The sequence below is a fragment of the Bombus huntii genome, chromosome 7, assembly GCF_024542735.1.
Source record: "Bombus huntii isolate Logan2020A chromosome 7, iyBomHunt1.1, whole genome shotgun sequence".
In the NCBI taxonomy this organism is placed as follows: Eukaryota; Metazoa; Arthropoda; class Insecta; order Hymenoptera; family Apidae; genus Bombus; species Bombus huntii.
In genome coordinates, this window is record NC_066244.1 from 1,264 (window position 1) to 73,352 (window position 72,089).

General features: G+C 35.6%; 6 protein-coding genes and 2 long non-coding RNA genes across 12 annotated transcripts; 4 read left to right on the forward strand and 4 right to left on the reverse strand.

Annotated features, from left to right (window-relative positions):
- Window positions 1-6,620: 6,620 nt before the first annotated feature.
- Window positions 6,621-9,752, reverse strand: LOC126867689 (uncharacterized). The gene is made up of 7 exons (XR_007690386.1): window positions 9,614-9,752; window positions 9,306-9,401; window positions 8,951-9,229; window positions 8,607-8,875; window positions 8,427-8,523; window positions 7,656-8,264; window positions 6,621-7,507 (listed from the first exon to the last, which is right to left on the reverse strand). It is a non-coding gene; the product is annotated as an uncharacterized LOC126867689 (long non-coding RNA).
- A 178-nt stretch (window positions 9,753-9,930) lies between these two features.
- Window positions 9,931-34,779, forward strand: LOC126867683 (omega-amidase NIT2-A-like). Of its 4 annotated transcripts, none has more exons than XM_050622489.1 (4): window positions 9,931-10,360; window positions 21,613-21,797; window positions 22,190-22,358; window positions 34,602-34,779. In XM_050622489.1, the coding sequence occupies exons 2-4, from the start codon at window positions 21,714-21,716 to the stop codon at window positions 34,607-34,609; spliced, it is 261 nt and encodes an 86-aa protein (XP_050478446.1). In that variant the 5' UTR covers window positions 9,931-10,360; window positions 21,613-21,713; the 3' UTR covers window positions 34,610-34,779. The 4 variants fall into 4 exon arrangements, 3 of the variants coding, with proteins under 3 accessions (XP_050478446.1, XP_050478445.1, XP_050478444.1); XM_050622488.1 differs by lacking the exon at window positions 34,602-34,779 and adding an exon at window positions 26,080-26,303; XM_050622487.1 differs by lacking the exon at window positions 34,602-34,779 and adding an exon at window positions 22,633-22,983.
- On the reverse strand, window positions 10,404-14,858 carry LOC126867684 (venom serine protease Bi-VSP-like). 2 transcript variants are annotated; one of them, XR_007690384.1, is made up of 4 exons: window positions 13,034-13,437; window positions 12,765-12,962; window positions 11,439-11,760; window positions 10,404-11,110 (listed from the first exon to the last, which is right to left on the reverse strand). XR_007690384.1 is itself a non-coding variant. In XM_050622492.1 (4 exons), exons 1-3 carry the CDS (start codon window positions 14,480-14,482, stop codon window positions 11,681-11,683), a joined length of 381 nt encoding a protein of 126 aa, XP_050478449.1. In that variant the 5' UTR covers window positions 14,483-14,858; the 3' UTR covers window positions 10,404-11,110; window positions 11,439-11,680. The 2 variants fall into 2 exon arrangements, 1 of the variants encoding a protein (XP_050478449.1); XM_050622492.1 differs by lacking the exon at window positions 13,034-13,437 and adding an exon at window positions 14,380-14,858.
- LOC126867679 (uncharacterized) lies at window positions 15,239-20,481 on the forward strand. Its single transcript, XM_050622480.1, has 2 exons — window positions 15,239-16,758; window positions 20,251-20,481. Exon 1 carries the CDS (start codon window positions 15,467-15,469, stop codon window positions 16,751-16,753), a length of 1,287 nt encoding a protein of 428 aa, XP_050478437.1. The 5' UTR covers window positions 15,239-15,466; the 3' UTR covers window positions 16,754-16,758; window positions 20,251-20,481.
- On the forward strand, window positions 34,768-37,033 carry LOC126868066 (katanin p60 ATPase-containing subunit A-like 2). The gene is made up of 6 exons (XM_050623237.1): window positions 34,768-34,811; window positions 34,901-35,189; window positions 35,366-35,534; window positions 35,593-35,684; window positions 35,908-36,107; window positions 36,258-37,033. The coding sequence occupies exons 1-6, from the start codon at window positions 34,768-34,770 to the stop codon at window positions 36,616-36,618; spliced, it is 1,155 nt and encodes a 384-aa protein (XP_050479194.1). The 3' UTR covers window positions 36,619-37,033.
- A 949-nt stretch (window positions 37,034-37,982) lies between these two features.
- LOC126867688 (survival motor neuron protein-like) lies at window positions 37,983-45,058 on the reverse strand. The gene is made up of 7 exons (XM_050622499.1): window positions 44,581-45,058; window positions 44,209-44,391; window positions 43,989-44,083; window positions 39,088-39,110; window positions 38,403-38,700; window positions 38,228-38,307; window positions 37,983-38,159 (listed from the first exon to the last, which is right to left on the reverse strand). The coding sequence occupies exons 1-7, from the start codon at window positions 44,623-44,625 to the stop codon at window positions 38,101-38,103; spliced, it is 783 nt and encodes a 260-aa protein (XP_050478456.1). The 5' UTR covers window positions 44,626-45,058; the 3' UTR covers window positions 37,983-38,100.
- A 1,242-nt stretch (window positions 45,059-46,300) lies between these two features.
- On the forward strand, window positions 46,301-47,434 carry LOC126867687 (adrenodoxin-like protein 2, mitochondrial). Its single transcript, XM_050622498.1, has 3 exons — window positions 46,301-46,437; window positions 46,602-46,752; window positions 47,102-47,434. Exons 1-3 carry the CDS (start codon window positions 46,392-46,394, stop codon window positions 47,190-47,192), a joined length of 288 nt encoding a protein of 95 aa, XP_050478455.1. The 5' UTR covers window positions 46,301-46,391; the 3' UTR covers window positions 47,193-47,434.
- Window positions 47,435-49,646: 2,212 nt separating this feature from the next.
- Window positions 49,647-52,103, reverse strand: LOC126867693 (uncharacterized). Its single transcript, XR_007690392.1, has 2 exons — window positions 51,804-52,103; window positions 49,647-50,740 (listed from the first exon to the last, which is right to left on the reverse strand). It is a non-coding gene; the product is annotated as an uncharacterized LOC126867693 (long non-coding RNA).
- Window positions 52,104-72,089: the final 19,986 nt, after the last annotated feature.

The following is a 72,089-nucleotide window of genomic DNA, read 5'->3' on the forward strand; positions in this document are numbered from 1 at the left end:
AAGTAAAAGATATGAACGAACAAAATAATTTTCTTAGAAAAGAACTGGAAAACGTTCAAAAACTTTCCAAAGATGTTAATAATCGCTTACTCGAGGCGAACCAAGAATTAAAAGATTCACATAGAAAACACACTCTTATTTGAAAATTGAAAAAAAAGAAAAAAAACACCAGGAAGAATTAGGTGATATAATAAAACTTCATGATGAAGAAAAATATAAACTGATACAGCATTGGTGTTCTGTAGAATGTCAAACTGCCATAAAGGGTTACATTGATGGAAAAGTGCAGTAAATATTTAAATAACAATCCATGACTTCTTAAGTAATTGTAACAATCTTGATGTTTTACTATGGAACAACTAGATGAAGTGCACAGTGACATTAATAAAGTAGAATCATCGATAAAAGTAGATGTATCTTCTTCATTAATATCAGAATCAACGACTGATATTATAAAGAATGTGCATGATATTCCAGAAAATCAAAAAAAAAAAAAAATAAGTCACAGGAATGTACAGATAATACAATTCAAGATGGTTTAGTAGTAAATAAATGTGATGTAACAGATTTAAATAAAAACAAAAAATTTTTTAAAGTAAGGAAAGTAGTGAGACAGAGAGCATAAAGAACGCTGCGATTAATGAAGTAGAACAAGAAATAATAAATAAGGACCCACAAATTGATGATCAATATAAAAAAAAAAAGATGAGAAATTTCAAGAAGAGCAAGCAGAGAATACAACTGAGATTAGAGATCATTCAAGATATGCAGGTGACACATCTTTAGATAAAGAAAGTACGAACGATGTTGAAATATTTAATACAAATGAGGGTGAACAAAACATTGAGAAACACAACGTTTGTACAGTGTTAAATATAGATACAGTTAGTGTTACTAATGCTCAGTGTCAAGCATTAATTAAAACACTTGGTGAAACTTTTGATGATAAAGCCCAAACATTGCATCTCACGGATACAGACACAGATTTGTCTAAACTAGTTGATAGTAGTTCAGAAGTAATGGTACTGACTGTAGAAACTACTATATATTAATGATACGAATGAAAGTACAGAAGAAAATATTGTTTTAACTGTACATGAAAAGGATGCTGTTGTAAATTCCAATGAAGAAAAAAAAATGTTTCTGCAGAACAAAAAGGAATGAAGAACGCTGAAATTGTAAATGAAGAATTTAATTCGATAGGTTAAGCACGAAAAAGTGATGGAACAATTATAGAAGTAATTTCAACAGAAATTGTGGCTCAAGAAGTTTCTGAAAATTGTAGCCAGAAATACAATTATGACATATTAAATCATACAAAGACAAGAAACGATTCTATAACTCCTATTACCTCAGGAGTAATTAGTGATCTAGAAACTGCAGATGACATTGATATTAAAGAAAAGAATAACAAGAAACAACAAATGGAAATGGCAAGATTGATCTTTTGATAGTTCACATAAAATTAATGTAGAAAAGAAAATTATTCATAATAAAATTGTCGTACTTATACATGTTGCTAATACAGAAGGAAGGAATAAATCTATAAGTGAAGCAGATAAAGTGCGCATAACTAACAAAAGAAGTGTCATTCAGGATATCTTTGATGATTGGGGCATTGAAAATGCAGAAAATGACAATCAGTCGGTATCTAAAGCTCCAGATACTGTGGAAATTGAATTGAAAAGTTTACTAAATGACACAAAAACACGAACTATAGAGGAAAGCACAGTTGTACTGGTTGAAGAAGAAATTACATGCATGGAAAAAGAACCAGTTGTAGATGCTGAAAAGGCTTTAGAAGTTGCTAAACAAAACAAAGAAATGCAAGTATCAAAGGAACAACTGGATAACAATCAAACTATAAAGAAACAACAAGATAGTATAAAACCATTACTCAAAGACCACTAACTCATTCTATATCACAGGCTGTTAGAAAGTCTACAAAAGATTCAACACGTGATACTGCGGCATTTCGTCAAACTTAGCAAATTATCCCTATTAATCGTAGTCGAAATTTAACCAGCCAACAACCTTCACAGGTTGAAATAGCAAAAGCATATACCACGACGAAGAAGAACAAGTACAAATCGAACCAGTCAGAGTCCAATTCCATCGCTCCATACTGAGGAAACACTAAGATTTTGGAGGACCAAAATCAATCTAAAGAGGGGGGTATGTGACATCAATCACATCTCAACCTACATCAGTGATAATACATCGACACCCGACCTTCGGACACTTTTGGACACATCACCACCTTATCATCATAGCATACACCAAGGCTGTGACGCACCTCCGTCCACATCAGAGATAGAATATGGACCCCCGACCTTCGGACACTTTTCTACATCGTAACCTACACCTAGCCCCTCAACATCCTAAAACCAAAACGTATATAAACCGAGACTTCACCCAGCTCGGGCAGTTCTTGTTCCTCTTCTAGTTGCTGTACTCATACAACCCCTATTCTCCGGTTCGGTGTTATTTTGTAAGTGTTTATAATAAAGTTTTATAAAGGAAAATAAGTAGTTGGGTTACGACTCAGCCTTCTTACTACCACCCATGTACCAGTTTTACGTGACAGGAGCCGCCTCGGACCTAAGACTGATAATATAGGACTTGGGTTAAGTAGTAGAAAGGTAGTCGCGATACACTGTGTGGTTTTTAATAGTTCTTACACACGGTGTGTACGCGAACCTTTCCCACCAAACTAGATTAAGAGTGGGGCCGCTCCACTGGAATACGTCGCAAGAGAGGGTAGGAGATCCGACCGGCCTTGGATACAGTGTCCGGCCGTGGGAGGGAGGAATCCGTCTTCAATGTCTCTGCCATGTACATAGCTTTGTTTCCCCCTCCTTCCATTGTGTCTAAGGCATGAGCCTGCTAGGTAAGCCTTACTGATGAGTCCACTAGCAGGCTCTGGACGAAACACACTTTTTTTCTTCTTTTTCTCCGTCTTCCTTCATATATCCGTGATAATTGTAGGCTGCTGGCTGTAGATGTCGCTTGCCGGGGTGTAGTACTGCTGTATTTCCTTCTTATTTAGATGTCGTGGAAGAAAAATCGGACTTTGGAAAAGTACGAGGCGCCGGGATTTGAACCCGGGATCCGAACGTTTGTACTCTATGGCGCTAACCACTGCGCTGCCGTCGTCCGACACTAGTTGGTTTCGAGTGGTGAGATTTGCGTTCTCGTGTGCCGCCACGAGAGGAAATCTCAGTGTGGGTGTGCTTTCTGAACGAAGAACGCGGATTCGTTGTTTACACTTTTCGTTAGGAAAGTGAGGGTGCCCATTGATTATAGCCAACGTTAATGAACGAAGATAGGAGGAGGAAGCCTCCTACCAACGTGGCTCGCGGATGACATTGTTTATTGGAAAAATAACTACCCGCTTTCTCCGTTATTTGTAAGAGTGCGCAATAAACCTAAGCATTGTTCTAAGGACCATCCATAAACCGAAAACACTTACAGGGTTAGAGATTCCTTCAAGCTATTAAGATTACGTCAAAGGATTCAGTTTATAGTATATAGTATGTAGTAGATCAGTATATAGTATAAAGCTTCAGACGGCGCACGGACCATCGTACGCGCCGTAACATAGAGAGTTATAAGAATATACATAAAATATAATTAAACATCGCAAAAGTAACTTAATTAGAAATGACTAGAATGTATGATGTATAATATAATGAATTCAAATTGTCTAAAAAATATTACAAATTTATAGAGATTTTACTATAAAATGCTTTTAACAGAAGCATTTTCAAGCATTTACGAACATTAATGTACGAATTTGAAATTAGCAATATTGAAGCGCGGTACTCGGAAAGACGAATGTACATGGATAATTGTATGCACTAATCAACGATACGGTTATAATTGCATGCTTGATAGAAAAATATCATCGTAAAATTGATATGATTTCATGGAAACGCGTCTAACTTGGTATCTCGAAAGTATCTTAAGCAAACTAATTAGCGTGCCTGTTATGTCTTCTAAAATGTAAATTAACATGTAACAAAGAAACCTTCATCAATTTGATTCGCTTCAAACTGCGCAAATAAGTAGTATAAATAATATTTGTGATAGATTTGGCATCAATTCCATGTTTCCTTTAATATTTGCCTTTAGAAAGTCCAATTCGTTTCACGATTATACAAATTACTAAAAAAATGTCTATATTAGTAATTTATTTATTTTGCATTAATCGTGACATGTTAGTTGCATTATGTTATATGTAAACTACCACAGAGGAAAAATGATCATCTTTCAGTTATTAGTTTTCTGATTTTAATGTCATTTTATGAGTACTTTAACACGAGGTACTTGTAAATGAAAACAACCAATTAGGTCTAAAAACATAAGCCTGTTACCAAGACTCTTATTAAATTGAACAAGCTTTTCAAAAATCGAACGTGCATATTAACGCGAACTTATTATTTGACTGATTTGACTGATTTGACTGACATCCGAAATTGGTGAGATCATATGAAATTTTGCTTTTCGCGGTTCGGTGTATAAGAACGCGTCACCGATTGCTCAACTTTCGATATAAAAAGCGGATCAAGTCTACCGGATTATCCTACAGACACGCATTAATTCGTAAGAGTTAGTCATCATCTGGATAATAATTATCTGAAGAAACTTTCAACGTGAAAATATAAAATTTTCATTGATTACATATTGCGTTCGCCATAATTGAAAAAATGGTAAACCTTCGATCTCATCTTTCTAATACACATTTTCTTTACCTCGTGATAAATAAATTCTTGGAAATTTAGGAAAATTTTCAGTGATCATTTTAAGGAATTTGACAAATTTCCAACGAGACTATGTGACACCGTTAGGTAAAAGTGATTCAAATGTAGTAGCGATATTAAACGAGAAATCTATAAAGGTGTCATTAGAAATTCTAAGAATGTCTCTGCATCTTTATCTTAGGTATTACGCCAATAGTTTTCATTACCGTGATGTAATATTTATCATGCTTATTTTGTACGTAAAACGAATCGTTGGAATATTCCCGCAGCTAACGAAGCATTTCCCAAAAGTTAAACCGAAGAAATTAACGCGAATAGTTAAGTGAAATTTTTCCATTAACTTGCTGACCAACCGGCAAATAAAAAATCATAAAAATTGTTTCAATGTGTTGAGGTCACGCATAACTTCTTTTTTCATTGACGATTACCAAACAGGTAAAATTTCGAAATTGTACGAAGGCCACGTGACCAGATCGTATTGGAATTTGAAGTGCATGGAAAAAGACAACTCGAAGTACAAACCTTGAGCTGTACTACTCGAAGTACAAACGTGAACTAATGGATGCAGAAAAGCAATTAACGCCAAACATCCGAACAGCATCTTGGAGCCCGTCATTGTTCTGAAATAAAAGAAGTGACGAATAAAGGAAACTTACTTCGTATTATAAATTGAATTTACATCAGAAAAGAAGCACGATCAAGCGAAACAGATCGTAGAAATGACAAATATCATCGATATACGTTTCAGTGTAATTTCACTTTTGAAAATTATTTAGTTTAATACGATCGTATTCATCGCTCCGAAACTTTTATTGTGCTGCAATTTGTGCTGCGTCTTTTTAATTTCTCTATCTTTCTGTGTTTTCGGAAAAATTACTTGAAAGATTAAGAATTGCTTGCCTTATTTTATTTTCGATTAGTTAGGATTTGATTATTCCAGGTAAGGTTTATTATTTATAACAGGTTTTATCACTTGTTTATTATTTAGGAGTTTGTTATTTTAGGATTAGTACCTTTTAGGATTTCTTATCCTTCGAGTTTCTGTTTCAGATATCTAGGTCTATTTCAAGATGTTTTATTACATTAGGATTATTTATTCGATTAAGATAATTTAAGAGTTTCACAATGTACAAAGAAATAATCGCGTGAAATTTAGATTTATGCTTTAAACGTATTAAACACGCGGTAATTTCAATGTCTATAGCCTCGAACGTGTTCTGATTAGTTGTGTCATTGTCTGTGACATTGAAATCACAAAAATCCATTGCAAGTGTGCTGTCATGCAATGTGGATGTAATTGGGTTTTTTGGGGTTAGGTTGTATCATCTGATTTGTACAGTACTGTTTTAACGCAAGGACAGGAAAGTTATTATATATTTCCCGTCCATTATTTGAATCGTTGTGAAGTGTAACGAATTATATTCGATTCGAGGAGATGTTAATGAATTAGCCATTTCATATGTAATTACATGGAAATAAAAATCATTGCAAAAATAATTGATCTAATGACAACGGAATTTCCAATATTTTTTTGTTTCGTCACGTCTTTTTCGTAATATATCTTTTATAGGTACGTGATTTATTAATCGTTCGAATGGAAATAATTATTCGTATAATATTCAAACGATTCTAACCATAAAATAAATTAAAACGATACCTGTCAATGATATGCAATCTGCGTATGACGTCAACCTCGATCTATGCTTATACAAGAAATTTTATCAATCAATGACTAGATATACAATAATCAATTTAGGTGTTAATATCTTTAATATTTGCAAGTTATTGTTTAGCGCTAATTAGTTAGAATGTAACAAGTGGTGTACCAGAATTGAGATAATTAAGCCACACGAACAATCTTATTTAGATCTTTTTAATTTTTTAATTCTCTTTTGCTCTAATACTTCGTAAAATTAATCTTCATTAGCTACTACACTTCATAGAATAACAAGAGATAATTTTTCTTATATAACGTTTCATTCATAAAATCTATCATTAAAGTATATCTTCATAAAAATATCATTCCATACTAACGGTATATTTGATGTCATACGAGATAACAGTTACCAGTGATGACATATGTAACTTTATAAAGATATCTCGTTTTATTATATATTAAAAGAATGTACTCATTGCTGCTATATTTCAGATGAAAAAAAGGAGGCAATGATTTTACAGTAAAATCGTTCGTTTACAACTGATTCATTTACATTTCATGATAATACTGTGCATTCTGAATATGCTATGATTTGGTTTAAAATAATAAATAGTCCATTCTTGCATACTATTGCTCCAGCTTTACTTGTATTTTCCATATTGGTATAAATAGAAAGACAATTAATGTCGTTCGAGTCTATTTTCGGATTATTTATATTACGTTTAATCCATAAAGTTATTATATGAGACATAGTATCGTAAAATTTGGAAGAATAAAACGTTCGTACAGGAAGTACATTTTATAAGAACTCCAACAAATCTGCGTGTGCACCTAAAATACAAACTGATAGTGATTGTTCATAAGTTTATATACATTATCTAATGTCAATCGAAGGTATCAATTCTTTTTCTCCATAAGAGTACTTTTTCATTTATATGTGTTCAAAAATACATGTATTCAACCGTGAAGCATATGTCACCTACAACGAAGAAGAGTTTTCCTATACTTAATATTTCCTTTATATACCTATGAAAGTCTATTCTTCGCGTAGTATGAAATTATGAATAAATCTGGAATATTGTTCAATCTGAAAAGAAAAATAACTTATTGACATCATTCATTGATACGAGATTCAGAATGTTTGTTTTGTCTTGCAGAAAAAGAAGGCAGCCCTCCCTTTCTTTTAATGTGAAATAGAAAGCGAAAATTTGAAAACAGATTTTTTGGAAATTTACTTGCAAATATCGTTTTCAATATCGTGATTTTCTTCCCAATGGTACTGTACTTTCAAATTTTCCAGTATCCCTCTAAAAACAAGAAGTCGAACCTCGTTATTGTTAACGTAGGCATTACAAGGAAGAGAAGTATTAGAAAGCAGCTCCTTTTTATTATGGATTTCTTTATAATCATGTAAATAAGAAATTCCGGAAATTTTTTCCTCAAGAATTTAATTCTTGTGTTTTGATTGATAATTATTACACTGCATACTAACTTTTCGCATACTGTTCGCGTCTAACAATTTCCTAATAATAACTACTTCAAAATTACATATGTTCTTGCACGAATTCAAAAGTACGTATGATACAATTACAATTGATTCTAAAATAATAATTATTTAAAGATATTAAGATACTAATTAAACGTTTCACTATATTTCAAAATCTGGAACAACAAATTTTTATTTATAAAAAATGAAACTGTCTTTATATATTCTTTGTCATGATGCTATTTCTTATTACTATGTCGACATTTTTTAAAATTCATTTTGTTATCTCTACGCAATATGAAAATTCATATACTGCTTAATATTTTTTACATATTATCCATCCACCGCATGATATCTCCTGAAAAATCAAAATATTAATGTTATATTATTACAATGCTTCTTAAATTTCAATTTTTGACAAATTTGAAATCCAATATATTTTGCACAATTATTATTTATCAAAAAATTCCAAGTTAGTAACTTTCTTTTCAAATGGCAAATAACATATACTTTGACTTACTTGTAAGTTTTTGTTCCTAATCATCATTTCCTCTTATAGAACATCATTATTGTTCTTATAATTACTACCAGTGTCATAGATATTGTAGTGGCTACAACTGAATTAATAGAAAATGATAAATAACTGTGTATAACACTAACACATAATTGTGTATAACAATGACACATAACTTTTACTTACATATCTGTCGATAAGGGATTACTGTGATATCCTGTTGATGTTTCTTAAGGCACTTGATTAGGTGCGATACGGTATCATTCCTTATGGTATACTGTAGATAAGTATTTTAGAAAATAACAAGAATAAATCTAAATTATTCAGAGGTTCCAGTTTCGGCTTAGACATAAATACAGGACCATTTGCAAAGAAGAAAGGGTGCGTTTCTACAGCCTCGTTATAGTAACCATGAATACCAATCTCTGAATTACTGGTTACTAAACATAAATATCCTATAAAATTAAATATATTTCTTTAATTTTTAATACATACATGAGTTAGTAGTTCTAAATTATGAATCATCCTACCTGTGATATTACACTTTTCCTTATAATATCATCACTCAAGTGAACAACATTAAGATCATGTAAACCATGTCATCCTATCTTACTGTGAAGATACTTAGTTATGTTATCTAACATTATAAAAATATCATCAAATTCAAGTCCTTTTATTCACATCACATGGCCACGACGATCTGGTTCTTCATTATATAATGTTCTAAAATTTGTCGTATATATAGGATGTACAAACCGTGATATCAAGGTATCAGTTCTTCCTTCCCAAGGGACAGTTTCATTAAAATTCTGATAGAATTAAAAATTAATTATTAATATTCTAACAATCATATATGTTAAATACATTATAGTCAACGATATATACCTGAGCGAATGTAGGGGTGATTCCTTGATAATTATAAATGTCATCAGCCCACATCATTGTGCCACTTCTTTGTACTCCAGCCTCTAGATTAACAGCCTAAACAAACATACGAAATTTTATAGAAGCTGTACAAAATATAGTATATATGCGCAATATTGAAGCGTTCAAGGGGATATAAAGGTAATGTACATCACATACACGTGTACTCTCATGCAACAAAATACAATTAGATTTAATAGTATAAGCTCTTTTATTCATCATAATAGATTGGAAATTTAAGTGTCTTACGAGGGTGAGTAAAAAGTTACCCGCTCTGTCGGTGTAGAATTTATTTTAAGCAATTGTCAAAAAAGACATACATCATTTTTTGACATAATCACTCGATTTCTGTATACACTTTGTCCATTTGCCGAAGGACCTTTGTATTTTCTCATTAAAAAATGTTTTGGGCTGAGCTGCGAACCACGAATGCATCGTCGTCTTCACCTTTTCATCAGCTTTTTCGGCATCCATCTCGCACAAACTTTTTAAAATCCAAATCTGTCGTGCACTATTGCATAAGCAGAGCCGTGGCTGATTTGCAAATGATTTGCCACATTATCCAGTGTCACTCGTCTATTCCATAGAGCATAAGTTCATGAGCACGTTCAATGTTGTCATCGTGGATGTGGACGGGCGTCCAGCTGTTTTTTCATAACACTCGTGCGATCTTCTTTGAACTTTTGTGCCCATTCAAACACACTTCGTGACAAAACACTTTCTCCATAATGTGCATTAAATCTTTGATAAATATAGGCATCAAACATAACCTCCGACCACAAGAAACGAATCACAGCATCCTGCACTGTTTTCCTGCAAATCACCATTGCAAAGCGCCATTACTCGCGCAACGGTCACAAACGAATTGACGTAACACAAAGAAACCTGCGCAGCAGCACTGAACAGATATTGACGTCATACGAAGAGTGCAGATGGATCAATACGGTCGACAGAAGTTTTAACTATCTGGAGTGCGGATAAATTTTTACTGAGAGTCGTATAGGAATCTATAATCTGTAAGTACACCTTTGGCTGAATGGAAATTTCTCTTACATATAGTCAAAAATGCTGAAACTGTGTATTGAATTGGAAAGTGATAAAAAATAAGTGAAGTTTCGAGGTTGCATGTGATTGCATGAGTACACAGGACGTTTTTAGCGAATAAAAAATAATTTTGAAAGACACGAGACTTATCTTGTATTTTATGCACTCTCTGTGTCCGAATTTCCAGAAGCTCTCTATCTTATGAAGTGTTTTAGATTAGCCGGAAAATTTTGTACGTACGTACAAGAAGTATACGATCTAAGTGGAATATTCCATTATTCTCTTGATACAACAGAAACGAAATTTACAGAACTTCTCAGAAAGTTGGTTTATTATTACCAAATTTATAGAATTAATATACGTTTATCATCTTTACATACCTAAGTCGTGGAGGTTTATCGTGCGTAAAAAATTAGTGTCGTTTCAAAGTTACATTTCGTACATTTTAAGCCTATAATTTGTAACGTACAAAACAATGTAAATTTGAGCTGTTTCTTATCTCCACAATAAGAAAATCCAACTTTACGTTTTTTACACAATGATATTTATGGAACAGTAATATCATATTATTGCATCGCTTGGAGAATGAAGTCAAGGTACGATGTGACCCTAGTGTAAACGCTGGGATACCCAGCTGTGCCGCACTTATAAGCATAAGACACAATACCTATTAAATACGAGGTTAATTCATGTTGTATCAGCAGTGGTCCGCCGCGGTCAGCCTGAAAGGATCGTTAAATTTTTAATCAAAGATACTGAAATATATCGATCGAATTGTATTGAAATTATACTTATATACAGTAATAATCTTCTATTGATTTGTGTATTGAAATACTCCAATTTATAATGTACATGTTATATGTATTTTGAGCAAAACTAAGATTAGAAGGAAATTAGATTAAATACCATAACGAGGTGTGAGAAGTGGGCAAAACTATTAAATTTTGTTTATCTATTATTTTTAATGTTTAAGACGTCGATTTGATGTTAATTCGAATCGACGTGTCTTCAGATACCGTATAGTTTGTAGTAACTCTGTAACTTAATTACCGTACAAGAATCCTCTCCACCCTGAGCATGTTCGGCGCATATTATACCATCAGTGATATCAGGTGCATTAGGAAATTTGGAATAAGCTATTTTGCATTCGGCGTTCTTAATCACTGGCATTTGTACTTCCATTAATGCATTAGGTCGTGGTCGTCCTACGAAGAAAATAAGAAAGATATTTAAGACTGGAACTGTTTAATTTTATTATAAAATTGATATCACTTACTATATCTTAACGCTCCTCATCCAGTAACAAGGGGGTTATAGCCGACGAAGTTGCTCTTTCGTAGGGGCTCTTTCGTACAAATGGGATATACGTACCCTGAAAAATAAAAAAATAAATGAAAATGCAGGAAACGAATGACCAAAAGTATGAGAAAGAATTATACACGCTTTATGACACAATATATGTGTATAGTAAGAAATTTCAGGATATGATACTTTAGTAATACTCAATAGCATATATATATATATATATGTCGGGTTGTCATTAGGATTTGAATCACGAAATGTTTCTTCATTTGAATTAGCCATTGTTTTTACAAAACAGAGAATATATTTACACGAATAAACAAGGTTTTACAAAATATTATGAATAATGAATTTTGTAAATGATATGATTATTTAACAAATGATAAATTAAATTATTAATTATATTAAAGAATAATAAGTTTTATTGAACAATAAAAGGAACGAATAATATATCTTACGAATTACTAATTTAACGAATAATGAAAATTAACGATTGATAAATTTACAAATATTAAATTTAATTTACGCTATAAACAATGATCCGGGGTTCAAACGAATCCACGGCCAACGGGAATACTTTAAACAATTTTTATAACACAAAAATACGTTTGCTGAATCACTCGGTAAATTACTCGATGTATCACTTTCCAAGGCAATCACACGAATGAAAATCTGATTAAAGTCTTTTTTTTTTTTTATACAACTGCATTTGTTTGTTATATACTCGCTGGAAACATCGAGAAGGTTCCAATCGTTGTTGCTAGGCAATATCTGTCAAAAGTTTGTTGTATACTCTTTGGAAACATCGAGAAAGATCCAAACGCCGATACTAGGCAATTTCTGTCTTCATCAAGCAAAACGTTTATCCCGTGACCGTGGCTACGTTCAGCGACCAGTTGTCACCTCGAACCCACTTTCGCTTTTCACAAATGTCAAACAATTACAAATGGCAATTACTTAATTACAGTTATGATAAAATCTAGACTAAAGCATTAAAAGGCTTCCTCAAAATTGCATAGGGAAGGCTCCAGTTTTCATTTCATCTCCGACATATATATATATTTGAGGACTTACTCGAAAATGGCACCTCCTCCACCAATCTAAGAATGGCAATATTATGATTGTGTATGTTTTCTATTCCATCCATATGTGCACAATGTGCTGCGGTCAAAACATGCCTAGCCGATATCAGGGAACCTCCGCACTTCCATAGTGGTTTGTCTGGGTTTCGGGGATTACGAAAACCTAATGCAGCGATCCATGGCCAAGCGCCTAAAATGCAATAGTCATAGTTGTGAATATACATAATTTTTTCTCACATAACGAGTAACAACGATTATTACCTATTCGATATTCGATCATACAGCAGACGATAAGTACATACGTACAAATACTCTGAAATAGAGATTTGATAAAGACAGAAATTAAATTTTTATTCCAGTGGAATACAAATTATTAAATAATTCTATATAATTTCTATTTGAACTATACTGAACTATAAAGTTCAAACGTGTAATTTCTGCCCTAACAGTTTTTGATCTCTATCCATATTATTACTCCTATATCAATTTTTTATTTCAAGCAAAAAGATACTCTTCCTAACATGAAGTAAAAGAAAGAAATAATTCAAGTTAATAAGTAAAGTTACTACCGATAAAGTCATAGCATTATTATTTAGTCTAATTGAAATGTACATTGATGTGCTGTTTAATGCCTTTAAAGTCCATTCTTTGCAGTAAATGGCTTATTATTAATCGGAAAGAAAGACATAAAACGTACCAAGTTCAGCTGGTTTACCATCGACCACCCTGGTATGAGAGACGTTGCTAAAACCACAGTATGGTGGTCGCAAAGCCTTATACTTATACACAGTTTTTATTAAAATTTTTCTCTTCTCTTTGTTTGGATCGTTCGGACAGCAAACGATCGTAACATTGACCTGGTATCTGCACACTGATCGTCTATAAAAATCGGTGGCTGTACGGTACTGTATCTGCCATATTTCTTGCAGAGGTTTACATTTTCTGTAGTCAAGGCACCTGCCTTCTTGATTGTCCGGTGTGGTACATTCTGGATCAAACAATTTTAAAACATTTATACAGTTCAAAGATGCGTAAGAAAGCGACACCGATTACTCAACTTTCGAAGTAAAAAGCCGATCAAGTCCACCGGATTGCCCTACAGACACGTATTAATCCGTAAGAGTGAGTCATCATGTTGATAATAATTATCTAAAGAAACTTTTCACGTGAAAATATAAAATTTTAATTGATTAGATATTGTGTTAGCCATACTTAAGAAAGAAAATGAAAATGAATGAAATGAAAGAAAAGGACTACCTTCAACCTCATTTTTTAAATAAACACTTTGTCAGTTTTTCGGTAAATAAATTCTTAGGAATTCAGGACAGTTTTTAGTGAATCATTTTGTTTCGACCGTTCGCGGAGAGACGCGATCGCGAGATAGCACGTCAACGAGAGTTGTAAGTTCCCGTTACGATTAAATAATCGACGCCACGAACTGATCGATCCCCTTATTTCGATTATGATAATAAGGGTAGTTCAATGAAATTCCACAGAATTAACACAAATAAATTAATGTTTATTTCAACAACTTATTAACTAGAAAGGTATAAATGGAACAAAAAAAATGTAACTGCGTTTTGGTTGATAAGTAATGCGCGACATACCACATGTGTTGACGGTTCGACTTCTCGAAAAGTTCTGAACGCCTTTCGATTTTTTTCGTTTTTTCTGGAAGGCGACCCCCACTACGTTCGGATCACGCCACATTCTTTTACTGCGAGGTAAAATACGGGCCGCGAGTCGACGTTTCTGGAAGTCGCCCTGCTTAATGAACCATGCGCTTGCCACTACAATGTTTGTTTGCCGGGCAGACGCGACGATCCGTCTGCGACATTATAGTGCCGCGATCGATAGTTAAGAATATGACCTATGGTAAGCCGCATGGCGTAACATTCTCCCCCCGTTGAGAGGGTACCGATCAAACTAGCGAGGTGTGGTTGAAGTTCCCATCTTATTTCGTCTCGGTGGCTAGTTGTTCGGGTTTCTCGAGATCGGGTTGAATTGGCAGTGGGACAAGCCTTTTGACGCCCCGATCCAAAATGCTCTTTGCCGTCTGAACTGTAGCTGTCCGGATGACACTGTCACGACCGGCATACTTCAAATCCGACGGACTGACGATAGAGATAAAGCACTCGGCGACAATGTATATCGCTGAAGTGCCTAATGAACCATCAACATCCCAACGGTCCTTCCACCGAAGGTTCTAGAAGAAAGAGCACGTGGCAACGATCGCGGACGCCTAGCAAATGCATGGACGGTGGGGATGTTGAGGGATGACAAAAGAAAGTAATCGGATCCGATCGAAAGTAAAATCATAAGAGTCAGTCTTAGAAAGTCACGCCTAGAGTTCGGAAGTAGATTGTAAAGTGTATTGATGTTAGAAAAAAAATAGTTTTCTTTTTTTATTTTTTACCTCAAATTCCTTTTTTTATTTTGTTATTTTACGTGACACTTTGACGATCCTGCCAGGATAGTGAAAAGTGTTTGTTCGGAAACCAAAAGACATTCATTATCTACGGAAGATCGAATTATTTGGGACTATGGTCATCCGCAACAACAAAGTAACTATCACGAACCAAGTGAAGTAACAATAAAAGTTAAACTGAATTCCTTTGTACGTTACCGTGAAAGAAAATTTAGCTTCAGTAGCCAAGACTCGTCTTCGTCTGAAAATTATAAATCAGCGCAATAATGTCTAAGGCAAACGAATCTCAAACTTCAACCTCAACTGACCCAATGTTGCGAGCAATATGGGACAGTATTCAAAAACAGAACGAGAACATTGCCCTTTTACGAGAGGAAATGTTACGTTTGTCTATGCAAAATGACGAAGAGAACAGACACAGGGCAGCAGAAATCGAGAATCTCGGGAAAACCGTTGCAGCGCTACGGACTGGGTTCGGATCCCCTGCGACCGATGAATTTGCTTCCATTCTCACCGAAGACAATGAAAGTGCGTCGACAGCAATCAATCGTACCGTGAATATGGGAAAAGCACGCAAACTGTCAGGGTTAGCAGCTTCAGACACCCCACCTGTCCACCTCGACATCGAACAACCCGAGGTGGAAGAAAGAGGCTATTTTCCGCCCGCTCCTCCCACTCTACGAGCTAAGGATGCAATACGCTACATCCCAACGCTCAACGGAGATGATGATGTAGGAGTTGAAGACTTCATCAAAGAAGTGAGAAGTATGAAGGATCGCTGTATGGAGCAAGATCTATTGCTAAAAGCAATAAAAGTGGAAAAAATCGTGGGGAAAGCAGCCCAAAGTATTCGCAACATTCCTATTGAGTGTTACAGTGATCTGTACGACGCACTGAGAAATAACTTAGCAGCACAAGTGACTTCGGATGAGTACCAAGAACAATTACGAGAGTTGAGACAGGGACGCGAGGAATCAGTGCAAAGTTTTAATATTCGGTTTAGAAGAATACTCAACCGTTTGCTGTACGCAGTAACCAATGAGTACCCACAACCACTAACACGTAAAATTATGACTGAAGAAATCACGAAGAAGACTGTTCGTGTGTACCTAAAGGGACTCAGACGCGACATAGGGCGAATACTATTAAGCAGTGAACCCTTGAATCTTCCGGAAGCTGAAAAAAAGGCAGCCGATGTAGAACGCTACTTGCGAGAAGAACGACAACCTAATTGGTCATGTAATCGCTTACCTTCGGTTAGTAATCGCCCCGACAACCAGCATATGCAGATGAAGTGCTTCAAGTGCGGAAAGCTGGGACACATTGCTAACAAGTGTCAAAATTTTCTACCACCGAGCCAGCGCGATCGACCACCCGCAAGGATTCAGGCAGTCCAGGAATGGGACGAAATACAAGAAACAACATCGAACCAGGAGATGGACGAACCGTACGAGACATACGAGTCAACATCGCCACGGGAAGATTACTCGCAATACCTTTGTCAACCCGAACCGAAGAGCGAGTATTTCTGGTCGACACAGGAGCAGGGATAAACCTGGTGAAACGTAACAAAACTGTCAACGCGATACAAATAGGGCCTAAACAAAAATTTTCTATGGGACGAGACAAATACGAAACTAACGAATACGTAACGAAACGAATTTTTGGACAAAATCACATTTTTCACATAGTGCCGAATAATTTCCCTATTATCGAGGACGGAATCATTGGGCTACCATGTTTAGAGAAGTATAACTATTCAATATCCAATGACAAAATCCGATTAAACGACAAAACCATTTTATTTCAGAAACCAATACATTTGACTCCTGGAGAAAACAGAGTTCAAACAATCTATTTGGAAGGCAAACCAACTAAAGTATGTTTTATCAACACTGGTGAGCAAAACATTGAAATTTCTAGCAATATTCAAAATTCTCATGACTTTTCCAACGTATCAAAACTAAAAAGCCTAGTGAGAACAGATCACATTGAAAAACCAATCCGTGAATCCATCGAAAAGATTATCCTCCATTATATTGACATCTTTAATTTAGAAACCGATCTTTTACCCTGTACTAATTTAACTCAGCACACAATTTCGTTAACCAAAGACAAAATTATTAACACACGATCGTATAGACCACCAGAATGTCACCGTGACGAGATTTCGCGACAAATAGGAGACATGTTGAAGAAAAATATTATAGAAGAATCCGAATCCCCTTATAACTCTCCGGTATGGGTAGTTCCGAAAAAATTAGACGCCTCAGGAAAACAGAAATGGAGGATAGTTATCGATTTCAGGAAACTAAATGAACTCACAGAACAAGACGCTTACCCTTTACCTGATATAGACGACATTTTAACACATCTAGGAAACGCAAAATTCTTTTCGGCACTTGATTTATCCTCAGGATTCCATCAAATTCCAATGAACGAGAAATCTAAAAAATATACCGCTTTTTCGACACCGCAAGGGCATTTTCATTTCAATCGAATGCCATTCGGACTTAAAAACGCACCCGCTACCTTTCAAAGATTAATGGACAGAGCCTTAGCTGGACTTGTAGGAAAATACTGCTTTGTTTATTTGGGTGACATAGTGATATTCGGAAAAACGATTCAAGAACATAACGAAAACCTCACGATAGTATTTCAGAGACTCAGAGAATTAGGACTTAAATTGCAACCGGACAAATGTGAATTCGTAAAACCGGAATTAGAATACTTAGGCCATGTAGTTTCATCCGAAGGAGTCAAACCAAACCCCAAGAAATTAGACGCTGTAAAAAACTTTCGATTACCTCGCAATGGCACGGACGTGAAATCATTCTTAGGTTTAGCAGGTTATTACCGCAAATTTATTCGAAACTTTTCCAAAATCGCGAAAAGCCTTACAGACTTAACAAAAAAGGATACACCATTCCATTGGACTGACAAACACCAGATTAGCTTTGATACTTTAAAAGACAAACTCTATAATTTCCCAATATTAGCTTATCCAGACTTTAACAAAACCTTTACCTTAACTACCGACGCAAGTAACGAAGGACTAGGAGCAATACTGTCGCAAAACGGTCATCCTTGTTGTTACATTTCAAGAACACTGAATCCACCCGAACGAAACTATACCACGACAGAAGAGGAACTCTTAGCCATCGTATGGGTCGTGAAAAGATTAAGACAATATTTGTTAGGACAACGCTTCATTATTCGAACCGACCACCAAGCTCTTAAGTGGCTACACAATTGCAAAGACCCTTCTAGCAGACTGATTCGTTGGAGACTTAGACTCGAAGAATATGACTATGAAATCGAATATACAAAGGGTAAAGATAACACAGCTGCAGACGCTTTATCTAGAGTTCACGCAGTAATTCGCGACGAAGTAGTTAACCTCGACCTAGTAATTGATCACACTAATTCATTCAACGCATGGAAAGACAACAACGAGAATCCGAAACTCTTAGAAATTAAACCAAATGACCAAACATTTTACCAATTAACTCGAAACGACTTAGGAGAATACGACGAGACACTTTGGATCAGAAGACTTTACAAAATTCTTAAAGATACAACAAAAATCGGCATAGGAAATAACGATTTCACTGAATTAGAGAAAACACAGATTAAACTCATGCTAATATATTTTAACGACACGTACAAGAAAATTACTTATGCACCTAATCCCATCTTAAAACTAGACGAAAACGAAATAATACAAGCAATAAAGGAAAACCATAACGACACCGTAGGACATTTAGGGATACAGAAAACGTATCAACGGATCAAGGATAAATTCAAAATTTCCGGACTTTTAGAAAGAGTAGAAAACTTTGTGAAAACATGCGACACATGTCAAAAGGAGAAACTAACACGTATCAGACCCAAAGAATCCCCACAAATCTCAGACACGCCACTTAACCCTAACGACAAAATCGCTATGGACATCATAGGACTGATGACGAAAACCAAACGCGGAAACCAATACATACTTTCAATACACGATGAACTTACGAAATATCTGATACTAGTTCCCCTTAAAACGCAACGAACTGAATCCATAATTAACGCGCTCATTGAACACTATATTTACATATTTTCGGCACCAAAAACGATCCTAACAGATCAGGGACAAAATTTTGTTAGTGATTTAATGACGAAATTTGAAGAAGCTTTTAAAATCAAACACATCAAAACAATTTCATTTCACCCACAAAGTAACGGATCCCTCGAAAGAACGCATGCCTCAGTTAAAGATTTAATTCGTACTGCATTACACGACAATGACAAAGAATGGGATGAAGTACTTAATTTCATTTGTTTAGGGTACAACACCGCGAAACATGAAGGAACAGGATTCTCTCCCTTTGAATTGACCTTTGGGCGAAAAGCTAACTTACCTTCCGCAATATCCAAATTTCCCACACTTACCTATGATGATATGTACTCACTTTGGCAAAAACAGTTGAGTAAATATTGGGAAACAGCTCACAAAACACTTATTCAGAATAAGCAACGATACAAGCGAGACCAAGAAAGAAAGATTGTTAAAACTCAGACTGTGTTTAGGAAAGGAGACTTTGTTTTAATTCACAACGACCATAAAAGAGATAAGTTGGACATTGAATGGTTAGGACCCTACAGGATTAACGATGTGAAAACTCCTTATTACATTATTTCTATCGACAATGCTAAGAAAAAGATACATGGTAACCGATTGAAAGCGTACTTTTTTCAGGATAATGCTGACCCTAGCACTAGTAACAATACCCTTAATTAGTTGCCTTAAATTCACGGGATAGGAATTACGCTTTGTAAACAAACCCAACCAATTCACGATCGAAAACTACAACATGATTACGCCTCTGAAATTATTAGCTTCTCGAACACTAACAAATATTGTAAAATTGCTATATTTAAGATTAACGAAATAACTTTTGTACCATTACATGCAGAAAATCAATTCATAGCGATCCCTGAAAAAAAAAGCGTAAACATATCCTTTGATCTACATTTAAATAACTCCATTCTACTACGATCTTAGAGGACCAAGATCAATCTAACCAGGGGGGTATGTCACGACCGGCATACTTCAAATCCGACGGACTGACGATAGAGATAAAGATGTGGCGGCACTCAGCGACAATGTATATCGCTGAAGTGCCTAATGAACCATCAACATCCCAACGGTCCTTCCACCGAAGGTTCTAGAAGAAAGAGCACGTGGCAACGATCGCGGACGCCTAGCAAATGCATGGACGGTGGGGATGTTGAGGGATGACAAAAGAAACTAATCGGATCCGATCGAAAGTAAAATCATAAGAGTCAGTCTTAGAAAGTCACGCCTAGAATTCGGAAGTAGATTGTAAAGTGTATTGATGTTAGAAAAAAAATAAAGTTTTCTTTTTTTATTTTTTACCTCAAATTCCCTTTTTATTTTGTTATTTTACGTGACAGAGGGAACGTTGTCCTCTCTGAGGATGACGATTGTGCCCTTTTGGATGCTGTGTCCACCCTTGCTCCATTTATTGCGGTTGGTTAGCTCGTTCAAATACTCCTTATGCCAGCGGTTCCAAAAATGTTGTTTAAGCTGTTGGATATGCTGCCATTTGGAGAGTCGGTTCGATGGAATGTCTCTGAAATCTCGATCACGTAAGCACATTAATGAATCGCCAATGAGGAAATGTCCGGGAGTGAGGGCTAGGAGATCATTTGGATCGGTGGAGATAGGAGTTAGCGGGCGGGAATTGAGGACTGCTTCTATTTCTATGATAAGAGTATTACGGTGTTAAGCTCATATGTTTCTGTTTCTCCACTCGCGCTGCGCCATAATATCCTTTGATATTTCCGATCCTCTGGTCGTACGAGGAATTGCCGATACATTTTCTCGATGTCGCCAGTGAGTACGTACTGATGAGCGCGGAATCTAATTAATATACAAAATAAATTGTGAATTGATTCGAGAATATAGGATTTCCCCATTTTCATGATTATCGTGATTTTTGTATAAATATATTTTTTAAGATACTAATAATTAGGTACTTATAAATTAGTATTATCAATTATTTTGCATTTATAATTCCGCCTCTAGTATAAGTGTTAATTGAAAACTAACTTTATGTTTCAAAAAGTACTAGCAAAGTCGTTGAGTAACAAGCCACTGATGCTAACACAAATAGCATTGTCGTAATTAAATATTTCTAAATATTCATTTTTCATTTTGAACCTGTAGAAACAATTTATTATATATACTATTAGCTAAGTAATTGCATATTTAATTAAGTCGAAATATAAAACTTAGTTATTTTAATAATTTAAAAAATAAAAAACTGACAAACATTTCAATTTAATTTATGGTTGGAACAAAAGACAGTTATTCTTCATTAATTGAAATATTGCAATGCAGAGTACTTTCCAAAATACGCCGAGAGTATTCCTGATGGTGAAACGAGCGTTGCTTCATCGAACGCAGCTAAAGAAAACAACATCTATGTAGTTGGTGGTACGATGCCTGAAATAGAGGGCGCTAAATTGTACAATACCTGTACTATTTGGGGTCCCGATGGAACTTTGATAGCAAAACACCGAAAGGTAAGTAATATATTCCTTTATGGCTTTGAATTTGAAAATATTGGGGTGAAGAAAGTGACTCTATCTAGGAATAATTTAGGAATATACATATATACATACGTATACTATAACCAATTCTATAATTTACGGTTTATAAAATACGTTATGATACGGGAAACGCCCATTTTTGTTGTAATGTGTTTGTTGTTGTATAAATTTTTCACATACGAAAATACTTATTTTTTCTCCTTTTTAAACATTATTAAATGATAAGATTTTTTAATAAAAGAAAGTGATAAAAACGCTGTCAGTTATTAAATAAAAAATAATTAAAGTTTAGGAGTTGGTAACTTTGATATTAAATTACAAAAGTTGCAGCAATAGAATTAGCGACCACATTTTTATGTTATTAGGTACATCTATTCGACATCGACATTCCTAATAAGATTACTTTTCGAGAGAGTGATTCACTCAGTCCTGGTAACTCCCTAACGACGTTCGATGTGAAGGGCTGCAAAATAGGTATTGGCATTTGCTATGATATTAGATTCGAGGAAATGGCACGCATTTATCGGAACAAAGGTACAGTAACTTAATCGATCAATACTTAACTAGCAAAAAATTAAATATCTTTCTTAAATATATTCTATATAAAATTAATATAATCTGTAACTCTGTATAAAAAGAAGCTTAATTTAAAAAACCAGTATATTTGCTGAAAATGAAACAAATAAAGGAATTAGAAGCACAATAAGAGGACTGTCCTCGCATATTCAGAAATGATGGAATGTAAACCGTGCAACTACGATGTTAATTGGTATTCGGTGGCTTCATATTTCCTGCTTCTCTGGGTTAGGTTGCCAAATGCTGATATATCCAGCGGCATTCAATATGACCACTGGACCATTGCACCATGGACCATGCATTCAATATGACCACTGGACCATTGATAATCAATTATACGTTGCCTGCATATCACCGGCACGTGTTCCTTAAGCAAGTTACGTCGCATGGGGACATACACAGTTGACCAATCCCTGGGGAAAGATTCTTTACGATTTGGAAACTCAAGAGAATATGGCAGTCACCGATATCAAAAACAAAAAAAAAAAAAAAAAACTGGTGAACCGTGTGTTACCACAACGAGACCCGCGATGCTATTTGTCGCTTTAAATTGTGCCGCAACTCGTTTTTGAGATCTTTGCCAGGGGCAAAATATGCTGAAAATATATTTCTGGCTTTTCTGGGGTTTAACTGAAATATGACAAATAACGTTGTGAAACATATGTACTTATGACTTACAGAGTAATTGAGTGTACAAAATATATAGTATACATAATAGCCAGCGATTTAGGGCTTTAAAAGATCAAAAGAAAAGAAAAGAAAAGAAAAGAAAAGAAGAAAGATAATATGTTGTGGCAGTCTAAGTCGATCTAAGAAAATAGATAAAGGGAGGGAGGGGCAAAGCTAGTTAATCTGGAAAGAATCCAAGCGTCAATTTCAAGCATTTACAGAGAATCAAGCGGGCTGGTTAAAGTCGTGAGTTGAGCGATTATCCCGCGTTAGGTTCAATCAGGTTAGTCCCACGCGAAATTGATCCAACCATGCGAAAACGAGTGTATTCTGATTTCTGTCGCAGATACTTCTGGCTAGTGCAGTACCTACACGGTGGTTGTTGAAATAGCCGCTTCTCATCTATTTTCCGCAGCGCGGACATCATCCTTTGATCCCTTACGACTAACGAAGTTTTCGAAGATGTACGGCAGTTTGAGATTCTACTTGAAAATGATCATGATTGCGGTCTGTGTGCCGTCTGCTCTTCTTTTTGTCCTTCCGTTAAAGACTGGTAAGTTGATACTGATTAATTATGCGATCGAAACCATATATAATGGCTACAAAAATGCCGCTAATATAATATTCCTTCTTTCTTGTATCTGTCTGCCTCTCAGGTCGTTTTACTAATTACAATAAGTAATTTCGACTTCTTTGCGCTCTCTTTTAACGCATTGAAACTTGATCCAGTTTCGAGAAAATGAAAAATTCGTTTCTTCTCTTTGCTTCCCTGTTCCTTCTTTCCTCCTTTTTCCCTTTTTACATCGCTTTGTTTTACGTCGCAATTTACATTTATTTGTAAAGTTTGAATCTCGTCGATATTGAAGATGTTGAAGCTGCAAGTATGTATTTCATTTTAATCCATTCGAGACCGAGATTTAATTGTAAGACGATACCTAGGTGTCGGTACGATCTGAATGTTTAGTTAGAATGATTCTGTGTTTTACTCTCTCCAGGGTATCCTTTTCATACTTTGATTTTAAATCGATGACAATCTTAAATAGTATGCCTCATATTTTTAAAATATAAAATTATATACTATGTTATTCTATAATGTATTATGTACAGTTATATATATATATATAATAATTCTATATTGAAAAAAATATGAAATTGACATGATATATACTTTACTACATAAGTTATATATAAAATATGTATACTATACCCTTGCCTACTGACTGATATGAATTTCTTTCGGTCTCGAATGCGTTAAAAGAGAGCGCAAAGAAGTCGAAATTACTTATTGTAATTAGTAAAACGACCTGAGAGGCAGACAGATACAAGAAAGAAGGAATATTATATTAGCGGCATTTTTGTAGCCATTATATAGGGTTTCGATCGCATAATTAATCAGTATCAACTTACCAGTCTTTAACGGAAGGACAAAAAGAAGAGCAGACGGCACACAGACCGCAATCATGATCATTTTCAAGTAGAATCTCAAACTGCCGTACATCTTCGAAAACTTCGTTAGTCGTAAGGGATCAAAGGATGATGTCCGCGCTGCGGAAAATAGATGAGAAGCGGCTATTTCAACAACCACCGTGTAGGTACTGCACTAGCCAGAAGTATCTGCGGCAGAAATCAGAATACACTCGTTTTCGCATGGTTGGATCAATTTCGCATGGGACTAACCTGATTGAACCTAACGCGGGATAATCGCTCAACTCACGACTTTAACCAGCCCGCTTGATTCTCTGTAAATGCTTGAAATTGACGCTTGGATTCTTTCCAGATTAACTAGCTTTGCCCCTCCCTCCCTTTATCTATTTTCTTAGATCGACTTAGACTGCCACAACATATTATCTTTCTTCTTCTCTTTTCTTTTCTTTCCTTTTGATCTTTTAAAGCCCTAAATCGCTGGCTATTTTGTATACTATATATTTTGTATACTCAATTACTCTGTAAGTCATAAGTACATATGTTTTACAACGTTATTTGTCATATTTCAGTTAAACCCCAGAAAAGCCAGAAATATATTTGCAGCGTGTTTTAACGCGTCCCTGGCAAAGATCTCAAAAACGAGTTGCGACACAATTTAAAGCGACAAATAGCATTGCGTGTCTCGTTGTGGTAACACACGGTTCGCCAGCTTTTTAAAAGAGCTCTCCGTCTGCTTTTTCCTCTCTTCCCTGTCTCTTCGTTTTTCCTTAACAAGCGAAACCATTTTCGCGAGGACGAGAGTATGGAAATGACGTACTGGCAATTTTGTTTTGTGATAATACAAGCAGCTCGGTTTCAGTGAATTAAACTTGGCCCCAAGCTTCTACTTATCTACCTTCCTTTCCTTTATTTTCCCTTCTATATCGGTTTTGCGGTTTTCCACATTTCCATCACAATAAACCATGTTTTTTCTCGATTTTACATGTTAGCCAATGATTCACGGCAAAAGCGTCGACTGTAAAAATATTTGTAGTTGCAATAGCAACAAGTATGTTTTCTCAAATAGAAAATATTGGGAGCGTACACGCTGGCAAAACAATTCATGAATAGCTCGTCCTCTGCTTGTTATTTGTTTCGATACTGTTAGCAAACAAATTCATGAAACATACTGGTATAGCGTAAAATGAACATAAAAGTTTTGCGTACACTTGAGAGCTGAACTTTGGTTTTATACGTATATTATACATATACGCATACAGTTATGTATATGTATATATATATATATATATATAGAAAATTCCTTAGAACTTTGAGCTTAATAACATATTAAAATCATTAACATTAAGGAGGTGAACTTTACTTACCAATTATCAAAGTTTCTTCCGCCAAATAATACATAAAAATTGAAAAAGATAATGTAACTAGTTTTAACTTTTTTTTGTGTTATAATTTGAATCACTCGATTTATCCGACTGAGGATGGTCGATCGCAATCTCAATTTATACGTATTCTCATCGCATGAAATAGATCACATGAGGGATTTTCAAAAGTCGATGGAATATTAATCGCGATTAATTATTTGTAGGTGTATTCTGTGCGGCTAAAGCAGTCACCTAATGAATTATTGAGTACCAGGAATGTTAGCGGTAAACAGGATTGCGGCTATGAATGATTCTCTAATGTCTATATTAGAGATGAATTTGATAATTTATCCTCATAATATGCAATCCGCTTTTAAGTGGAAATCATAATTAACAATTTCTGTTTGATTAAATATGAAGAGCAGATAAATCGATACGCTTAAATCAATATTAGAATTTCTTAACATTTTTATCAAATATTTTAGCACTGTAAAAGCGTCGTAGTAGAGAAATATTAGGTTGTTCCAAAAGTTTCTTTCGTTTTATAAGAAAGTAATAGATGTACAACATTTTTCGTTTTATATTATTTTATTGAATTACGTGTGATCCACCTTTTTCCAATTTAATGTAAAATAATATAGAATAACATAAAACAAAATATGTTGTGCAGCTGTCATTTCTTTATAAAACGAAAAAAACTTAGGACAACCTAATAGGAATTTACTTTTATTATCCATTATAAAAATGGATTGTTAATCCTCTAGGAGATACGAACAATATAATTGCAATTAATAAGGAATAAGCTAGCATAACTTAAACCAGCTTTTGCAGAAAGCTATTAGCTAAAGATGTTTATTAAACAATGACAACATGAATTTTCTTAAGTACCCCATTTGGTACTTAATCTACTTCGTAAGTACTGTGTGTCCTAGCCTTCAAAGGATGCAATTTTAACCAGAATGTTTCACATTACTTACCCGTATTATTTCCTTGTAATATAATTTATATTTACATTATCTACGTTACGTTACATTCTACGCGTTAATGTAATGTGATTTTTATTTCTAATCGAAGTTATTCAAAATTTGTAGTATCTCAATAAAAAATTAATAGCCTGCAAAAACTTCACAGAAGCATTAGTATCTTCGAAACTATTGAATTCAAATGGCTAATATTCCTTAACAATATGCACTCGACGACGTTTATCGAGAGAAGTATGTGGCGTAATAGTTAAACTTTCAATTCATATACATATATCGTTTATAAAAAAGTAGTCATTCTGCTTTTGTGATCTGTAACACACTATAAATTCTCATAACCTAACTAACGCGTAATCTTCTGTAACGTATTAATATAATATAGGTATGTATATCTCGATTTTGAGCAACCAATTGGTGCTAAATAAGCTTTAGTACATACTTCTTACACGTAACAAAAGACCAGTTAACATCTCTGCTCTTAAAAGAAAAACGAAAGAAGCTCTGAAAAGCTGCAGAGTTCAGGTCGAATAACACCAGCTCAGATAAATGACCCTCTAACTTACTTTTGTCCTCATCGACGTCAGTGATTTTGAAGCTAGTTATAAAGTGCACTTCTCAGCCAGCGTCCACGGCAGTCAATATTATTTAACGGGTCTTAACGCGATGTAAAAAGGGAAAAAGGAGGAAAGAAGGAACAGGGAAGCAAAGAGAAGAAACGAATTTTTCATTTTCTCGAAACTGGATCAAGTTTCAGGCTGCTCGCCAAAGAGTCTGTAGCTAACGAGACAAGATTAGACAAACCACGCTTTAAAATTGCCACAGAACTATAATAATCCTCGAAATCAATACGATTCGTCGATCCATCGCCTGATTAAAAAATGAGATAGGATGAAGCTCACTAGTCGGCCTTTGAACTTTCAATAGCGCTTACGGCTCGTATACTCTAGTTTGAATGCTACAATGTAAGCCAAGTCAGCTGTAACTAGCGTTCGCGTGATTGTCGCTATCTATTATTCACGCGTTACATGTTCACCAGACAAACGCGTCTACCGGTTGACATTGTTTTCTGTCCTGAGTTTCAAAGCAATTATGTTGCTTCGTGTAATCAAATCTCGCCAAACTAACGATAAGTTCTTGTTTGATCTTACACAGTTATTAAAACTATACAAGTTAAACCAATCTAGCCTAAACAAGTAATGTCGTTATATATTCTTTTTTAAATCTATATATTGTTTAATAAATCGTGGTTAGGATATAGTAGCTGACAAAAATATTCGGATAAATATATTTGTAGAAACATTTTAGGAGTGTATTATGCATAGTGGCACTATTTAATACTGTACTGTGACTATCATGGTCGTGTTGGTATTATTCGAAACTAATCTGAAAATCTGTATGGAATTTGTAAGATATTTAGTACGAGTACTGTGCATTACTGATATGTACACAACCGAGACGAGATAACGAAGGTACTGCTCTCCATCGTTCATCGCTACGCGTTGCTAATAGCAACGTATAATGCATATATATCTCGCAAAGACCATAAAAGTACCCAATGGAACCACGTTTAATATTTGATAATAATGTCCCATTACAGTTTCGTCATTTTCAATTAATTAAACACGACCCTCTCTTTAAAAATTAGAAGATAAAATACGTAATACAAATCTACTCGAAATCTTTTAAACCTTACGCACGACCTTACGGACCTTACTTATGGTCTTTAAAAGCAGCAGGGATTAGCAGAATATTAACTGCGAATTTTTCTTGGACCGCAGCATGCAATATGAAATATGGTTATTAAAATGTACACTGAAAATTTCATATCCATAAGATACTCGTGCTTGTAGGACCTTGAAAATGAATTCTTAACCCAAATAGTCGACCGCGATACTCGAGAAATTTTGTGAAGCTGACGTCAATACCAATATGTACCGTCGTTGTGCTATTATTTCGTGATAAGCCGTATTGATTGCACTTCCATTTCACGGAATTAATTTTTCCACACAAAAAGTGATAACGATAATCGAAAAAAGAAAAATATACTACCACATTTCGTATCAGCATACACAAGCGCACTCGATTTTACACGAGTATACAATTTGCAAATTCGACGGAACGATCGGATTTAATTATTTTTTCGATATTTCAGGCATCAAGTTCTATTTACACATCGAACGTTGAAATACGGCGAAATACAAAATGTACAAACCACTTTGGACATTAATTAACTTTAAACGTTATTGATTAATTAAAGAAACCAACCATTGTGTTGATTTTTACATTTTGAAAAATTGTTATCCACTTTTGCTTTGTTTAAAAATTGAAAAAAAATACGTTTATTGTAAGTCACGAGTATCTCTTTTATTTATTTAAACTTTAGATCAAATATTACAATTTATAAATATATCATTTATTTAGATATACTTGTAATATCTGTTTTATAAGTTTGTACAACCATTTATCTATTTATCTATTTTATTTGCACATAATCTTTATAGACTGATTTTGTAAAGAATAAAAAATTGTGATTCTATTTAAAAACGATCGTGTCAGACTCAAGTGATAAGCGATATATATTTCAGCGATATATATATATATATATATTCAGATTTCACCATCACATAAACGGTGCTATTGGAAACGTTTCACAATAGACGTCTTATAAGCGCCTGCGATGTCCATCATATGTAAAGCTATACCACTGAATCACGGCCGCCATTTAGTGATTAAGGTCGATCACTTAGAGTTGTTAATCCGACATAATGGCGAGCCATACATCGAAGACATTATTGGAAACACAGTTACAGTTTAATTTCAATGAGTTTATTTGCAAATAAATGTGTACAATATATTTTAGAGGTTTTAAATATTATTGCTGACTAAACTTCGCGTCTGCGCATCATCTTTCTTTAACTTTTTTTGCATTTTCTTATCGACGCATGAAGACGAAATGCGTAAATTTTATTATTTATTTAAACATTACTATATTGTGCTCAAAGTAGCGGAATATCGTTCTATTATCAATATATGAAGAACTAAAAGAATTAAAAAAGAATTTAAAAAATATGTAGTTCAATCAATACTTCGTGTATTTTTCTATCTCCACAAGACAATATCCGGACCAGTTACGCTTACAGTATCAACAAAGATTTGTCCAGCCATACGGAATAAGTCGTACTCAGTAGTTTAAAAGTATTAACCGCACGAACTCCAGAAACACTTTTGAAGTAACTTTCGAACCAATAAATCCCCGAACTAAGAACTGTCATATTTCGTCTCTATTTATCGAATATTGTGAGAAAATGCAAAAAAAAAGAAGTTAAATAGAAAAAGTACTTGGAAACTTAAAAGATAAAATCTCGAAAAATCTCTTAATACTTTTTACTGTCGTCTTGAGACGCAGCATATGTTAAGCTTCTTCGTAGTTACAACTTTTACCGCAGATGTAACGAACTGACAAATGCTTCGAATGGCGCGCGCGCGTCAACGCCTACACTTAAATTTTAAATAAATGTTTTTAAATAAATGTTTAAAATAATACATTAAATGTATTACCTTTCTTGCGCAATTTCATTTAATTTCTTACGATATGGAGGGTTTAATTACGTTTAAGATATCTATTTGAATCTTTTAAATTCGAAGTTTTTTAAAAAATTACCTTAAACTTTATAAAATTAAATCGTTTTTCCACTTTGTTGTATCATAAAATAGTTACTTAAATTCAAACCTTACCGTCGTCTTGAAATATTCTATATTTTCCTCGTCTTAAAAAATCTCCCTACAGAAAGAATAAAGAAGAATAAAATCCCATACGTTAAATTTCACGTGATTGATGGAATACATAACGATAACGAGAACTAACTAGCGACAACAAGCGACCATTAGCAAGGACAACTGGCGACTGTAACTGTCGTCTCTATGATGTATGGCGACTAAGGAGAACAGCCAGCAACTACGGATGACATGTAACAACCAACTGCCCCACTTCTAAAAGGCAACTAACTTGCAAACCCTTTGATGGTTTCTGTAGCGTGATATACCCCTTGAACGTGGTTAAAGAATGTGGTCGCCGCTGGACGGCGGTTTGACAGCAGAGCGATCTCGCCAATTCAAAGCTTGACATTACAAACTACCGAGAATCATTAGGCTCGTTATCGAGCATCTAGCTTTCAGAAGGTGCTTTATCATATGATATGACTTCACGATATTTTTATAGCAAGAAGAATGGCCAACCTCTAACAAAACAAATTTTTACTAAGTGCTGCATGTGAGCTGCAGGCCGGCCTACTAGGGAAATTTGACGAATGAATAAACTAAAATATATACGAATATATTCGTTATATCATAAAATGCCCGCATTATGTTATCTAACACCATAGAGGAAACTAAATTTATATATTAAAAAATTGGAATATCTGTTATAAGAGAGTTAATTAAATTCTAACCTATCGATGACTCCATAAAAACCTTTATTTCCTAAAAATGTATATCTTCCAAATTCTCCTTAAAAAGTATCATAGAGAAAATATGAAATCTGAAAAGTACATCACGCTGATGCCTCGATCAACCCTCGTGCTTCGCAGTCCATGTGTCCGAGCGATGAATTCCCTCCAAACAAGGAAAAACCAAAGGGAGGTCTTCTTCGAAGGACGTGAGAGGGTAAGGGAAGCAACGGGAACGATGATCACGCGATATACTGGCGGCGTATGTATAGAACGGCTGTTGCGAGAGAGTTCGCAAGAAACAAGAAGAAAAAAGGAATCGTAGGCCGACGCGACTATACGCTGTCGACGGACAAACAGCGACTGAGCCTAACTGAAACGAACTCTGTCGCAGTATGAGCACAGGCTACGTTCGCGGGTCGATCGAACACGTTCTGCGCCTTTCCTCGGCACCAGCGTCAAAACCACCCTCGACGAGCGCAACGCACTGGTGCACCTGCAATATTAACCACTGGTCTTTCCTTTTTCGCGCGATATTATATCAGCACCTATGATACCATTTCAAAGACCGCAATCAAAACATTAAATACCGCATTAAAGCCATACAATAATTCGCAATATTCATTCGTAAACGTTATTGTATATGTGCTTAATTAATCGTTATTATGTTTCGAATGATTTACTACCTCATATTCCATAAGCAGATATATGGTTCATTTTCATCTCAAGTACGATATAATTTGTAACAAATATTTATAATTCACAATGTAAAATATTTATAATTCATTGGAAATATTATTCTATCACGGTATAGTGGTCAAATTTCACATAAATCACAAACATATGGTAGTCAGAAGCTATACTCACGACATGACAAATCATGATGATGTCATGAAAAATGGCGTCCGTCCATATATATATTCAAACGCAACGAACAAGTTCGAACTTTTCGAGAATAAACGATTTGTTCGATAACATCTGTCGCGAGCTTCTCTTCCTTTAACGATAACAATTGACAACTAAAGCTCGAGAGGCTCGTAAGGATGAACAGCGACGAGTATCTAGAAGCTATGTACTCACCTGGGCAAGGAGACTCCAACACCAAGGACGTTGGAAGTTTCGAGAAGCGAAGATGGAAACTGAAGTAGCACGTCAGGTCAACTCTGGCAAAAACTGCTAAAGAAAGAAAAATCCAACTAATTTGTTTCCAACAATAAAATGAAATTAATTTGTTTCACAAATTATTAACTGGATATTATTCAAAAATTATTCAAAATTCGCTTGATTGATTCACGGCCCGGGACACTTGGGTCATGCCATTTTGGTAATGGACGAAAATGGCAGAAGGAAGAACGACCGTTTTTTTCATATTTCTCTTTCCCCGGGAAACGAAAGAATGCCCGAGCACCTTGTTTCATTTCTTCTCGACATCAATTTCAATCTTTTTAAACGAAATATAATCTGAACGATGAAAAGTTCATTCAAATAATGCTCCGCGCCAGACACTCACGAAAATTAAGAAGAAACACGGAAAATTCGCGAATAAAACGGATTTCTTTGTCCCAGTGAGATAATAAATCTCGTACACGTATTGGTTTTTAAAATCAATATATCCACCAATGTGCACTCGTTTAACAAGGGTGATGGAACGTGCCAAAAATCTCTCAAGAGGGTCTTGGCAACGGAAGAGTCGAAAATGTCACAATTATGAATGAAAAATTCGAATAGTTGCTGATTTTACAGTCGAAATCAATAAAGAACTCCAGATATTCCCCCAATTAATTTACAATAAATTCGCGAAAATGATCGATTGCTGACGTCATTGTATTCTAGAAAGATTGTAAAACGATAAGAATTTATTGAAAAAACTTATATTCGATGATAACACTTCTAATAAGAGTACTAAGAGGAGCGATTCTGTACTCACCTTCCTGCCTCGAAGTACCGAACGCAATTAACCATCCGCCCAGGATGGAACCGTTCGGAACTTTTGTAAGTCACTGCACGGCCGCTGCTTATGGTGGAAATGTAATAAATATAAGTACAGAGCGCGTGAGTGAACTAAAAACGCGATAGAGAAGTAGAGAGAGGATGTTCCGTCCTTGTCTAATGACACGCACTTGTACAGGAAATATGTAACAGCGGTATACGAGCAGCGTCAGTGTCCACTAGTGTGCATGCCTGATTAAACAAGGACAGGAAGTATCTATACATGGTGTTCTCTTTCTATTTCCATGTTGCATCCATCTTACTATACAGTACACACACTCAGCTATTCTATCATTATATTTGTGCGTTGCTTATGTGTGAACCAAACATTTCCATGACAACAAATCGTTTGTCTCGTGTTTGATGCTCGGTTTTCAACAGAGTTGAAAGAATTTTTTAAGAGAAACGTAATGGACGGGTTGTTTTTAAAGTAATAAACGGAAATTCTCGTATCCATTGAGAAACGATAGGCGATTTGAAAGTGTCACTATGAACGGTGATTTATCGATGCAAGGTAGTATGAATAAGATATTTTATAATCTGCGAAAAAAGATAAGGAATATTCTAGATTTTAGATTTTAGAATTTCCACGTCACAGACGAGTGTGTTTTGTTATTTGATTTGTAATATTGCTGCAGTTCTCTTAATAGCTGTTCGTTTCATGCGATACTCGCACATAGTATCTATGACTTTTGCTTCTAACAATTTTTATAATTAGGCTGTATCAAATATTTTTAACGTTCGTGTTTCATGAAAAATCATGTGTAACTCGTTGAATTCGCAAATGTAACAAAAAATTACATGAAAAACCTTATATTATTGTAATGAAAAAATAATTATATTAGGAGGAGAGTCGTATTTCGGAACGTCATCGGAACATATTATACCTTGTATGTGATTATTTGGAACACAATGGGTGAGTATATTATAATTAAAATATATTCCTAGTTCCAATTCTTTTGAATAGTGTCAGTGACCAATCGAAATAGAAATCAGTGGACACCATGGAAAGAGAAGGCGAAATCAAATTTGAAAATTCGACATCGGTAATTCAGTAGTTAAGAATAACTCAATCGATAATGTAGATTAACTAGTTATAAACAAATATATGAAGTATAAATTCAAATTATTCTTATCCATCTAAAAATTGGAAATTAAAAAGCAGAAGACAAGAAATTATCTTCGAGGATTTATATAGTAAATACATTCTTTTGCCTGTCTTACCTAGAGATAAAACAGTTGTTTGATGGTTATCTTATAGTGTTCAGTCATTGCGAAAAATATTTTTAATCAGTTAAAAACTATAATTAATTAAAAACTACATTTTTTTAGGTATATAGACGTTAGCGATGTATTATTCCGGGAAGCTCGTCTATCTCCCGAACATCGGGTTTGCGACAACATCGATTTGGAAATTATCGTTGCAGAGTATGAAAATTATTACAAGATGAAATTTCAAAAATATCCCATATTGTGTAAGAAAATAACTGGAAGGGAAATGACGAAGGAAGTGACGAAGGAAGTGACAAAAGCAAGCAAAACGTAAGAATTTAAATTATTTAACGATATTAAACGGTATTCAACGTATTCAACGTATCGTATTCAACGTATCGTATTACAATATGATCCAGTGTTTGTAGAAGTATTGAGACAAAAGCCAAATCTGTTAGTAAACAAGCAAGAAGTGAGCCTGTGAAAGAGACGAATCTACAGCAGAAGATAACTGATGACAATACGAATCATATTAATCTCGCAATGACACTGACGTCAATATTCCCCAATGAGAGTGATGGACGTTCATCAGAAGAGCTATTTAACGTCCCAATGGAACAATCCATGCAATCGAAGATATTGAAATGCATTGAAAAGCTTTATTCAGATAATCCGGAATTACGAAAGATTGCTGAGGACATCTCATGCGTAAGTTATTTTCGATTAATATACGTATCGTAAAGCTTTTAAACGATAAAATTCCCGTCCATAAACCGTCCAACGTATATCGACGATGACGTGATTTCAGTAACGCTTCAAATATCAAATTACGTAACACTTACTTAATATAGAGAAGACGCCATTTTATCTTTGTATCGTCACAGGAGATCATAGTAAACAAATTAAATGTACATTGGGATGACGTTATAGGCCTAGAGGAATGTAAAACCGCTGTTAAGGAGGCCGTTGTGTATCTCCTTAAGTATCCTATCGTTTTTGATGGCCCGTTTTCCCCCGGGAAAGGTATTTTGCTGTACGGCCCACCTGGTACAGGTAAGATACTCGTATTCTTTTCATTTCTGTACGTGTTTACAAGAAATATACAAAACAGGGAAAACGAAGTTAGCGAAGGCAGTCGCGACAGAATGCCATTGCACCTTTTTTAACATAACTGCCAGCTCATTGGAGAGGCGATTCCGAGAAGTATATACGTGTAAGTTGCTTTGTCTATGTAAGTTTCTTTGTTCCTTTGTCTATGAAGGAGAGATTCTAGGTATAAAAAGATTTGATTTTATTTTTCGTCATTTATATATAAATAGAATAGTTGTTTGGAAAACGAAATGATATCATATTCGTGATGAGGCAATGAATTTAAGAAATTTCGAATATAATATTTAATGAATAATACATTTGTTAAACTGAACAGGTTTTATTTGAACTTGCCTATAGTCATTCGCCTACAATTATTTTTATCGACGAGATTGACTGGATCGCCACAAATAAAGGAGACTGTATATTGTCTGAACCTGCAAAGAGATTCAGATCAGAACTTCTTTCTAGATTGGATGGATTAGTGTCTAATGAGAATTCTAATGTAGTTCTTCTGGCTACAACTAATTCCCCTTGGTACGTATATCACGTTATTTCAATGTTTTCTAAGTAGAAAATATCGTAATATTTCTCCAAATTCCAAATATGTTATTGTGTTGTTTGAAGTATTCCTTCATTATTATTAGTATAATAGAACGATAATATTTATTGTAAATATGTTATTAGGGGCATTGATGCAGCTTTACTCAGGCGTCTCGAAAAGCAAATATACGTATCATTACCCAATGAAGTTGCTCGACTTGGTATATTCAAATTATACCTTAGCAACCACTTATTAGAAAATACAGATATTGTAAACCACATAGTAAAATGTACTGAAAGATATTCTTGTGCAGATATAAAATTGCTTTGTAAGCAAGCGTGGCTACTAGAAATAAGCCCGATATGGAGGAGACTTGAAAAGAAAGAAACACCTGTTACCACTTTGAAATATGAATTAAAAAGTTATGAAATATTAGCAAAATTGTTAAAAAAAATGTCACCTACAGTTATGCAAATAGATAAATATGATACGTGGAACAAATAAATACGCAATCGTAAGGACAGATATTGAAAAATATAAATAAATGGATTATCGTTCGAGAAATCATTCGCATGTGTGTGCATGTGTGTGCATGTGTGTCATGTGTGTGCGTGTGTGTGCGCGCACGCGCTATAGGCTAAGTTTAAAATGTTCGGTTGTATTATATCCTTGTATTATATATGTCGGAGATGAAAGGAAAACCGGAGCCTTCCCCTTGCAATTTTGAGGAAGCCTTCTAATGCTTTAGCCTAGATTTTATCATAACTGTAATTAAGCAATTGTCATTTGTAATTGTTTGATATTTGTGAAAGCGAAAGTGGGTTCGAGGTGACAACTGGTCGCCGAACGTAGCCACGGTCACGGGATAAACGTTTTGCCTGACGAAGGTGTGGATCGGTTGTATTGTTCTCCCTAGAAATCACATAGAATTGTACTTTAGAGATGTCGATATAATGGGACACACGTTGTATTAGGATCTCCATTAGATTAGTAATCTCCAGACAGAAACTGCCTAGTAACGGCGTTTGAATCTTTCTCGATGTTTCCAAAGAGTATACAACAAACTTTTGACAGAAATTGCCTAGCAACAACGATTGGAACCTTCTCGATGTTTCCAGCGAGCATATAACAAACAAATGCAGTCGTATAGCGAAAAAGATTTTCATCAGATATTCATTCGTGTGATCACCTTGGAAAGTGATACATCGAGCAATTTACCGAGTGTCTCAGCAATTGTAGTTTGTGTTTAAAATTATTCTACACATAGTAAAGAGTTATCCCGTTGACCGTGGATTCGTTTGAACCCCGGAACATTGTTAATAGCGTTAATTAAATTCATTATTCGTGAAACCTATCAATCGTTAATCTCATTATACGTTAAATTCATTATTCGTAAGACATATTATTCGTTCCTCTTATTGTTCGTTAAACTTATTAATCTTTAATCTAATTATTAGTTAAACTTATCATTTGTTAATCTTATTATTTATTAAACTCATTATTCATAATATTTCGTAAAATCTTTTTTATTCGCGTAAATATATTCTGTTTCGTAAAACAATGGCTAATTATTCGTTCCTCTTATTGTTCGTTAAACTTATTAATCTTTAATCTAATTATTAGTTAAACTTATCGTTTGTTAATCTTATTATTTATTAAACTCATTATTCATAATATTTTGTAAAATCTTGTTTATTCGCGTAAATATATTCTCTGTTTCGTAAAACAGTGGCTAATTCAAACGAAGGATCATTACGCGCCTTAAATCCTAATGATAACCCGACATATATATGTGAGTGTATTTTATCAAAAATATGTTTTTTATGTTTTCTTATCTTAGTAATTATTTTTAAAAAAGTCTTAAAGTCTTATATGAAAATAAAGCTGTTCTTTATTTCAAATAATTGAAGTAAATAAATATAATGAGTTTTATATTTTATTATATCTTATATTATTGTTATATTGTTATTGAAAAAATTGATATAATCAACAGTTCTTCCTGTTCTCTTGATTGTTTCTTGCTTGTTTCAAACCATGATAATAACCTACAAAAGAAATAACATAGTCCATTGAAAATTTAATATACAATAAAATACTTATATGAAATAATTACCTGTGTAATATACCATGTAACCACTAATATACCATGACATCAACATGCTTGAAAGTGCGTCTGTATCATTATCTGATAATCTAGTACATTTTATTAAAATTTCGTATTTTTTTTCCAAATAAAATGTTAAACTTATTCCAAATTACTTATTAATATTAGAAGTATTCAGCATTACTTGGCCATTAATTGTGGTGGTAAAGGAGATGCAGGTGGCATTATATCAGTCATCGAATTGAAAGATGGTCCCGGTATGAAGTGATGTTTATACGCATTTGCTTCTTCAGAGTCACAATCCATTTTTTCTACATTATATTTTTTCGAATTTACATTTGTAGAAAAATTAGTCTCACAAGTCTCATCGTTCTCTTCATTGAATTTCTCTTCCAAAGCTTTCTTTTGTTGTGCTATTTGACTTTGCAAACCTTCTGATTCTAAAAGAGAACTCAATTCGACTTTCTCTGTATTACCATAGCCTAAACACAGAGTAAAAGAAATTTTTGTCATTTAATAGAATGACTGAGTGCCATTCGGTTACTGTCCTTACAGGCAATGTATTAGAATTTCCCGTGCATAAATGTATATGTATAAATGTTTGCCTTGATATATGTAGTAATAATCACTCGTCTAATGAGGAGAATTATATTCCAAGCAGCTAATAATGAACAATAAGTAACATGCATGTTTATGGTTCATGACCCTATATCCCACGGGTCTCCCCATAGACATTGACAGGTACTCCTGCCCAGTTAAGGACCTGCTGAATGACACTGTGATAGACTATGCGAAAGCCTTTACTTCATATATATATGTATTTTTAGTACATTTCTTAATTGACATAACCATCATGCTAAAGGTATTACCTACAAATTTTACAACACACGTGCTGTTGAGGTTATTCGGTGTGTAAACAGAGAAAACACGTGGATAAATTGTAAGGTAGAAAATATATTTAAATAGAAGTGTAATAAATAAAAGTACAATTTGAGCTGGTCCAGATCCGCACGCTAGCTGTGTTACCTAATAACTGGAAAAACCCCGAAGCCAACGTCGCCTGTCTACTGTTTATGGCCTGACTTCGTCGCAGTCTTTTGTCTACACGCTATCGATGGCTTCAGTGCTTGAGAAAACTAAAAAAGACCAGATGTAGAGTTTTCTTAGAAGTGGTAACCACTTCAACACCCTCCCTAAAACTCTACATCCCTACAAACAATTATCTCAAATTTACAAATTATCTCTTAATATTTTCTAACTCTTGTCGTAAATATCTGAAAATTAATTTGTCAATGCCTTCTCAAGTACATTTGCCAGCCGCCTTTCTCTTTTCCATACAAATTAATTTATTACACACAAAAAAAAAACTAGAAGACTAAACAGATCATGTAGAGTTTTTCCTCTTTTTTTTTTGAGAAGCAATAATCACTTCGACACCCTCCCTAAAAACTCTACATGTTTACAAACAATTACCTCTTAATATCTTTTTTACTTTTCAAACCTAACTTTTTCCTTAAATATTCAAATCTCGGTTTTGGCAACGCCTTTGTACATATATCTGCCAATTGCTCTTCGCTTGTTACATACGTTATATCAATTTCGCCTCTATTGTATAAATCTCGCAAGAAATGATATCTTACGTCAATATGCTTACTTCTTTGATGGAATTCTGGATTCTTAATTAATTTCACGGCACTAGTGTTGTCTACACATAGCATATACTTAAGGATCTCTAATTTACATTCAAGAAATATTTTCTTTAACCACATAATTTCTTTCGCTCCTGAGGCTGCACTGACATATTCAACTTCGGTCGTAGATAGAGCTATACATTGTTGTCGCTTACATTGCCATGTGATGGCCGCATTCGCATACTTACATACAACGCCTGATGTCGACTTTCTTGCTTCTTTGTCGCCTGCATAGTCAGCGTCACTAAAGGTTTCGAGACTGCCTGCTTTTGTATATAAGAGTCCCATGTCTGCGGTCCCTTTTATGTAGCGCAAAATTCGTTTGACTAATTTCCATTGATACTGGTTTGGATTCTCTAAGTGTCTCGCCGCTATATTTATTGCAAAACTAATATCTGGCCTACTTACGGTTTGTAAAAACATTAAGTTCCCTACAGCTTCTCTGTATGGTGCGTTACAATAATTATCGCCTATGTTACTTTCGTTCCAATTAGTCTCGATAGGTGTAGAAACACTGTTTGCCTCATTCATATTAAATTTTTCCAATATGTTTTCGATATACCTACTCTGATGAATGAATATTGAACCATCTTCTAATCTGTTAATTTCAAGTCCAAGAAAACTCTTTACTTCTTTCGAACTCGTAATTTTGAATTCTTTATTTAAATCATCGAAGAATTTATCAATTAAAGATTCGTCTGAAGCTGCTACCAGTCCATCGTCTACGTATATGGTCATCAACATTAATTTGTCGTCTTCTGTATAAATATAAAAACAAGGATCTGCGTTACTCTGATAAAATTTTAAGTTCGAGATAAATTTTGTGAAACGTTCCGTCCAACATCTTGGAGACTGCTTTAAGTCATATAGGCTTTTTAGCAATTTACAAACCCGATTTGTACCATCATCATAACCTTTAGGTTGTTTCATATAAATATCTTCTTTCAGACTTCCATATAAGAATGCGGTTTTAATGTCGAACTGTCCGAGGTGTAAATTATTTTTGGCTGCAATACTGAGCATTAATCTAATTGTGTCAAACCGAGCAACGGGACTATATGTTTCCTTATAATCTATGCCTTCTTTCTGTGAACACCCTTTTATTACAAGTCGCGCTTTGTATCGTTCCGAGTTGTCCGGATTTAGCTTTATCGTTAAAACCCACCTATTGCTAAGTACCTTCTGATCTTTAGGTTTTTCTACAAGTATCCACGTCTTATTTTCATGGTGCGATTTCATTTCATCATTCATAGCTGTTTCCCATAACTCTTTCTTTTCGGATCTCATCGCTTCGTTAAAATCCACCGGTAATTTTTCCGCTACGTACGTTACTGGGTTACCATAAAAATCGGTTCGTTTGATCTTATCTCTATCTCTCAATTGTCTCACATTGTCGCTAGTTCCATGAGGTTGTTTTTCATGTTCACTCTCTGCACTTTCATACGTACATGCTCTATTGCTCTGCGCACTCACATCTTCGCGCTCGACAATTTTCGGTAAACTTAATTTTACGAATTTCGCATTTTCTAGTTCAGGTTTAAATATTACGTCACGGCTTAATATTACATTTTTTACTGTTGGCACGTACACTCGATACCCTCGTCCGTCATCTAAATAGCCTACCAAATATCCTTTGTTAGCCTTTTTGTCAAGTTTTGTCCTTTTCTCCGCAGGTATGTGAGCAAAGCACTCAGTACCGAAAACCCTAAACTTTTCTAAATTCGGCGGTTTCCCGTACCACAGTTCATATGGTGTTTTCTTATCTTGTCTTATCGGCCCCGTCTTATTTATGACATGTACTGCTGTGTTCATGGCTTCGGCCCATAAGAACAGCGGTAGATTTGGTTTCGAATATAGCATCGACCGACCTGCCTCTACTATTATTCTATTTTCCCTTTCTGCGACACCATTCTGTTCAGGAGTGTATGGGACGTTAATCGTGTGCCTAATTCCCTGACTTCTTAAAAATTCTTTGACTTCTTTATTTTGGAATTCTTTCCCTCCATCACTATGAATTTCTTTAATTTTATCCTTAAATTGATTTTCAACTTCTAGGCAAAAGGTTTTTAGTTTTTCAATTACTTCTGACTTACGTCGTAAGAAGTAAATCTTTGTGAATTTTGAAAAATCATCTTTAAATGTCAGAAAATACAGTTTTTTGCCTAATGACTCGACTTCCATAGGTCCACATACATCCGTATAAATAATTTCGCGAGGTTTAGTCGCCCGATTGATTTTCTCGTGAAAACTCGATCTATGCTGTTTCCCGTACGCGCAACCTTCACAGAAAAAGTTATTATCCTCTACAACTTTCATATTTGAATTCTTTAAGAATTCTTTAATATGTCTGATGTTCTGATGACATAGCCGTTCGTGCCATAACTGCAATGTGTCCGCGTTTGACTCCGCTCTATTGCTAAAATTACAAACTGACGGTATGATAACTCGCATATCTACTTTATACAAATTTCCGATAACAGAACCTCTTGCTATTATTTTCTGATTTTGTAAAAATATGCAATTGGTCCCTTCCTTTGAAATACAAAAATCTATGCTCCTTCTTGCGACAGATCTAATCGAAAACAGATTTCTTTTCATACCTGGTACGTATAGAACATCGTTCATTGTACATGTTACCCATTTGCCGTCCACAAAAGTCTCTACTCTGATTTTTCCTTTGCCGCACGCATCCATGAACGCCGATCTCTACCTTCACCGTGTTATCGAATTCTTCGAAAACGCTGAACCATTCCCGTCGTCCTGTCATGTGATCCGTAGCTCCTGAGTCGATTATCCAAACATCAGGGTTTGCCGTTTGTATCGCTGAGGTACTTCCTAATAGACCAATTCCGCTGTGATCCCGATTTTGGTTTCTAGGTTCCTGGTTGTCTCTACTGTTGCTTCTTTTGTTATTTTTAAAACAGTTTTTGCTGGTGTGGCCTTTCCTTTTGCATATAAAGCATCTAAAGCAATCCTTCTTTAGATGGCCAACTTTTCCACAGTTAAAGCAACTTGGTCCTTGTTTCTCGTATTCACGTTTACTTGACTGCTTCTGCTGTTCCCTTTTATAATTATTACCTTTTGTTACCGATGTTTCCTGGTTGTCTTTCTTCCATCTAATTTCTTCCGTCATCAACCTGGTACTAAGCCTGTCTAAGGTCTTCTTTTCTTCTTCCACGGAATCCCACGCACTGTGAAAATGATCGAATTTGTTTGGTAACACCGATAAAATGCGTGTTATCAGCATTTTCTCGCCAATTTCACTCCCAAGGACTTTCATCTTCGCCGCTATGAGTTCCAACTTTGATAGGTTGTAAGAGACATTTTCAGATTCTTCCCATTTAAAATCGAAGAACTGCTTCTGGACCATATTTAAATTCTCATCCGACTTCATGTCATATACTGTATTCAGCTTTTTCCACATTTCATGTGCTGTCGTGCAACATAAAAGAAGATCCAACGGTTTCTTTCCTACTGAGATCACGATTAATTTTCTCGCTAATCGATTTGCTTTCAAAAATCTTCCACGAGCGATTTCTTTCTCCGCGCTGTTACCTGGATGACACAAATTCCCTTCACACACGTTGATCAGGTCGTCATCTTCCTCCAAAAGTGTACGCATAACAGAACGCCACTGGAGCCAATTTTCTTCGCCGCGTAACATCTCGACCTTCGCACTTGCTGATTCCATTTTAGCACTATCCCTTATTTTACTAAGCACAACACTTTAACAATTTATTCATTTCACGTTGCTACCTTGCAATTTACAGCCCTGGGCCCATTACCTGTTGAGGTTATTCGGTGTGTAAACAGAGAAAACACGTGGATAAATTGTAAGGTAGAAAATATATTTAAATAGAAGTGTAATAAGTAAAAATACAATTTGAGCTGGTCCAGATCCGCACGCTAGCTGTGTTACCTAATAACTGAAAACCCCGAAGCCAACGTCGCCTGTCTACTGTTTATGGCCTGACTTCGTCGCAGTCTTTTGTCTACGCGCTGTCGATGGCTTCAGTGCTTGAGAAAACTAAAAAAGACCAGATGTAGAGTTTTCTTAGAAGTGGTAACCACTTCAACACGTGCCATTGTTTTCGTAAATTTTTGATATTATAGCTTCATAAATTTCTCCATCCTCTGAGTATATTGCACGATAAGGTGCTCCTATGATCCATTTCTATAGAGAAAAGATGTGTATACAAATAAATATAAGTAAATAGCAAAATAAAATAATTTGCTTCTTAATCAATATATTTAATAATATTCTGTATCAAATTTGTAATATTCTATCAAAATCACAACCTTGTGTAATTTACTTGCGTGTTTAGGCTGCTTAAGATTTTGTAGGTTTTCTTTCGGTTGAGAATTTCCAACATCCATTCCCATTCGCTTGATAACTTCTTCTTTTGCTAAATTTATTGCTTTATCATATGCTTCTATTAATGCACTATCATTCCAAACATTATCATTGGCTGTGTCTGTATCCTTTTGAGATAGCAAATTATACGTTATTAATATTGATACAAGTATTTTATTATCAAACTATTGCAAATTATCATATATGTTATTTTTCAAAAATTGACTAAAAGGTAATGGATACTGTTAATTACTGTTATGCTAAGATCTTGTACTAAAATAATGTTAAAACCATTACGTTTCCATTACCATACATACGTTTCCATTTCCTCGTATAAAAAGAACATTCATATCATCTGCCATTTTAAAATAACATCATTTAAAAATTGAATTTGCTTCTGAAATATTAATTTGTCTCATTTCTTTAACTCTAACACATTGTAAACAATGATGACATTATACCAACTATAATACTAAAAATCTATTCCCCATTCATTCGAAAGATTATTTTTTGAAGCAAGATTAACATTGAATGTTCCCAAACTTCAATAACTGTATTTTACTTTCTTTACAATATCTAACAATATATTAGAATACTATAAAAAAATATTGTATGCACAAGAAACTGTTTATAGCGAAATAGCAAAAGAATTAATCACATATTATAACTAAAACGAGATTGTTAAGTAGATTATATTATACTGCATATGCGTTATTGTTTCAGCTGGTAAATATAGTTTTTATATCTGAAGATAAATAAGATTTAATTCTATAAAATTGCATAATGAATTATACATCTATCTATTACTATTCGTATTTCCCCTTAGTTGTATGTTGTCAATAGCATCAATCACGAACATATAAATAAATATAGAAGAAACCGTTCGGAAATGGAAAGGGAAAAATGAACATGGAAGACAAGAAAGTTTTCTTCAGGTTTAGCGTATGCGTGATACGCTTTGAATGTCTCAGATAAAGATAAAGATACTCTGCTCATTTCTATTTGTTCCGCAGAACGAGAAATTTGTTGTCTTTCATATTGGTTTTTACGATTCAATTTTTGGGCAGTTTTCCCTAGCGAGTGTCGGTCCCTGTTTGATATAACCAGACCGTAATTTACACAGATATGTATTATAGATATATATTTGTAAAACTAAAATCAGATGAAATAAATGTTGCCTGAGGTTTTAAACGTTTAATAAAAACAATATTTCATTTGGAAAAAATGTAAGATATGTAAAATTACACATTGATCATTTTGCTGGTCTTGTATCATAAAACGTGTGGCCCGAAGAGCACGTGTCCGGTAGAGATACGCCACTTGTGTTAGGAATCGTTTTATAACCTATCACAGTAAAGGAACGTCCCAGTATAGCAGCCGAAGAATGCCGTGGAAGTTTTTGTACAAAGTACAATTGATCTACAATTGATATTTTCCGCAATACTTATCTGGTGTTCGGTCAGGGTGTCCCATACTCATGATATTTATGACAGTGGAATGGCGTTAGTAAATCAATTACAAAAATTTTCGAGATCAATTCTCGGTATTGCATCAAATTATTCAAAATATACAAGCAACACAACGTTGCCCTTTTTGCAGGCAACAAGAGGAATATCAACCACGCAACCACTTTCAGAAAAACAAGAGTAAGTGATACAAATTTTCTTGTGCTTTCCTTCTTTTTTTAATAGAATTTCAGTACTTGCCTTCCAATATAAAATTGGTGTCAAAATAATAATGCTAATAATAATGTCTAAGAAATTTTTCTCTTTGTAGGAGTATAACATCTAGAAAAATAACATAGTATTAATAGAATAGTATTAATAAGAACAACATTGACAGTGAACAACTAAAAATATAACACTGTTATAAATATATGATATACGAATTTTATTTATGTATTATTAAGACAAGTATATCTTATTTTTAAATTATTTCTATTATCATAAGTGATACATATAATTAAGGTATAATTAAGAGAAGATTAATTGAAGAAACACAAAAAATAAAGAAAATAATTATATTGAGATAATTTTTATCTTTCATAAATATTATTTTCAGAGTAGATATAACGTTTGTTAAAGCAAGTGGAGAGAGAATCAAAGCAAAAGGGAAAGTTGGAGATACTATGTTAGACATAGTAGTAAATAATGAAATTGATTTAGATGGATATGGTATGTTTTAAAGAAGCATAATTTACTTAATTTAAAATAAATAATTTTGAGGTAGAAAATATTTGAAAATTTTCATTTTTATCAAGTTTAATATTCTTATTATTTTTAACTTTTGATACTTTATTATATAAGTATGTTGTAATCTTAAAATATAATTGATATAGGTGCTTGTGAAGGAACATTAACTTGTAGTACGTGCCATTTAATATTTTCGAAAGAAGTTTATGATGCACTTCCTGACAAACCAACAGATGAAGAATTAGACATGTTGGATTTAGCATATGAATTAACAGATACGTTAGTTCATAATAATCAGTATCAAATCATTCACATTATTAATTCTATTACCTTTTAATATTTTATAAAGTGAATGTTTCTATTTAAATTTATGTAAAAACAGGTTAGTATTGGGTATTTCGAAATCTGCATCTCAATGTAGAATTTCAAATCGCTATCTCTGAATACTACGAAACTGAAATTTTAATAAATTTTCATAGTTTTTTATTTATGACCCTATAATCATTACAAATCTATGTTGGAATTAGCATATTTACAATGTTGATTTTCAAATGGATAAATAGAAATCTTATTGTGTATTAGTATTAATTTGTATAGCAATAAATATATTTATTGACATATTCAGTTATATAATATTTAATTTCAGGTCACGGCTAGGCTGTCAAATAGTAATGTCTAAGGAACTAGATGGAATTGAGGTAAGAGTTCCATCAACAATTAATGATGCAAGAGCATAACTGAAATTATCTATAGGTTTTTGAAAATTTGTATACAATGTTATACATCTCTTGTTAAAAAACCCTTGTTATAATTATTAAAATATTGGTATTAAAAAAATATAATAAAGAATCTTGTGTTTAAATGTGAAGCTTATATATATACATATGTTATAGTATAATTGCAATTTTGATATTTGTACATTGCCATTGTAAAAAGCCTATCCAATTATGAAGAAAATATATCTTTTATTTTTAATATACAGGGTGTCAATTTTAAAACGTTCATCTAAATTATTTTCGTTACTATTAAAGATAAGAAGAAATTACTAAGGAAGACTTAAATGGTTTTAAGATGTGTACTTGGTTATGATAAAAAAGACTCTTGTGGAATAAATTTTGCAACTTCTGAAAGATTAGATAAAAGCTTAGAACCTAAAAAATAATTTGAAATTAATTTCGTTTAGATATACTGTTTGATTTCTTAGCTATGGGCAAGTTTAAAAGATCATCAAACTCATGGTCAACAAAACAACAGAAATGTACATGCAATGCTTTTTCGTTTCACAACAAGTTATCTGACACTATCATCATTTTCGTGGCACATGCAACATTATCGATTCAGTATAGTAATGTTTTGGATTAAAACAAATGTCTCGACATTGGAGCAAAATATTTCAACCTTTAGGACTAAAATTAAAACTTATGAGTTTGTTTATAATTTTAATAGATTTTATTAATATTGTGTTTACTGGTTTATTAATTACAAGAAAGTTTGTAAAAGACTGAAGTTTTACGTAAAAAGTGCAAATATTCTTTCAACAAAATTAGTCAAATCACATAATTATTTATACATATTGTATATAAATAAAATATGCGGATATATTACTTTACCCTAGAATTAAAATTCAATAATATTGAAGAATCTTATTTATTCAGATTTTGTACATTATCGCTTCTAACCTCGGATAATAGAACAACAAATTAAATATTTTTAAACAAAAAACTTTGTTCCTTTGTTTGATTTCCCTTGCTCGCGTTTCTTAACTACTTAGATATAAAATACTTACGTTTTCGAAAATTCATACTTCACAAGCTACTAAACGCTTTATCTGTTCAGAATAATTTATTGTTTTCTTAACTAGGTACATACCAAATACATCTATTAAGTTGGTATTTCTCATAATTACCAGTACATAAAGCTAAAACACTTTTGTACTATGCTTGTTATACATGGATCTAACAAATAATTTAACTTGTGTATTGTCGTTTGTATATTTTGTTACGTGTAAAATATTCTATTTCTACACTACTTACAAGTTCGATAAAGTGTACATTACACATCGTGAAATTTACATATTTTCACTTGGTTACCCTGCCCAATTCGAATATAATTCAGAACGTATGTGCTATATTTATATATTCTGCATTTGTTTTGTATATTATGTACACTGATCTGATCTTTGTAAACGCGAGTTTTACGATATTAATGAGAAATTTGCCAATTTAATGGAAGTTGTTAATTTTTCCTGGCACGTTTCACGTTAGCAGACATGTTTCTTAAGTTACAGTCGAAAAGTGTTTTTATGTAAAAGAATAGGAATGATCAAGTTATTTTAAGATGACAAGATATTTCACGTCTTCTATTTAAATATAGCGTTAAATTTTAATTCCGTCAATTCGTATATACTCATACATCGAATTTCCTTTTCTCATGTCATTTCTTTTCTTTCATTTCACATTTAATTACAAAGATAAAGTGTAAGTACGTTCCTCATAAAATTAATATCAAATGTCGCAAAATATACAAAAGTAAACTAAGAAGAGGGGTACATATTATTACACAAACTGTCGTTCATATTGCATATGTACATATGCAGTATAAAAACAATACTTTTTAGTTTTTAATCTCTTGTTTAAATAATCCTAATATCTGATTCGATATAACTGCGTTTATTGGAAGTAATTAAGCTATAGCCTGCGCACAAGAGAAGAAGGAACAAACACGTATAGTATACACGCTTAAATAACAAAATTAAGTCAGTTTACGTTCAATGTGAACTTGATCAAAGTTCCAGTCTCGAATTATAGAGTTTCTTACTATCAGTTTACAAAATTCGATATTACGATTATGTACCGTATTTGAAAAACATAAAATGCTTTGTTCAATTTTAAATAAAACTAATATTTACCAAAGCGAATACGAAAAAAATGTTATCATCAAACTCAATTTTCAATTATCAAACTTAATCCAGCACAAATACAAATGTTATTCGTGCTTTTTTACTTTTACTACTTTTTAACTCTCTATAGTTCGAGATTTGAGTTCCGCTAACTTTCTTTCTACTGCGCATGCGCAACAGGAAAACTTGAATTACACGTAATAGTAAAAAATTCGAAAATCTTATCCTTTCGTGGCAGCGAAAGTAACCTAGGACTAGAGGTTCCATAACATTAATAATAATAAGGCAATAATATTAATATTAATAATAATGTAATCGAGTACTACTAACAATATTAATAATAATAATAATAGTATGGTAATGGCAAGATACACGCGGGTATAAATTAATCATTCCTTTCGTAATATCTACGACGTCTTCGGGATATTCTTTAGAAATTACTTTATTTCTGGTCAATATTCATTAACGAGCAACTTTTCTCTCTGTTTCTTATCACGATTTTTTTCACTTCATCACAATTGTACCGTTAGAAATTATTCAAAACATTGTTAAAATGTCCATGAAATATATGCAATTGCCGTATTGAATAAGCGAGTAATGAAGTTGCTGTTTCACTGAATAAAAGTGAAATCTCCAATGCGTGTGCTCAAGTATATAAGTTAAAAAAAGATTGGTACATCAATGCCTATTATTCTTAATCAATATTCATCATTTAACAATTAGGACCGAATTTTTACAAACCAACTCTAAACCACGACCCAATTTACAAATAAAAAGATCGATGTGTAAATTAACTATCAACTATTAATCTCCAATCCTATGTGAAGATATAATGTTCGGACCAAATTTCTAAACTAACGTGGACAATTCATGCGGACTATTGGTGGTTGCTGCGCTACTTAGATCCAATGTGGCAGCCGGAAGACCAGGACTGACGCTGCCGGTTGCTTCCCGTGGCAAATGCTGCGATCTATTTAGCTTATTTCCAGGACTCGGTGGCGATCTATCTGCTGGTGTATCCGGTGGTGTAACCACGTTTCTGTGTCCGCTCACGTTCAGATGATTGTGCGTCGCCGCGATCGGAGCTGGCGATGAGAGCAACAAGGGCGGTGGAGACATTGACACGTGTCGATGATGATGATGGTGATGATAGTGTTGGTACTGTGCAGCTCGGCCGTGCGTTGCGTGGCTGGTATTTAGTTGGTTCGTCACGGGCCCGACTTTCGTTGGGCAGCCAGCATGGTGGATGGTTGACGGGCTACGTAGTTGTTGTTGCTGTTGTAGCTGGTGCTGGTTCTAGTGCTGTTGCAGCTGCTGCTGACGCTGCAGCTGTACCGCCGCTTCGCACTGTTCGCGCGCTAACGCCTTCACGGCATTCGTCTTCTCCTACGAAATAAGAATGATAGGTTAGGTTGTAGTCAGGGGCCATAACAAATTAAAAAAGTTATAATATAAGAGTTTACATTTTAGTTGAAATGATTCTAGTTACGAATAAGTATTAAAGATGATTCAAATCTTTTTCGTTACCGATAACCATGGTGAAAACTCTTTTGGATTACTTTCAGCCATTGTCAATCTTATTGTCAATACTACATGCTTGAAGTAGAAGGAGGGGTACAGAGAAAAAGACTTTTTCTCAGCAAATATAATCGTTACTCAATTATTTTGTTCAACAGTTTTACAAATCTCCCAAAAATAAACGAGAATACGAAAATACACTGAATATCGCGTGTATGGTTATTTATAAAATCCCCTTGAAATAGTTGCGATCGCGGATCACATAAACAAACGAACCTGTCATTCTACAGAGTATCTTTTTCGGTGAAATTATGCAAACGTAAATGTAACTTCGGTAGAACTCCTCGAGAACTTGTAAGCTTATATCACTCTGACCCAACCAGTCCACTCTAAAGTGTATAATTTATAAAAGGGGATTATATTAATACGCGGAGGATGTGGTAGGTGGTAAGTTTTGCATATGAATGTTTGTTGATACAACGAATGATTAAATGGAGGTTTTCATGAATGTGATAAGGACTAGATCGAATGTTTTAACACTTATAACTAGAATGCGTATTTTTATACAAGTTTGTAGTTTTACGAACATAATCAAAGAAATAAAATTTTAATCGAGATTTGTTTTCTTATATACGTATATTTTAGCGCATTTTATGCATTTTGCGCCATTTGCCTACTTTTCAATTTCGCACGAACGTATAAAGATCAGCAATATAATTATAACGCTTCTTAAAAATGTGAAAAATCCTGGTTTCCTAAAAGCTTGCAATTGATTTCAGAAAAATTTTTATGAACTCTACCAGATAAATTATGGTAACTCTGAAAAACAAAATTTCACGATAAAATGATTTCCGGGTAAAATACACATAAAAGATGATTTAGACGTGTTTGAACGTGTTCGTTTTCTTTTTTAATAGCGATATGTTCTTACCCTCTGCCACACGAAGACGTTATGGACCATTGCGCATCCACAAAACACGATGCCAAGGCCTATGAAAACCGACGTAACGATTGCCAGTGTGACACCAATTACCTCTCAGAGAAAAGACATCGACTCCCGACTGTCGGACGCCAACGCCGCGACGCATCTTAGTCCCCATCAGAGATAAGGCCCCAACCCCGACTTTCGGACTCCTTGGAATCCACACCAAACCCCCCAACATCCCCAAGCCAGGGTGTATATAAGCCGAGACTTCACCCAGCCCGGGGAATTCTCGTTCTAGTTGCTGTTCTTGTACAACACCCCTTTCTCTGTTCAACGTTATTCTACTGTAAGTGCCAAAGTCATAATAAAGTTCGATAAAAGAGAATTAATAGTTGGGCTACGACTCAGCTTTCTTTTCTCTCGCAACCCAAGTATTCATTTTACGTGACACCGGCGTCGAATGAAACTGGATGAATGTATACAATATCATACCTGAAAGCATTGTTAGAGGATCATTATAACACGTATGCCATAACAAGCGGGACAAAGAATCAGCGCAAATACATATTCTCAATACATATAATTCTCGAAGCGTAAACTATATACATATGCTTTTCATTGAAATTTTCAATACTAGTCGCAAATTATTTTTCAATTAATTTATTATTTAAGTCTTTATATATCAATTCTCGACGAATAAATTACTTAAATTATAGAGAATCTATCTTCAGACAATAGAGAATTCAATATTTTTGGTCGTTAAGTAATTTACAAATTTCTAAAACGATTACGTTCGAAGTTTTGGACAGTATTTGAAGTTTCTAACATGACATTAAAAAAAATAAATAAATTTTATGATATAATTAAAAAAACATTGTAGTCTATCATAATTTCTATTCCGTCAAATTTATTAAAACGCAGTTTTCTTCTGAACAGAGCCAAAATGTCCGTCTTGAATCGAGTTCAACAGCTTAACGATCGATCGAGCGAATGATAGCTGTGTAAACTAGCATGACACAACGTAAACTTTAGATTAGATCTCGATCCATCCACCAGCCGTATTCATGCATGACATGAATATTCTGTTTCAGCTCTTTATAAATTAATCTGTTAAAACTTCCCTAAAAGACGATCGTTTTTTATTTTTCTAAGAAAAATAATGACTATTCGGCGTTAAAATTAACTTTATTTCCATTGGATTTCTAAACTGATTTCATACACTCAGAGATAGTTCACAGTATCTTTTAGATTCATGCCTGAATTCAAGAAAAATTAAACGTATAACTTATGTACTAGTATCTTTCAAAAGGTTAAAGTTGACAGAATTGAAGGAATTGGTTCTTACCAGTTAGAAAGACGGGAATGCTAATGAAAAACCCTCCGACAGCACATATCCGGCTGATGGATGATTTTTGCAGGTACTTGTTACTCTTGAAACAGACAAAATTTGAAGTGAAAGTCAGTTTCACGATTCTATGATAATTGAGCGAAATATAAATGTTAAGAAAATTCGAGGATTTGGAAATACAAATTATTGACTATATTTCCCACACAACAGTTATACATCTATATTACTCTCTGAAGAACGTCTTGCACGCACGCTGGTCGCCAACCGAGTATCCTAGATTCTTCTAACATCTGGCAACAGTCTTTTGTCTCCACTAAGTCCTTGACGCCCTCTAACCCTTACACACACACTCTCATGTACAGTGTAAATGTATCACTTCCCTAACACGCCTCCTTACATTTATACTGTACACTTAATTTTATTTACATACTTGTCGAATTAACAAAATATTTAACATTTATCGCTTTATTTACATTTCTCTTATTTTACATTCATCCATGACCTAAACCTTTCAAATTTCTCTCTACACAGTTCCTTCGTAAAAATATCCGCAGTGTTTTCTTCTGTACTTACTTTTATTATGTTTATCTTATTTTCCTTTACGTACTCGTGAACGTAGTGGTAATGAACTTCGATGTGTTTAGAATTTTTTGTAAAAGTTCCGTATTTTGCTATACTCATTACTCCAGAGTTATCCTCATAGATTTTTACAGGGTTATCGTCTACATTTACATCGAAGATTTTCATTAGTTCTCTGATAGTCATTACTTCGCTCACCGCTTCCGATAGAGCTACATACTCTGCATACGTCGAGGCTTTTGTCACACACCTTTGTTTTTTAGACTTCCATCCAATTACATTTCCATACAATCTAATTACATACCCAGAAGTCGATTTCCTATCTATATGATCTCCTGCCCAATCAGCGTCCACATAACAATCTATCGTTTCGCACTTTTCATTTCTTTTATAATGTAGCCCTAAATCTCTGGTCCGGTACAAATATTTCAATATTCGCAAGGCATATTTAAAATGTGTCTCGTTACAACAATCTTGAAATCTACTCAGATAATTCACACTATAACTTATATCGGGTCTGGTATTTACACTAATAAACAGCAATGCGCAAATTAAATTCTTGTATCCAATGTCCTCTCTATTTATCTCAGCTTTTTCAATTTTTAAGTTGGTCTCCATAGGTGTACAGTACAATTTGCTGTTATGTAATTTATATTTGTTTGCTAATGATTCTATGTATTTCTTTTGGCTTAATCTCATTTCATTTTTTAAATAATCATACTCTATATTTATTCCAAGATATTCTTTTACTTCACCTAAATCTTTCATTTCAAATTTATCAGTTAATAATTTTTTTTACACTTTGTATCTTCCCTTTGTTTTTACTACAAATCAACAAATCGTCTACGTATATTAACAAATAAACAACATTTTCTCCCTCTCCATAAGTATATAGGCACAGCTCTATATTGTTCTTTTTAAAACCTAATCTCGTCACATACTTATCAAAACACTCATACCAGTCCCTCGGACTTTCTTTTAACCCATAAAGCGCTTTCGATAATTTACAAACTCTATTCGTTCCGTCCGCATATCCCTTTGGTTGATTTACATATACCTCCGAGCTTACTTCACCATTTAAAAAGGCAGTTTCTACATCCATTTGCTCAATTATTACTCCATTTTGACAACAATATGATAGCAATATCTTAAAGGTCTGATTACTCGCCACTGGAGAATATATGTCATCGGCTACGTTTCTTTGTTGAAATCCCCTTACCACTAATCTAGCCTTATACCTGTCATCTGATTTTCTCGTGTAAACCCATTTTACATCTAATACTTCTTTGCCTTTTACCCTTTCTACCAATTTCCAAGTTTTATTCTTATAGAGACATTCTATTTCCTTATCCATAGCCTGTTTCCAAACTTCATTATTTTCGCAACCAATCGCCTCCTCAAATGTACGAGGGATATCTACTTTACAATAATTTGCATGAATCTCGCAAATATTTTCCTTTTCTGGATACCTTACTGGAGTTTTCTTAATACGTGTAGATCTCCTAGGAGTGTTTGAGCTTTCAATACTACTATTATTTTCATCTTTCCTACCTTCTAACTCTTCCTTATTCATACCAACCAATCTTCGCTATCATTTCTATCTGCCTCTGATGAATTTTCCTCAAAACCGATACATTTAGTGTCTGTCTCTATGACCTCTACATGTCTAGCTATTGTTATTTTCCCACCTAATAAGACTCTGTATCCTACTTCACTATATCCTAATAGAATTCCCATATCTGCCTTCTTGTCCCATTTGGAAACTCTTTTTTGTTCTGGCCTTCTTACAAAAACTTTACTTCCATATAGATGTAGATTTTTAACACTTGGTTTTTTCCCGAAGAATATTTCAAAAGGTGCCTTTCTTTCTATAGTATTCGCTAATATTCGATTTTTCAAGTATACCGCTGTACAAACTATTTCCGGCCAGTACCTTTTATGTACTTTCGCTTCCGCTAACAAGCAACGCGCCATGTCCATCACTGTTCTATTATACCTTTCCGCTGTCCCGTTTAATTCATGTACGTATGTTGGGCAATTATTTGTTCTTATACCTTTATCCCTAGCAAATTTATAAATTCGATTATTTAAATATTCTTTACCATTATCGCATCTTAATATTTTTAACCTCTTGCCCGTTAAATTTTCGGCTTCATTTACGAACTGTACGAAAGAATCAAAGACCTCATCTTTTGATTTTATACAATAGATCCTAGCTATTTTACTATAATCATCGATAAATGAAATGAAATATTTTTCTCCATTGAATCCGGTAGTCTTAAAGGGACCACATACGTCCGTATGAATAATTTCCATTATTTCCTTAGCCTTAGTTCGATTATTTTTGAAATTTAAGTTATGCATTTTGCTTTCTATACACACCCTACATTTCAAAAATTCCTTTTCAAATTCATTCGGTATGCCAGTCACTAGCTGCTCTTTACCCAAAATCTCTAAATATTTAAAATTTACGTGTCCTAGCATCCTATGCCATCTTTCCTTTTTACTCATACTACTATTTCTATACATCATTACTACGTTCGGCGCTGTTTACTAAGTGTTTCTTCCCTTTCAATATACTTTTTATTCTATATGTCCCATTCTCTTTGAACGCTACAGCTGTAAGTATATTATCCTCGTCTATTACTTTCGCAATATTTCCTTTGGAAATAACCGTATTCTTATTGTCTGTTAGTTTACCTAAACTAATCAAATTTGCGGACATTTCTTTCGCGTAAAATACTTTCCTCATGTTTATTTCATTTTGTTTTCCGAATGCTTCAAAATAACTTATAACATTCCCAACCTTTGTCGCTTTTATCGGTCTATTATCGCCTAAATATATGTTTACCGGTTCTTTTAGGTCGATAGATTTATCGAAATAATTTATATTATTAATTATGTGATCGGTACAACCGCTATCTAATAGCCACACTATTTCGTTCTTACTTATTTCATTCGTCCCACTGCTGTTTGCTGCGTGCGCCGTTGCTATCCATATACCTGCTCTTGAGTTTCCATGCTCGCCCGTGCCGGTTGTTGATTGACGATGAAAGTTTCCACGTCCTCTGCTCGTATTGCCTTTGTTCCCTCTTCCTCTGTTTCGACCACGTGTTGGCCCATGCCAATAGCCGTTACTGCTTCCCGCTTGGACGCCATTTTGACACTCTCTCGCAAAGTGTCCTAATCTTCCACATCTGAAGCATCCTTCCTTTTTTGCAGAAAAGGCGTTGGTTTGCCTTTCTCCTCGATTGGATTTATTTTTCTTCTCTGCTATCTCTATTTTATTTTTCACATACGCTACCGTTTGATTCTCTTCTTTCAATGCGTCTATTATGTCCGCTATGTAGCTGTATTCTTCGGGTAACGTATTCAGCATGTAATTCAGCTTTTTCCTCTCACTTACTTGTGCGCCCGCACTTTTTAATTCATTGATTAATTTTTCGAAATCGTTAAAGAATGATGCTGAATCACTGTAGTTCTCCAGTCTTATGTTTTCCAATCTCCTTCTGCATACGATCTGCAGTGCCGTCGACTCTTTCAAGTACATTTCATCGAACCTTTTTATTATATCATACGCCGTTTTTCCTTCCCTAACATACTCCAATTGTCTGTTCGATATTGCACTATAAATTATATTAATCGCCTTCAAATCCTTTTTGTCCCAGTCTTCATCGTCTCTTTCGTTCTTCATTCTAGTTGTAACAACCTCGCATTCCTTATATTTGAAAAACATCGTGATTCTTTGCTTCCACATTCCATAATCCTCACCATCGAATATAGGTATTATGATTTCCGATCTCTCCATTTTAATTGATTCTTCTTTTTTTCTTTTCTTACTCAAGCATTCCCACGTGCTCGAAGTATATTTTTTCCTCTGAAAGTTTTTTTTTTCTTTACTGAAAACTCACTCGCAAGATCGTAACCACGCACTAAATATCTTGCAAAACTAGTAACCACGCTCTGCTACCATGTTAAGGAAATTCGAGGATTTGGGAATACAAATTATTGACTATATTTCCCACACAACAGTTATACATCTATATTACTCTCTGAAGAACGTCTTGCACGCACGCTGGTCGCCAACCGACTATCCTAGATTCTTCTAACATCTGGCAACAGTCTTTTGTCTCCACTAAGTCCTTGACGCCCTCTAACCCTTACACACACACTCTCATGTACAGTGTAAATGTATCACTTCCCTAACAATAAAGGAACCAGTTTTTTGTTTAACAGCCAAGAATCTTTCAAAAATTCTACTGTAATTGATACTTCAAATATATTTAGTCAGACAAAGGATAATCATAATCGGAACGTTAATCTTAACTTTGATTCAAGGATCAAACAGTATCATTATACATATAAACGTAAACATAAAGTCTATCCACATTATTGTTATTATTATTATTATTGTTATTATATGTTATTCTATAATTGATTTTTATTTCTTTATTATCAATATTATTCTATTTTCTATAATGATTCAATTATAGATCTTATTTTTTGTCAATTATATTTCACTGAAAAGATCACTTTGAAAATAATCTAATAGTAAAAAATGAAAAATAATCTTTTTCTACCTTGTCTTCATTTTTTACAAACTCTGTCCACCGCCGTAAACCTATTAAACGCATGAAACGACAAAGCAAAGCTGCTTCACATAATTCCCCGCTCACGCAGTGTCAATCAGCTCACGACCGCAAACGATACTGCTAATTTCCAGCGACCACGAACGATTTCACCGTAATTGCCGGTGTGAAATTTACCAATACGTGCTCGAATTGGTCAATAATGGATAGAGCGCTCTTGCACACACTAATCTACCAACAAATAATATTGACTCAATTGAACAACAGCGCCTAGATTAACGGACAAACCGCATGTTCCAAACAGATTTACAATCACGGCAGAAAATACATGCCGTTATAGATGTTTCCTGGTCAAGATTAATTTCCACGCGTTAAGAACATTGTAACCGGAATCTAGGAAGAACTAGCACTTCTTGGAATAATACTATTGTGTCCTCGATGAATGTCTCTCCGCAATGCCCTCGAGTGAGTTGTTTTTGTCTTTGGTCGTACGACGTCCGGGATGAGAATTCGGGGAACGGTTTTGCGCTGCTTTAATACTCGCACAACCATCCATCCATGGGACTGCATCTTTTTAGGAGGACCAGTGATTAATCTTTTCCCACTCATTTTCATCTCTAATTTCTCATGAGGCTAAGATTCCTGCATCTTTTATCATAATAATTTATTAATACTATTAATAAATTGAGACAATTTTACACGTCGTATTTTGCGTTATAAGATGACTTGTAATTTGTAAAATTTACCTGTAAAATTCCTTTGTTTGTTTTACCAAAGCAATAGTTGGCATTTCTATACGACAATAAGAATTTGTTAATACTAATAATTTGTAAGGTTATCAGGTTATCATTCTTCTAATGGATAGTATATTATTGAAACTTTTTTAATATTGAAACGCGATATTTTTTTGGAGAAGAAGTGCATACTAGTAAAGAGTTGAATTCTACGGACGTAAAAAGTGGACATAACATTTTCTGTACATGGAGTCGCCTGGCCTAAACATTTTATGATTTCCGGGCAAAATACAGACGAATCCAGCGCTGATTTTAAAGCAGCTTCATCCAAATAAGCCACAATAAGAAATTCCCACGAAACAGTTGCGTTCATCCCCTTTCGAGGTCGCCGACCTCTTTGAATGCGTTTCAAGAGCGTCGTACCAATGAAACTTCGAGTTCTAAACTAATTTCTCAGCCTTTTGCGTTAAATTTAACCTTCCGCGTTAGTGTATTTCGGACGAGTTCCTATTTTACGCTTTCGTCGACTTCACCAACGTAACATGCAGCATCCGCAAGTAAAACTGTCTCTTAAATTTGATGTGACACCAATACACGACGAGAAGAATCACAATGCCATTTTTATTCCACTTCGTTAATTTTTCGTCGTAAGGTTTAGCTGTAAATAGGATTAAAAAAATTTAGATTAACGAGGAATTTAAAATTGATCTGTTAAATCAACAATTTCCATTAGTTGTCAATAGATTTTATAAGCTTCAGATTACTGAGAAATTATACACATTGCAAAATATTTACCATTGGTTACCCACGCTACACGTAAATTTGATCAATCTACCAATGCACTAACACTGCAATAAATTTCTATTGCAACATTCCACGCTCCTTTGCCGCACCTTAAACTCCTCGCTAGATTTATTCCACCTTAAAGTGTCACATAACTCCTACGATATCAAATCTTAAACTCCATCAAATTCCAGAGAAACTTGATTTCGTCGAAAGTAAGAGATTAAACTTAAAAAGCAATTTATTTCATCTTTAAACTATCCCAAACTTCTTAAATATAATTTATATATGTCGGAGATAAGAGGACACCGGTGCCTTCCCTCTGAAACCTCGGGAAAATCCATAAAAACATTGTAATTAAAATCTACAGTTGTAACTAAACGATTTGCCGTCATTCTAACCAATTGTATTTGTTTGAGACTTGTGACAATGAGCTTGGGCTCAAGGCGACAATTAGTCGCCGAACGTAGCCGCGGTCAACGGGACGAACTCTCCATCTAACAAAGGCATTGAGTAATCCTATAGCTCTCCTTAAAAGAAAGATTTGTAGCGGCACGTGGCAGTAAACATTCCAACGGTTTCTGTCCCGTAGCTTGCCACACGCAGATCCTATTCTCCGGGCAGGATGTTTACCAGATGTCGACGCGTCTCCACAGTACGTGATCGGCTAGCCCGAGGACCGTCATAAACACTAATATCTAGTTACCTAAAATCCTTCAACAGATACACAGTCTTTGTCCCAGTTACGGGAAGACAGGAGAGACCTATTTTTCCACGAACGACGTCTCCCACTAGCAACCCTCCCTCAAGGGCGGCTAGCATCCTTTTCTAACTACCGATATGGAGATTGGCCAATTAGCAGCAACGTCAATTTCCCTTACTTTCCGAACGTAGGATGTCCCCGACGAATCCGATGATCTCGTGTCCTTAGACACACCCCGTCATATTTTTCCTCTGGGGTATCACCGGGACGGAAAGTCATTCTCTCTTGCGGTCTCATCGACAAAAAAAAAAGAGATTAACGCCAGCGACTATTAACACAGAATCCGACTTAGATCTTTGCGAGTGCGTACGGCTACCGTCCCGTTGTCCGCGGGTTCGTTATTGAACCTAGGATCATTGTCATTAGTTTCTCGAGTATCAAATTACCACGGTTACTTGTCCGGTTCTATGGTAATCGTATTTGCACTAGCCAATGTCTTCTCTATTGCATAACGACGACGTGTAATCCAAACGAAGATTCGCTTTACGCCCCTAACCCTAATTCTAATGTAAACCCGACATATATATATGTCGAAGATGAAAGAACACCAGAGCCTTTGGAATTTTGGATAATCCCGCAACATTGTAACCTAGAATCTACTATAGCTGTAATTGAACAATTGTAGTTATTCAACCCGATTGTAATTGTTCGAGAGTCGTGATAATGAGCTTGGGCTCGAGGCGACAGTCAGTCGCCGAACGTAGCCGCGGTCACGGGATGAACGCTTTGTCTAACAAAGGTATGGAGTAATTCTATAGCTCTCCTTAAAAGAAATATTTGTGGCGACACGCGACAGTAAACATTCCAACGGTTTCTGTCTCGTGGCTCGCCACGTGCAGACCCTATTCTTCGAGTAAGATGATTGCCAGATGTCGATGCGTCTCCGCAGTACATGTTCGGCTAGCCCGAGTGCCCGTTATAAATCTTAAGGTTTAGTTAACTAAAGTCCTTCAAACAGACAAACAGTCTTTGTCCCAACTACGGGAAGATAGGGGAGACATATTTTTCAACGAGCGGCGTCTCCCACTAGCAACTTTCCCTCGAGGGCGGCTAGCATCCTTTTCTAACCACCGATATGGAGATTAACCAATTAGCAGCAACACTTTCTGAACGAAGGCTTTTCTCGACGAATCCGATGATCTCGTATCCTTAGACACACCCCGTTATAGTTTTCCTGTGTGGCATCATCGGGACGGGAAAGGCATTCTCGCTCGCGATCTCATCGATCCAAGAGTAACGCCTTCGCGATCAGTGATCATTCTCAGACTTAGACTTTGTGACTACGTTCTGTTGTCATCCCGTTGACCGCGGATTCGTTATTGAGCCCGAGAGCATCGTCACTAGTGTCGCGAGTGCCGAACCGCCGTGATCAATTGTTAAGACTGTAATAATTCTATCATTGTAATAAACTACGCCTGTGTGTACCGTATCAATGGCTAATCCTCGAGAAGATTCATTTGACGCCCACAACCCCATTCCCAGTGCTGACCCGACATATATATATATGTACTACTTACTCAAACTATGGATCACATAACCTATACAAAAAAAAATTATTGTACACTATAAAGCAAGAGGTTAAATCTTTAATCTGTTAAGAATTAAATTTTTTATTGTAACTGCGAAAATTATAAAAGTACCAAGCGAAGCAAGTACGGAATATATGCGGAATATGAATCGCTCAACGAAATAAGAACGTTCGTAAGAACGAGACGTAATAAGAACGTTCACCGGAATAATAATAATGAGCCCTGCTCTACGTTGCTTTGCTTATTTATAATGCCATCCCCCACGGGGTGGTGGTCCGCTGGGGGTACGCTTATGATTGTTTTTGCGATTTTGATGTTTTTCCCTTTCTTGTTGTTTCCCTAGGTTTCGGAGATCGACGTTCGAACAATGTTTGCGGAGGCATTTCCATCAGAGGTTCCTTATTATTATTATTTTTTTTCTTTTAAATGTCTTTTGTTTTTATGTATGATATATATTTTTTACATTTGTAGTTGCGCACAGATTTTATTAAAGAAAAGTGTTAACAATGTGTTTTCATGATTTATTTCTCGCGCCTGACTTCCATTAATCCTTAATATTCCTGTCGCCGTGACGCGTGTAAATCTAACATGGCTGCTCATAAATGTCATCAGCAAAGTTATAGTGACGGGTCTTTAATTTTGTTTAATATCGAAGTAATTTTCCGTCTGCCGCCCGTTTTTCCTTATTCTACCGCAATTAGAACATTTATATATTAATATTGCTTTAAAGTGACAAAAGTATTGTTCGTGTGAATATACGTATATATATATACATATATATATATATATATATATATATATATATATATATATATATGTGTGTGTGTGTAATATCGTGATATAATGTGTTTACAAAGAGTGGACAATAGAGATGTTAATCAGACAGAAAAAGACGATTGTTGTTCAACCTGAACTATTCACGCCAAACGCACAGAAAACAGCGCAATCCAAACTCTCTCGGCAACGCCACTCGCAACCTCTGTCTCCGCTCAGCTCGCACTCTGCTTCTCGACTCGCACTCTCTGCTTTTCGACTCGCACTCTCTGCTTTTCGACTAACGCTCTGGCCGTTGCCGCATTCTGTTGTCTTTTTCCTAGGCCCACTGCACACGTGTTCTGCAGACGCTCGTGGCCAGAGTCACGTAGGTCTTTTCCACGAAACTATGCACTTGAAAAGACCGATGACACATTGATGGGCCCGACGGCGCCTCGGCTCTCGCGACATTGTTCATAGTTCGCCCGACATTTCTTAGGCCTTTCGTCCACGATACTACATATATATATATATATATATATATATATGTTGTGTGTCATTTTAATATGGCTAATGTTTTGTAATTCTTCGATTGCGTTATTTATTGTTTTGAGTAGTTTATTTTATAGAGTATTCAATAATATAAATATATATATATATATATATATATATATTCCTGGCGTTTCAATTATTTTCCCCTTTTGTTGTTATTCTTATTTCCTGGTTTATTTAGAATTGTGTGTATATGTATTTTGTTTATTGGTTGGATCCGTTAATCGCCCTCGTTTTGTTAATCCTTCCTTTCGTTTCGTAGTGCCGTGTATTCGCGTGTTTTGTATAGAATGGTTTTCTTGTTCTTGTTACGGCGCGTGCGGAGCGCGGGACGTGACATCCCCGCCCTTGGAGTTCAAATTTCCAAAGGAAATTTGACTGATGGTATCTCTGAGTTCGCTCAAGGCGGACGTAGATGTCGTTGGTAGTTGAGTGACTACCGGTGTTATCGATATCCCTTGAGGTTGTGCTGTTTGATCATCGATACTTCGTCTTCTTTTGAGGTATAGTAGCGGGTGGGTGACTGAGCCGCATATTGCTCCTAATAGGGCGATTCCACATTCGTAAGTTTCACGTAACTGGTATCCATGTGCGGCTATATCTATTATTGTTTTGATTAGTTTAAATATTGCGAGTATTCCAAATATTGCTGCACTGACAGTTCCAAATTCCATAAAACCAGTCCATAAGCTTGATACGGTATTTTTCGCTATTGTCGTTAATGTGTTTTATCCATCATTCCCTGGATGTTTACTGTTCCAGGGACGATTGTTTTTCCTGTTGCTCCTCTGGCCAATGCGTTCAAGACTGCAGATTTTCTGCCGGGAACATGACGTGGTCCCGTAGTGCATCGAGGTCTTTTGGGTATATATTCCGCTCGTGGCCAACGACGATGGTGCTGAATATCGCCACGTTTGGCGCACGTCCGGGCGGAGTTCCTGTGGTGCGATTCCTTTGCCAAACGGATAGTTCCGAGTAGCATTTTGTTGTATGTCGTACCTTTACTTGTACCGGAATTCATTTGACTATATGGACCTCTTCTCCTGCGATCAATGTTAAGTTGGTATGATCGCTGCTTACTACAAGCTAAGTTGGTACGACTTCTAACGACGCTCTTTTGTCTTAGAAGTCGACCACGTTGTTCTATTGACTTGGAGATTCCTGTGTGGTAAGACGTGTTATAAGACAGAAATATATTGGAGAAAACGAATCTAAGTGAATCGTTATTTTATAAACCCAAAACCTTATTAAATAACAGGTTATGGGCCCAGAGCAGTAAACTGCGGGGAAAAACGGTATTATTTTTTTGAGTTTTTTGTGTTTTCTAAGACAATCCGAGAAGAGACCACGCCATGGCCGATCACGACAAAGTAAGTGATGTGGACAGCGATATGAAGCCGGTCCTAAGAAAGGGGAATTACGAGTATTGGAAGACAATGACGGAAGCCTCGCTAATTTTCCTGGGTTGCTGGGAGGCAATAGAACCAGGATTTACAGAAGCGCAAAGGCTGGACCCAGAATGCATGAGGGAGGATAACATGGCACGTGCATATCTTTTCCGACATATTCGCCCCGAATATATCGGAGAAATTAAATCCTTGAAGACAGCGAGGGATTGTTGGAAGGCGCTAGAGGACGTCCATGGAAGGTCCACGTCGATGGACACTGTCCTATGCATACGGGAAATGGATACCATAGAAAAAACCCCGATATGGACGTCGCAAAATACTGCGGAAAGATATACGATCTGTGCGAAAAAATTTCCAACGCAGGTTTAAGAATCGAAGACCACATGATGGCGTGTTTCATCTTAGCCGGCCTCGTGGCGAACCCAAACTACATGACATATCTTAGGACGGTAAGACTCGATAAGAATCTAACCTCGAGGGTCGTGAAATCCGATCTCCTACTTGAGGAAAGGAGAATGGAAGCGGCCATGGGTCCCTCCGAGAAGAACAGTGCAATGGCGGCTTGCAAACAATCGAAGACCAAGCCCCAACAAAATCAAGATGGCGCTAAGAAAAAGCACAAAAACCCAAAGGATAAAAAATGCTATAAATGTGGAAAACGAGGCCACATATCGTACAACTGCCATGAGGGAAAAGAAGACAAGGAAGAGAAAGACCCAGAAAACAAAGTGGAGAAAGGATCGGAAGATAAACCGAGATCCAAGGGACTTATCTCCACACTGGCTTTATCATCTATCAACCACGTGGAAAGGGACAGGATCAGCTATCTTGACTCGGGAGCCTCAAACCATATGACCCCGGATAGGTATCGGTTCGTGGACTTCGTGCCTGCGACTGGACAGATCCGGATTGGTAAGGGGTACCTGGAAGTCAAGGGAAAAGGCACGATCGTCGTGAAGATGACCAAAGCCTGTGGCGGGTGGAGTCTGTCCTTGTCGAACGCCCTGTGGGTGCCTGAATTAAATGTAAATCTAATCTCGATCAGGCAATTGGCAGTGAAAGGCGTCACCACAGTGTGTACGAAGGATGAGGCCGTCGGCACACATGATGATGGGGATGTGGTATTTAACTCAAAGGTAGGAGACAACGTGTACTACCTAGAGACAATACCACCTGAGAGGCATGTAGCAAACGTTTCCATGGAGAACGATCAAGAAGAACCTGGAAATGATGACGACCACGCCGAGGTTATTGAAGCTAAGGCGTACAAAGGTATCGTGTCATGGCATGAGAGGTTAGGTCATCTACATGGGGACGCGATGAGAAAGATCCCTGTGAGGAACGTGAAGGAGGGCTCTAGGATACATGAGGAACCATGCGGGTGTCACAGACGAAATTCGAGCAACTGTATATAACAAACCGAAATTCCGAACGCCTTATCGCGTGTGACCGTCCGGTCAGCACCCGTTCTCAGCCGCCTGAGTGGCATTCGATCACTCCAGCCGTTCTCCGAATTTTACACTAAGTATAAACAAAACCTTCTCCCACTCCAACGAATGGAAGAATATAAATGCTCCCTTCAAAATCATCCAGTCAGTCTAATAAAAAAATTCTTAACTAATCCAAGTATCGAAAGTGTATCATCGCGAACCGAAAAAATTGTATAAATTGAGTAAAAAAAATAAAAAGAACTTAATCTCCTTTTCGGAAATTAACAAGTTCCTTATTTTTACCTTAATTTTACACGACATTTTTGGCGGTCCGTGCCAGGATCTATTCACTTCAGTGCAAACGAAATTACGATTTCGGCGTACGCGCATCATTGAAGATCGAAGGATCAACGGACCCAGTGCGAATCTTTGCTACTACGAAGCCCTGCAGCAACTTTCAACGTTCCACTACGGTGAAACTAGACGAGAGGACTACGGTCAGCGCAGAGCAAGCCTACGAATAAGATTCGGAATCTAGAACCAGCCAGAGAGGAAACATCCCTGAGACTCCTCAACGGTCATAGCTACTACGGTAAGCTGAAAAATCTGGATTCATTTTCACGATACCGTGTGAGAAAACCCAGTTTCTCAAGCGCTTCGAGTCCAAATAACAACAGTAGTTCAGACTCAATAAGCTCAATTAGAATCATGCCCACATCACGAAAAGACAAAGTCGAAACTATTGAAACCGTTTCTACAAACGGAGGTACGGACAATTCGATTCGTGCCATACTCGACGTGATACAAAAACAAATTGAAATTCTTGCGCAACGTGTAGAAGAGACACAACGGACGGTCGACAGTGAAAATAAGAAGCGTGCAGCGGAAATAGAACTATTAGGCAAAAATATCTCTAAAATAAAAATAGGACGCGACGCTACTACAGAACTAGGCTCCCTTATTACTATGGACGAATCTGTTGCCGCGAGAGATAGAACTTCCCCACCATGCGTTCCAATTCGAACAGAAGAAGGCAACCATCCCTCTTACGAAGACCGTCCACCGCAATTCGCCTCTCCGAGCTTACGGGCCAAAGACGCGATAGTATGTATTCCGCAATTAAACGGCGAAGACAATATCGGAGTAGAAGAATTCATACGCGAAGTACGCGAATTACGAGCCATGTGTAGCGAACCCACGCTACTATTAAAAATGATCAAAATCGGGAAAATCGCGAGTAAAGCCGCAATGGCCATCTGCAATATACCGATATACGAATACGAACACCTGTACGATGCCCTAAGACTAAACGTAGCCACCCAAGACTCTGTTAGAGAACATCAAGACCAGCTACGCGAAACGAGACAGCGTCACGACGAAAGTGTGCAAAATTATATCATCAGGTTCAGCAGAGCGCTCAATAAGTTACAATACAGTATAACGAACGAATACCGTGACGAAATCACTAGACGAGCTATGAACGACAGGATTTTAAAAGACTCCGTGATCGATTTTATCCGAGGCCTGAAAGGCGAAATAGGACAATTACTACCCGCCAATCCACCATACAATATCCTTGAAGCCGAAAAGAAAGCCACCGACATCGAGCGATTCTTCAGGGAAGATCGAAATCGACGACCAAAACCAATAGAACGATTACGACTTCCTGAGCAGCAACGACTAACAACCAATAATCCTAATCCGATCACTAAAAAACCAACTCCAACACCCAATCCAATGCCAAGAAGCTTCCGACAAACCGAACAAATACCACTTGCCCAAAGGACACAATTAAAATGCTTCAAATGCAACCAAATCGGACATGTCTCCAGTCAATGTAAAAATTTTCGAACACCCAGCCAATTTCCGAGACCACCAGCAGTCCACAATCTCGAGACACACAAGGAAGAAATAGAGGAACCAATAGACCAGACCTACGAATTAACGCCACAACAGGAAGACTACCCACAGTACTTTTACGATCCGACGGACAGCGACATAAATTCCTCATTGACAGCGGAGCAGGAATTAATATACTCAAGCGAAGATGCGTATTACGACCAAGAATAACAAAAGAACGGAAATTCTCGATGGGACACTCTAAATTTAAAACCAACGAACACGCTTTGATAAAACTATTTGGCAAAACTCTAGAAATTTTTGTGGTAGAAGACAACTTTCCAATTATAGAAGACGGCATACTCGGTTTGCCAGCCCTATCTAAATTCAAATTTGAACTCTCGAATCAACAATTAAAACTTGACAATAATATACTTTTATTGCAACAGGAAAACGACGTACCTCCAAAACAAGCAGTGTCAAAAACACTCTACCTGGAAGGAAAACCGACAACGATATGCTTTATCAATGGTGGTCGATGCTCCTCTTTGCCGGAATAGTATCCGCGCAAATAAATATTACACCATTAGAAGGAAACTCTGTATTCGTAGAAAACATAGGAAAAGGATATTTATACAGCGACACTGCCAATGTAATAGTAGGATTAGACAATAGCGACATATACGAACAGATAAGCGCAATAGAATCATATAAATTAACAATAGACTCACGTGCAATCAGCAAACAATACGTCGAAGAGTTAGGCGGATTACAAAATCGCATCAATAACCTAAAACAACTCGCAAAACACTTGAAAGCGTTAACACATACCCGGAGCACACGAGGTTTGCTTAACATCATAGGTTCCGTATCGAAAAGTCTGTTCGGGACTCTCGACGATGATGATCTTACGCTCATAAACAAAAGTATAGACAAACTATTCGATGATAATAATAAAATCAAGACCATAATAGCTAATCAAACAGCACTTATTAGAAAAATTGTAAACTCAGAAAACCTAAACCACTTAGAGAGATCATATAGTGATATATTAAAATTACAACAGCAGGCAAATATCGATAGATCTATGCTTAAGATGATCATGAAAGTCGACACCGCGATGCAAACTTTACACTTCCAATTAGATGAAATACTTAACGTCATGATATTAGGCAAACAAGGAATAATTAGTCCACAAATACTTGACCCCAATGAATTCATAGAAAATTACGCCAAGGCAATAGGTAGCCAGATGTACAACACCGCGATTTCTGCCAAAACCGAACATTTTCAATTCATACTCGACATCAGTGATCTTAAAATCTTCACAATAGATGTCAAAATATTTTTCAAAATCATAGTACCTTTAGTCTCTAACACAGAATGGAACATATTACAAGTATATCCTATCCCGAGTAAAAGAAATGGAGTATTTTTGGCTCCAGTAGTCGAACATCAGATATATTTAACTTCAGGTCTTTCATTTATAAACGCTGATATCGAGTATTTCAACAAACTTTGTAAGAATCGAGCCGGAACCACTATATGCAAACAAACACTACCAATCCATGACAGAAATTCAAGAACCGATTGTCGCAGCGAAATAATAAATTTCAAACCACACATTGAACATTGTCAAATAACTGTACTTAAGATTGAAGACATTAGCTTTATACCGCTCAAAACTAGCAACTGTTACATTGCGATACCAGCAAATCCGATAGAAATAGACACAATTTGCCAAACGAAACATACCTTACAAAAACTTGACAAGCATCATAAGAGCTAACACTTCTTGCGATATACTGTACAAAGACGAACACATGCGTATAGGCGAAACAAAAAACGAAGTCATATACGAAATCAAAACAAAAAGCCTAGCGCTCAAAACAAACGATAGTTTCACTCATCTATTAGATAAACTCGAGCGAGCACCGAAAATAATAGATAATTTACAAGGCTATAAAACAACGATCGATAAAATAGGCGACGAGATAGAAACTCTTAATTTCGAACACAGAATTAAAAATATACAGTATTGGGGACTAACCACGCTCCAGATATTAGGGTACATAGCATTAGGCATACTAGGTATATATGGATTAAACAAAATAGGGGTATTCAAATGCATCAGGAAATGTATACCGAACAAATTAAGTATCAATTTATTTTGCTGCCGAAATGAAATTGTAATCAACAGCCACAATGCGACAGCCCCACCAGTACCACTCACCCTGGGCTCAACACCCAACATCTATACAACCAACCTATACATCTAACCCAACCAACACATACCACTCAGATGAAGAGGAGGAATCAGCTGTAATTTTCAAGCCACGTCAAGTCTGATTCCACAAAAGTCTTCTGAAGAAAACTTGAGGGATCAAGTTCAATCTAAGAAGGGGGGAATGTCACAGACGAAATTCGAGCAACTGTATATAACAAACCGAAATTCCGAACGCCTTATCGCGTGTGACCGTCCGGTCAGCACCCGTTCTCAGCCGCCTGAGTGGCATTCGATCACTCCAGCCGTTCTCCGAATTTTACACTAAGTATAAACAAAACCTTCTCCCACTCCAACGAATGGAAGAATATAAATGCTCCCTTCAAAATCATCCAGTCAGTCTAATAAAAAAATTCTTAACTAATCCAAGTATCGAAAGTGTATCATCGCGAACCGAAAAAATTGTATAAATTGAGTAAAAAAAATAAAAAGAACTTAATCTCCTTTTCGGAAATTAACAAGTTCCTTATTTTTACCTTAATTTTACACGACACGGGGTCTGCGTGAAAGGGAAAATGACAAAAGTACCATTTCCGAAGACAGCCCACCACATGCGTCAACGTCCTTTAGAAATAGTTCACAGCGATATTAGTGGCAGAACGCAATGCAAGTCGCTGGGCGGAGGTAATTATTTCGTAACGTTCATAGATGATTTTTCTCGTTTCATGCACGTCAGAATCATCAGTAGGAAGAATGAAGTACTCAAGTGCTTCAAGGAGTACCAGGCGGAGGTGGAGGCTTTACACCAATCCAAGATAAGTGCCCTTCAAACAGATAACGGGGGTGAGTACACAGGAGAAAACTGCGAGAACTACCTGAAGGAGAAAGGCATCTTACACAGGAAAACTGTTCCTAGAAACCCTGAACAAAATGGGGTCTCCGAACGAGCGAACAGAACCCTGGTCGAGATGTCCAGATGTTTACTCATCCAATCTGGACTCCCTGACTATCTGTGGGGGGAGGCTGTGAACACGGCATGCCACATAGGAAACCTATGCCCATCCGCTGCCATCGGAGACAAGATCCCACTGGAATTATGGAAGGGTAAGGGATGTGACCTCCAAGGGGAGATAAACAGACTGAGAGTGTTTGGATGCAGAGTCTGGTATCTAAAGAGTCCAAGCGGAGGAAAATTCGAGAGCAGAGCGGATGAGGGGATATTTGTGGGATATGACAGACAGGTCAAAGGTTATAGAATTTACCTACCGAAGATCCAAAAGGTGATAATATCCTGTCATGTCAGGTTCGAGGAGAACACGTTTCCCTACAAGAGCGCTAAGGCGGAAACGAACCATATAAACGATAAGTCCTCGGAATGGATATGGGATGTAGAAACCTTTGAACATAGGGGAGAAGCCGGTCAAACTGACGTCGAGACACAGAGTGACGGAGAAAACGACGAAGGGGAAACCGACTACTTTATGGACAGTTTAACGTGTGAGGACAATCCAGTGAATACTGTGAGTGTACCGTTTGTGCCGAGGAAGTCGGCAAGACTACACAAACCAAGAATATGTGATTGTTGTGCTCACACTGCGACTGTTTGTAAAGCTCAAAACGTGTGTGTACCTGTGAATGTGTATGAAGCCCTGAGGGGGCCAGACGCTCAAAAATGGACTGATGCAATAAGGAAGGAACTAGACAATCTAAAAAGTAAAGATGTGTGGGACATTGTGCAAAGACCCTTAAATGAAAACGTT

Bases quoted from the DNA above. Each gene is read 5' to 3' on its own strand.
- LOC126867684 (XM_050622492.1), bottom strand. From the start codon at position 14,482: ATGTGGCGTGATCCGAACGTAGTGGGGGTCGCCTTCCAGAAAAAACGA. The intron at 12,963-14,379 runs GTATGTCGCGCA...ATTGCATTTTAG, and splicing joins TCGAACCGTCAACACATGTG to GCGCTTGGCCATGGATCGCT. The intron at 11,761-12,764 runs GTAAGTCCTCAA...TTTATTTTTCAG, and splicing joins GGAGGAGGTGCCATTTTCGA to GGTACGTATATCCCATTTGT.
- LOC126867679 (XM_050622480.1), top strand. From the start codon at position 15,467: ATGTCTAAGGCAAACGAATCTCAAACTTCAACCTCAACTGACCCAATG.
- LOC126867683 (XM_050622487.1), top strand. From the start codon at position 21,714: ATGCCTGAAATAGAGGGCGCTAAATTGTACAATACCTGTACTATTTGG. The intron at 21,798-22,189 runs GTAAGTAATATA...TTATGTTATTAG, and splicing joins TGATAGCAAAACACCGAAAG to GTACATCTATTCGACATCGA. The intron at 22,359-22,632 runs GTACAGTAACTT...TCTCTGGGTTAG, and splicing joins ACGCATTTATCGGAACAAAG to GTTGCCAAATGCTGATATAT.
- LOC126868066 (XM_050623237.1), top strand. From the start codon at position 34,768: ATGACGAAGGAAGTGACGAAGGAAGTGACAAAAGCAAGCAAAAC. The intron at 34,812-34,900 runs GTAAGAATTTAA...AATATGATCCAG, and splicing joins GTGACAAAAGCAAGCAAAAC to TGTTTGTAGAAGTATTGAGA. The intron at 35,190-35,365 runs GTAAGTTATTTT...GTATCGTCACAG, and splicing joins TTGCTGAGGACATCTCATGC to GAGATCATAGTAAACAAATT.
- LOC126867688 (XM_050622499.1), bottom strand. From the start codon at position 44,625: ATGGCAGATGATATGAATGTTCTTTTTATACGAGGAAATGGAAAC. The intron at 38,308-38,402 runs GTAATGCTGAAT...AAAATGTACTAG, and splicing joins CCACCACAATTAATGGCCAA to ATTATCAGATAATGATACAG. The intron at 38,160-38,227 runs GTAATTATTTCA...TTTCTTTTGTAG, and splicing joins TTACATGGTATATTACACAG to GTTATTATCATGGTTTGAAA.
- LOC126867687 (XM_050622498.1), top strand. From the start codon at position 46,392: ATGTTAGACATAGTAGTAAATAATGAAATTGATTTAGATGGATATG. The intron at 46,438-46,601 runs GTATGTTTTAAA...TAATTGATATAG, and splicing joins AATTGATTTAGATGGATATG to GTGCTTGTGAAGGAACATTA. The intron at 46,753-47,101 runs GTATCAAATCAT...ATTTAATTTCAG, and splicing joins ACGTTAGTTCATAATAATCA to GTCACGGCTAGGCTGTCAAA.